Genomic DNA, 51,611 nt, shown 5'->3' with positions numbered 1-51,611 from the left:
ACATCATCCCAGGCCACACCAGACCATCCAGGGTAATTTTACCAAAGAGACAGACAGCATCATTAAAAATATTTCGTTTTCTATGTGAGTAGTATTGTCACTAACGTAAACAAGGTCCAAATAAGAAGTCATTCCAGACTAAATAATTAACACAAATAAAGATGTCATTAGACAAACCAGTGGCTTAGCAGTTGTACTCAAAACCCCTATTCTAAATGCAACAGGTTTGATTTTCATCCTGTCCTTCCTGTTTGCAGCTGAGTCAACACCATGATTTGTGCACTGCATGACTAACCCATTCTGCTGGGCTCCAAAGCATGTTTAAGTTAGGTTCTTGCATGGTGACCATTATCACCCGTTGTCCAAGTACCTCACCAGTAAAGGACTTTTATCCTCAACCACAAAGATGTGAAACAGCTTTCCCAGTTTCACAAAGGGAAAGAGAGACCTACCGACATTCAAGAAATCTGCTGATTAGCAGGATCCATGTGAGGTGTTCTCCTTCCAGCCAAGCAACCTAGCCACTGGGATCTTTCCTTCTGCCTGGCCTGCCTTGACTGCAAAATAGCACAGACAAGAGTGTACACAAGAAGATCGGAAAGTCTAAATTTAAGGAGTTTTCCCTGGTAATCCATTGATAAGCTAATAATTTAGATGATGCTGCCAACAGTATGCCCATCGTGGTGTTTATATCCAAAGAACCGATAACCTAAATATGCCTCCTGTAGCTTGAGGGTTTTTATAAAGCTCCCATATAATGCTCTCCTCTGAAGCCAAGGTTTGGAGATCTTCGCTTTTTCTTCTTTTGTCAGGAAAATTATTTCAAAACAATGTTGTTAAAGACATCAAAGATGCAATACAACTGACAAATTTCAACATTTGACTATGATGAAAACTGCTGTTCTCATTGATGGAATCGGAACACTTTCTGAAATGTAATGACCACACTAAAGGGTCAAGGGGCACTGATCAAACGGCATTGCAGAAAGCACTAAAAAAGGTGATTTCCACCATCACTCAACTCACACCACCTCTAGTGACACAGCTTTCCAAGGCACTGAAACGTGTTCTTCTTCCAAAGAGGAAATGTTATATCATTTTACTTGGACTCATGAGCCATATTAACTGAAGATGAGATACTTTACGCTTCACGTACATACTGTGGTGGAGATTATAGAGCTTCGTTTCTTCAGTAACTGCCATGCATTACTGTCACAGTATTGTCTAGAGTTGAAGAGCAGTACACAGGTTTATGGATAATCCATGTCATGATACTTATACCAGTACATGTTCCGTCATGTGTATTTTGGACATAGAAAGCTACTGCAAAGGTTAATACAAGTCTGAATTTTTCTAACAAGTGTCATACAGCAGGTGTGAGAAATTTTATAACGTATAATAATTCACCTTGGCAGTAACCCAGCTTCTCAAATATTACTAAATTATTACTTTGTAACACATGCCAAAACCGACTTCTCTTTAGACTCTTATTACTAAAACACATACACTGAACTAGGAAAAATATGCACCACAAGACATGCTTTTATCCCCTTCAGTGCTTAACTGAAAAACTGAGTTGTACATTTGTCTGTGTAATAATTTAACGTATGTCAGCCAAACATATCTGTATCTTTATTTCAATTAAATTAAAAACAATCTGCAAGTATATTTATGCAACGTTCACTATATACACATGATTTATGCAACTGCAAGGCAATTCTATGTATGCTGATTAATCTATCGTTAGTAAAACATGACAATAGCTATGGAAGTTGACCAGTGAGTGCTCCTTTTCACAAGTGCCTGTTTTCATGGCATGACTGAAAAAGAATAGCTACTAGCCATGAAATGGATTATCAGTAAACCTTAAAAAGAACGTGACATAACCTAGCAGAGATTAACAGTCTTCTAAATGTAGTAGTATATTCACTTCGGATGATAGTGCTGCTTTTAAAAAAAAAATTCGCTGTCATCTTAATGATGTAAGACTTTCATCTGCTCTATCTAAAGAAAGCAATAATTAGACATTATGCTTCCTGGCAAAAATTTATTTTTGAACTGGCACCATAATATTTCAGAAAATAATAATAAAGTACCTCTTTGGTGAAGCCTAGGTACCCCCTACCACTCATTGTAACAACTTGTAAACAGGACCGCAATACAGTGCTTGGCCTTAATCCTAGCTCGGTTAGGTACCACAGATCTTCCTCACAGTCCTCACAATTTTAGGAAGGTATTTTAAAGCAGGGAGTAAAGCAAAGGAAAATTAAGAAGGATATAAAGTTCCCTGTTCGAGATTTAAAAAAAGTGCATAATGTTTTCATTCCAAAAACTGTGCCATTGTAAGGAACCGATGGATACAAGACTTTCCTTCCTGTACTGGACATTATTGATCATTACACAAACACAGTCTCTGCTCATTGGCCAAAGAAGTCCCTCAAGTCTGTTTTCTGGTACAATCAGTTGTCCAATTACTTTAGAACAATGTCCTGCATACTAAAACAACAATAGCAAGTTAACCAGTTTTTCCACTAGAACGTCTGTTTTTGCAATTCCATTTCTGTACACTGTATTTCCAATCTATTGGAGAGTTTTTAGTGTTTGGCGTACACATCCCAACTCCTTGGCACCACCAGGTTCAGTGCATCCATTGCCAGCAACAGACGTAGCACCAGGAAAATGCGACTCCCAGCGCAAGGGATAGTTCAGGAGGAATGGGCATTCTCCAGCAACGGTGGTCCGTCTCGATGCATCGATGGGTGTGTGTGCTCCCTTTTGTAAGTTTTTGGAGGAAGCTTTGGGATATGTTGAGAAGTGCTTTGTCGTGGAGGAACAGGTGGTCCAGCAACAGAATGGAGGTCCACATCTTGTGGTATCAAAGGTGGTGATGGAAGATGCCTCCGTGCTACATGTGGAGAAGGTGTCTGAGGGGGAGGGGGAGTAAACGGTGATGGACTGTTTGGGAAAAAGGTGTTACCAAGTTCGCTTTTTCTCCCCAGTGGTGGAGGTTGGAGGTGTAGTGGTGAGCTAGAGAAAACATCTGGAGTTCGCACAGGTTCTCGTGGTGGTAACACAGGAGGGCTTTCAGGGGGGTCAGAGATGCAGGTCCGGTCAGGCACCGAGTACCTTGGTGAATACACTTTAGAGGTTGGTTGCCTAGGAGGGATTGCTGGTGGGCTGTCCAGGTGCGCAGAAGTAATCTGAGGTACACAAACATTTCATTCAATAAAATTTTAGAGTGGTAGTAAAGAACAAGACCCTGCTGTGAAATGACAGCAGAGCTGCTGCCCTGCAGATTGCTCTTATCCAGTTAAAAAGGAGGCACAGCAAGCAGGTGCAGAATGAAGATGGGGAGTAAGGAAGCAAAAGGGAGTGGCAGCGCCTGAAAAACATGTTTCTCAGAGTGATGCAGACAGAAGAGACGGAGACTGGATGTGCAGGGGGAGAGCAGGGCTATATCAATGCATGAGTTAAAAGCCAAGGATGGAAGGAAGGAAGGAAGATGCACGGAGAGGGACAAAGGCAAGGCAAAGAATGGTCAAAGCAACAATTTCCATGCTAGTTCCATGCTTGCTGAGTAGGTCTGGACGTCTTCCACCACCTCCCCAGTAACAAGCACTGGGGGTGGGTAATAACACCAGATATTTCTCCAAGAAAATGAGGAAAAGGGAGAGGCAAATGATGCTGAACAGGGAAAAAAATAAACTACACTCAGAAGGTGGAATTAAGTAGTCAGAATTACTGAACAGTTCCCAAGCTGCAGACCACAGTGACAGGGTAATTGGTCTCCAACACCCTACCACGTGTATGATGTTCTCAATTACATTTTGGTAGGAATGGGATGTGTTAAACTCTGCTGGCTAACAGCGGAGTCACCTGTAGTCTGAAAACAACAACTTGCTGTAGAGCCATATACAAGCCCTCTTCAAAGACATACATGCTCTAAAGTAAATTTTGAGTGGGATTTTCAAATCCACCCAATTCTCTGAAGTCACAAACCACCTCCCACTGAAATCAAGAGACATTTGACACTGTCTGCAACAAAGGCTGGGTCAGATCCCAAACGCAAAAGGAAAATGTAGCAATGGCTTCAGCAGGCAGGAAGCAGGACAGGTAATCAAGAAAGGAAAGCAAGCACTGGGCACCACAGCATCAGTGTCAAATATTCTAATGAACTTCTTCAGAGGACTGAGGTGTGTACGTCACTTTCCATCATTACTACATACTTACATTCTTCAGGTCTTTACCCCCACTCATACACTCCAAAATGTTACTCTGGGACAATTATCACAGATGGAAACACCTGCCTGAAGCCTCAACTTCTCCCAGACAATGTGAGAGCCTGAGCATAGTGGATCAGTAGATAAGAGACATTTCTAAACCTAAATTTAGGTCCCCTCTGTTAATTTTCACTTGTGGGGATGAGGACATAAAGAGGCAGAGCTGTGAAGGCTTGAAATACATGGCTACTTGCTCTTTCATATACAGTGCTTCAAAAATACATGTACTGTCTTTAAGAGTTACTTTTCTATCATACCCTGCCCTCTGCTCTCAGAAAAAAAAGCCCTTTTTTCTCCTTACTTACTTTTGATGGGGAGGATTCAGCTGGGGCAGACTCTGGTCTTCTTCGTGGAGGAACTGGAGGGGGGACGTGAGCTTCATCTGAATTTTTGGTAAAGTTTATGGATGACACAGAAGCAGATCCTAGCAGACATAAAAAAAGAATCCTGATAATGATGAACTTTTGTTAGACTCAGTATATTTCCTTTATTGCTGCCAATAAAGGTGTCATAAATAATAAAGTAATTGCTCATAAAAAGCAGCACAAATCAATAAGGCGTTAAAGAAAGACAATGAAACAACCCTCTAACTTGCAGCTTCCAGACAAACTGCTTTTCTGAGCCGCAATCATCTCTGTGGTCATCAGTTTCTGCACATGCTTAAGTAATCCTCGAAACCAAAACCACACCACAAAGTTGCTCTTGTATCACAACAGCACTAAAACAATATCCCAAACCTGCAGTCGATGGGCCAACCCAACAATGAAGAAGTATCTTCTTCTGAAGAGGCATTCCATACACCTGGGTTGGACACTCAGCAAAGTCACTGCTCTGCTAAGCAACTTCTGCTTTTACCAAGTCATTTGACCTCCTCATGGCAACCAGCCCTCGCACACGACAGGAGGCTACGTCCACTATAAATTACTGAAAGCACATCATAAAATATATGAGATTCCTTGTTTGTTGGTGAAGACAGAAGAAAAATAAGCATGGATGGGTCCTGATGGATTTAAAGCAGGGAAATACTGATTTTAAGTTCTGCAGGAAAACCATCCGTGTGCACTGAAGCCAATTCAGAATGGCAGACAGCAGAATAAGGCACTCACAAAACATTCATTTTTATTCTCATTGTTCACCATCAGCCAGATACTCACCAAATACATTCACCACATATACGTATATGGCAGCAAATCCCACAAATGTTTGTTTGGGACATATATGGGCACTAGAGATGTATTTCTGCCTCCCATTTTGACAGTCTTCCCAAGGACCTGTAATACTCCCTATGTAACACACCTAATTCTGTTCAGTTTCTCCCTTTACAATAAAAACTTACTTAAAAAAAAAGGAGTAAAACACACTGAAAGTTTTTGCTGCCACAAGCAGACAAAAGCAACTATTTCTATAGTCACTTTAGAAGACTAAACATGATTTCACCTGTTTAACACCACAAAATCTAATACACACATTCTTGGTAGGCTGTCTGTTAGCACCTACTTGCATGAAATGGACTTGAAGGATCTGAGTCAAACACACTGCAGGCATCTGTGTTACTTGAAGTAGCAGAAGCAGGGGGAGGGGTCAAAGGTGTTCGAGGAGAGTTTGGTGCAGACGCTGTAGTTTCAGTCTCACTCTCTGGGATGCGGCTGTAGCTAATTTTCCTTGGCTCCTGTTGCAGTGGTGTAGGGTGTCTCATGGTACCTGGCCTTGGATTAGAGGGACGAACACCTGGGGACTTGAGAGGATAGCTGTATTTTTTGGGCTGAAATGACAAAAAAGATAGTATCAAAGAAAATCAAAAGGCCACAAGATCCCCTAAATGTAGTTTTGTATTTACAAAGTTAGAAATCTAAAATGACTTCTGCTATCTACGAAAGACAAATGTAAGCATTTTTTGAAAAAAAAAAAAAAAAAACAAAACCAAAAACCAACACATTGAATACTAACAAATCTTGGTGGAGGCTTGACATTTCGTGGCTCTATCTCTAATGACTTGTTGAACAGATAGTCTGTAAATTCTGTCTCCATGCTGTTTCCCATTGGATTCAGGTTTTCAAAAAATCTCTGAAATAGAAGAAGGTAGAAAACTTGTCAGCTAATACTGTTTGTTTCTACTGCACAAATGATCCCAACTGTTCCAGAGAAGAGAGAAAATGCTGGAGTCAGAAGCGATGATACATTTTTAAGTTATTAAATCTATTTGTTGTCAGCCCTTTGCTGGCAAACAAATTGCTACTGCTATGCTTCGACTAAAAAAAGACTGTGCAAGCTGTCCTAAATACTTTCTGCAGTGCAAAAATCAGACCAGGTTAGCTCAAACACACACTTCAGAAGAAGCTGTATGTAGCCTATTTTTACACTGATGCAGGGAAGACTGCTCTCAGAATGCATTCTTGTCAAACCCTGAGGAGAGCAAATAACAAAAGAAAGTCTTGCAGAATCTCTTAAGATAACCTGCCTTAGGATTCTCTGAAAGTACATAGCTCAAAAGATATTTTAAAAAAAAAAAAAAAAAGGAGGAAAGGAAAGCAAACAGAGAGAGGACTGATTAGAGAACACCACAGACCAAGGAGAATAAACGCCAGGAGAAAGAAAATGTGAGTGTCATCACCACCAACACATGATGTAATCACAGTGCTACCAGGTAAAACTGGAATCATAAAGGCAGTGTAACAGATGAGGAAAAAGACAACTGGGCTCACTGGACAAATAAATACAACTGAGCGAGGGACGATGAGAATCTGGTAGTTTCTGTTCCTGTTTAACACTGCTTAGTAAGAAGATCTACCTACCAACATCCCAATAGCTGGGGGGAAAAAAACCCCAAAACGCACCAACCTGCAAGCATTGAGCTTTCTGCCCTTTCTTACAACGAGACCTGAGAGATATTTTATGACAGACCTTCTGTTCAGTCTGACTGAATCTATGTGAGTTCAGTCCCTCCTTATGGTCTATCAGCTGACAGAGTCACCACAGAAGTAGCTCAGTGCATGGACTCAAGGAAATAATGCCACTTACCCTGATGTCAAATTCCACTCTCAAACAATATGGCTGGTTCTGGTACTGCTGTATCTCTCCTGTTATTTCAGCTACCTTTCTTCTCTTGCTGAAGTTTATAAGTTCTTTCCCATGTCGCTTTAGAAATTCAGGGTTGCCTTCTTCTGTTTTCAGAATGTTAGTTAAGTAAATCCCTAAAGAGCACACAGAAGAGGTTCTCAACACATAGTACAAAACAAGGAGGAAGTCCCATGACTGCAATATAAAGAATTTTTTTAAAACTTAATTTGCACACTCTAATTATTTAGAAAAACTTTCTGTTAGGGTCCATAAGAGAATCACATCTGATTTTCAAATAAGGGCAACAATTTAAATATTCTAATATGCCTGTTCCAGAAAGCTGCCTTTTTTGCATCAAAATCTCAGAGTCTATGCCTCTTTCTATTGTTTAGGAAGCTCACGCAACTGAACACTACTGGCATTTTGCAAGATAAGAGCACACTGAACTCAAGTGCCTTCTCTCAACTGTTCTGCCTCAATTCAGCTCTACTCCATTGGAGACGCCAGCTAAGCTCCAAAAATTTTATTTCCAGGTTTTATTCTTCTGTTCTACTCTCCACTCCTGGCTTCATAATTGCATCAATTCATTTGAAGATTAGAAAGAAAAGAACGCTTTCAAGTCCACAGATAATATATCTGTAACTGTCATTATGACTCTTCTAAGTCTATGTACTTGAAAGAAGAACTGTTACATTTGATGATAAAGAAGAGGCTTCCTTCCCAAACTCTGTTTTTATAGAAAGAAGACTTTTTAATAGAAATACAATTCTAGTTATAAGAAATTACGAAAGTTAAAATTCTAGCTTTATTTCTTGGAATTCTTGATGGGGAAGGGGGTCCTTCTTTTTCTACCAGTTAATGGCAATAATTATTTCTAATGTAACTGCCTTTCGTTTAAGGTATTCATGGTCACAACACCGTTCAAACCACACTGAAAGTAAAAATGAGTAAACATATAAATAAGGTATCACAGATATACTTATTTTTACTGCAAATAACATCTGCAATTAATAGTCACTTCAATCCTTCTTTCACACATAGGCAATTAATGTCTGGGCACCTGAAATTCACACCCAACTGTCCCGTTAAAACTGACTTCTCTCTATTGTTCATATTCTGTTTACTGCCCTAGCTCAATACTTTCCAAATTTTTACGCATGATACAGCTCATTCAAACCAAACGTACTTACCAAAAAAAGGCACACAAGGAGGATTAATGGACCTGAGTTTTGCCAAGTATTTCTTATAATGATCCTCACTCAGCTCATAAGCTTCTTCTAAAATCTTCTTCTGGCGACTTGGAATTTGCTAAAGAAAGAGAGAGGGAAGAGGCTGTTTGAAAAGACAGGGCAGAGGTGTCGCCCAGCAACAATACTGACAGTAACGGCATCCCACTGATATTGAAGTCAGTGACCATGAGGACAGTGTGCCACCATCTCAGGATCTTTTTCTGCATTTCTTAAGTGAGGATTGATTTCTTGCTTCTGAAACCAAGAAAAAAAAAAAGCCTAAAGCCTCTCTATCACACCCTGATTGATTCATTTGTCAGGGGATTTACCTTCCTTGCTCCTTCTTTGAAGGACATGCTTACTGAAAATACAGGTTTTTAGTGTAGCTAAGGTGCACTGCATTACACTTCCATAAGAAAAATGGAAAACATTTCACTGTACCTCAAACGTGTGATCCAACCTATACACTGCTGCGGAGTTCATAGCACTGACAATCTCAAGGACACCATTAAAGTTGTTTAGCTCTTGAAAAACTTGCAGGATCTCAATTATCCGGCTCACTACAATTACTCTTTCCTCTAGGTTTTCTGTTTCTACAATGCATCTAAAAACACAAGAACATCTGATTTTGTATCAAAGCACTGATTAGTTTTCCAAAATCAAATATTAAGTTGTAACACAAACACACATTAAATGTTTATCAAATTACTTGACACAGTTTTGAAAATGTTTAGAGAACAAACATTTGAAAATATTCTAAGAATAAAAAATGGAGACGATTACGGTAAAATTCTCACAGGGACCAGTTCTAGCATCTAAACACAACTTAAAACTGGAATTGTCCCAGAACAGAATTTTTCACGGTATACTTCTGAATGGACTGTATATGTCCAGAAATGGAGTAGGTACGGACTCAGGAAAGTCACTTACTTTTCAAACCACAAAGTGAGGTTAGTTGTATGTCTTATCATTTTGAGAAGGTTGGGAGAATTAATTTCTTTATCTTCCTTTGTCCACACACTTCCAACTAGTTCAGATGGCTGCACAGCTCTAGAAAAGTAGATGCATGTATCAAAAAACGTAATTAAAAGCAGGAAAGAAGGTATTATTTTCCCCAAACCTCTTTATTTCGGGTGAATTTGTAAGAATTTATTTCCAAATGTTAATTAAGGTATCGCTTCTCTTCTATAATGTTAGGCCCCCCACATGACTAAGTGACCGGTTTTTCTATGCTTCTTTTTTAGTGTGTAAATATTTCTTAATTTATGTGACTATTAACCACCTCTGTTCATTTAAATGAAGAATGAAGTCTACATCTCATTCATCATCATAAAACGTGAGCTTCCAACACCTGAACAACCTCTCACAGACAGCTGGTGAGATCTGACATGGTCCATAATTTGCTTCACAAACTAGGGTATGAAGAAAACTGATTTAATTATGTTCATACTTCTCAAAGGTTGATCTAGTCGGAAAACATCATGAGAAACCTGCAGCACAATGCAATTAACAGTATGCATCAATCACATGTACTGCATGTTAACTTGGGGAGGATAAGACAAATACTGGTTTTAGATTTTTTTTCTGAAAGAACAGCAATTAATATACAGCACTGGTAAAGTCCCTTGACCTACCGTGGGGCTTCACAGCAGGGGCCCGCAGAAACAATTTCATGCTGGAGAATATTTTGGTTTGTATCATGTGTTTTTTCAATGGAGGAAAGTTACCTGTAAAAATCTGACTCAAGTAAAGTGAGCTGCCGAGCAATTTCTATTGGATGCAAAGTGAGCAAGTCAAAAGTCTCTGTGTGTCCTGGTTTGCTTATGTGCCATTCAATTGCCGGAGGTGGGCTCTCAAAAGTAATGTTGTGACTTGGCCCAATGGCTTGTGCCTGCTTTTTCCGGTTGATTATCTTTGTGATCGATTCAACCCATTTCTTCATCGCTTTGCCTGGCACACAGAGAGAAAATGACTCTTTAGTTACTCTTAATACTGTTTTTCCGAAGAGGTCAGTATAATTTAGGAATCTTGGGATTTAAACCCAAACCCTACTAAATTAAAGCAACCATATATTCTTTAGAAGCGCGTTTAGTGTTCTTCACACAAGCCTCAAAGCATTCAAACATACAGACAAGAACTCCTCAACAGCCAATGCTGAGCATGCCAAGTTTGTCCAAGCAAAATTCAGAACATCCGAATTACGCTCCTGCTCCAAATCAGGTGTTTGCCTTTCTTTTCTGGCTTTACAATGAGTTTGAGGGAACTAGCCTTCTTTTGCCCAAAATGCACTTCTGTAAACACCCTGAACTTTACGCTTTGGGCAAGAGTCCATGCTTACCTCGGGTAACACAGAAGGGCAAAAAAACAATCAGAGAGAAGCTTCTCCCTCTACTGCATTTAGCATCAAAGCTCAGAATAACACCCAAAGACCAAATGCCTGTTTAGCTCTACACCAGAAGAATTTCAGGCATAAAATGGCAAGTCCATCGAAAATATACCAGTAATTCACATTAAACCAGCTGGATCATCCTCCCTCTCTTTTTAATTGCTAAATAACCATTAAATACTACTCTCACATACCATTTTCCTACAAACTATTCCTGTAGCTGAATCAGTTTTTCTTAGAAGGGAACAGGAAAGATCTGTACAATCACAACTGAAAGGTGTCCTACAGGTCTAACATGTGCTGTGAAATAGCTGGAAAACCCTCACTTCAAAGAAATAGTGGTTTAAACCATCCAACTTTTACAAAAGTTACCTCTGTGTATAGTTTAAGAGGACAATCAAAACAATTATTCTGTCCTGATCATTACTCAGTTCTTATTATTTTGCATTATTTCAGTCCCTTTATAATAAAACCAATACTTATTTATCAGGATGTAAATACCATTCACTCTTCTGAATAGGGGCCAGACTTTGAATAAGTGTTGTTCGTTGTTGTTGATTTTTTTTTTTAATTGAGGTTTATTTTATGTTCTTTGTGAAGTATTTAATAAGCAGTCAGTCCTGTTTTGCTTTATCTGCTCGGTGAAAGGAAAAGGGATCCCATTCCATACCTCTGAAAAGGGATGCTTTACGATAAATGCCAGCACTTAAGAAACCGTAAGTACCTCTTACTGTTCCAATGAATTCCTCCAAACGTTGCAGAAGATCAGCATCTCTTTCAAAGTCATAGAAGTGGTGTTCTACCCAGTGTCGACATACGTTTAATACTCTGCAAAAGTACAATACAGTCTATCTTCATATCTAGCATTTCAAGGCTTTTAGTAGGCAAGGGCTCACAGGAATATCAGAATTGTCAGACCAAATGCAATTATTCTACTGTCGGCATTTCACCAGCAACCAGCTATAAGCACTTTTCTACTTTAAATTTAAAGAAGTCAGAGTAATGCTATTGTTCATGAAAAGAACATGATCTAAAATGTTCCCCGCCTATATCTTTGTGGTACGCTTATGCTGTATAGCCTTGTAGAAACATGGATTAAAACAAATGGTGAGCGTAAGAAACGAATTTGCACACTAATAGTCCAAAATTCAGCACAAGCTTTTCCCAAGGCTTTTCATACCATGAAATCAAATTCCCACCAGGTTTTCAAGTAACAAGGTCAAAACGGTTGACTACCCAGACACGCTCTCTATCAAAGCATCTATGAGAAAAGCTGCCGGTATCACAAAGAGCGACTGCATCCAAAAGATGGTACTTCAAAAGACTTAAAAGGAAATGTGTTTGGCTTACATCAATGCAATACTCACCGTAGCTGCACAGGTTGAATGTACTCTTTCCTAAACCTTTTTAACTCTGCACTAAGAGGCTGGTCTCCGTTCTCCATAGCAATACGATCAGCTTCTGTTGGCTCAGGCTCTGGAATTTCAAATCTAGCACAGAAACAGGTATAAGCACTAGACTCCCATTACACTAATCTTGCTCATGGCATGCATGAATAAAATGTTCATTAAAGATAACTCAAAATTCAGAACGTTTCCACATGTCAGAATGTTACATCTTGGTAAGCACATAAGATGATTTGCTAAATTCAATAATAATACACATTTCAAAGAAAAAACCGTGGGATGCTGGAAGTTACTGGAGCTACCTGAACAATCCTAAAGCTTTGGGATATAACTTGCACATTTTATTTGTAATCCTTGAATTTGACAATTTTTAAAGTATTTGGTGTGAATCAAAACCAATGGGAAAACAAGAATCTTATAAACTCTACTCCAAGTAAAAATTAAAAAAAAAAATTAAAATTTGCACTTTGTATGAACAGTATTTTTTAACAGTGGCTTACCTTTCTATTAGCAGACTCAGCAACTCTTGAGGTTTACAGAAGGATCTATATGTTGTGAGAAAAGTCCGAACAAAGTTGGGATCTAAGACAAACAAAGATTTTATGCCCATGTCAGCAATCACCTGATTTTTTTTTTTTTATATATACTTTAATATAACTTCAAGTATCCTTTAAAATTAAGGATGCCAGGCTATGAATTACAGAGAAGATGATGTAAGCTAAAATTGCTTTTGGTAACAATTCAGAACCTCTTAAAATAGCAGTACAAAGCAGAATTTAAAAACAATTCTTATTCTGTTGAAAATTCAAAACAACGACTTTTTCTTCAATTATTAGAAGACTGGATTCTTCTTAAACAACTTTGAAAATAATAAATAGATGATTTTATTTATGAGCCATCTAGTAAACAACTTTTTTTTGACAATGATCAGGTCAAGGTAACTCAAAAGACTCATCCAGTAACTTTGCATTGGACAGAAATGGTCTCTTCAAGGGGGAAATATTTTCCCTAAACTGGTACAACTGATAACCAGTCGAGGTTAAGGCAGGCTAGATCTTTTTTCAGCTAACTGACAGCTATACTTTGAGGTTGTATTTATTTCACTTCAAGAAAATCAACAGATTTCATTTAAGTTGACCAATTACATATCAGTTAATTTAAAATAATCCAATGCATTTTAAAAACAAGCAAGTATTCAAAACAGAAAACCGAAGTGTTTCCCTTAATTACAAAAGCAAAACCATTTGTTTTCAAGTATGAGGAAATGCAGTGACAGCACGCTGGCACTGCACAGAGCTGACCAGAGACAAGGTTAACATCATTATCACTGAACAAAATTAAAGAGTGGGTTGCAATGGCTTTGCATATTAAATCCATACACAGATTTTAAAAACAAACCCCCACTAGTAATTTTTCTAACACAGAGCGGCTAAGGAGGAGCACACAGGACCTGAAGCAGGAATTCCTATAAGCTGTAATGAAGGAAAAAAATGCCTGCATTATTTGACCTAACGCTATATTAAGCCATTAGACTTGTTTCCTGGAATATGGGTTTTTAAGAGCTTTTTTTAAATCCTCCGTAACCGTTCACAAGCATCTCGTCCTTTTGAATGAACATGCTACCTTTCTTAGGCCCTACTAAGCTCTTCATTTGGGCAATAATTTACTGCAATGCGTTGTACAGATTAACCGTGCATTGTGTAACACAGCATTTCCTTGCATTTCTGTTGGACGCTAATTCCCATTTCTTAAAAAATTGGCTGTTCTGCTTTACCATCTCTATGTCCTTCATTACTCCATTTTCCTTATCATAACGCCTCTCCCACCTCTCCTTGAAACTGTACAGTCTAAAATCCTTTTCAAAGGCAAAACTCTAAATGCTTTTGCACGAAGAATGTCATCCCTGTCCCCATCATCCTCATCATGAAAACACACAATTTTTGTTGTCCTAAAAAACAAGTATAGAAGTAAGCACAGTAACTCATACTTTCACAGCTTGCATTCTGTACACACCGCTCACCCTAGAAAGATTTTGTCTACATGAAAAAGAAAGCCTCCACAGCAGTTAACATTTTCAGATCACTGCAAGCTCTGAGTCACAGCTACTGTTATTTACAGGTAGGGTCAGTGTTTAAATCCACAATACATATTGAATTTCAAATTAAGTAGATCAGCAAACCAAATCTAACCTTGTTATCTTACCAGCAAAATCTGTTAACTCAAAGTAGTGTACAATATATGAACAAGCGTTAAAAAAAATACAGACAACAGTAGTTAGTCAGGATGTCTGCTCATGTGATAATTCTCTCTTCAATACAGCCAATTTGAAAGCTAAAAAAGAACAATAACTTGTTCTACAAGGATTTATAAATAATCACTCTTGAATTCCTTAAGAAAGGAAACGGACACTATGATGACGCACAAGCACTCTTAACATATCAAAGCTTTAAAAATAGAAGAGCACTGCCCTATACATAAAAAAAAATTGCCACAACTTTCAAATCTTGGAACCACCTAACCCAGCTGCTCTTAAATAAGAATCAGGCAGAGGAGGAGATAATGAATGCAGAACCACGTTAGAACAAGCAAACCCCACCAGAATATGCAAATAGGGTCAAAACCTGAATTCCTAATCCGAGGGCAGTTTCTCTCATGTAAAAATATATGGAAAGCTGCTCTTGCAGAAGAGATGTCTCCCTATTTTGCTGCTCCGCAGCAGGCTGGTTTGGAACAGTCTGCAGCACCTTGCGGCCAGGTGGCCATCAGGGCTGTCTCCCTCTCCTGGATGCCTCCTACCCCCAGCAGCACTGCTTCGTTAGAGCCAGGTGATCGGGCTGTCCCTGTTCCACAGTGAAACACAGAAATATTTCAGCTGATAAGCTGGTTTGTGCATTGTCAGGGAGGTGAGGGAAGAAAAGAAAAGGTCCAACATCCCTATCTGCCAATGAGATGGACTGTGTGGATCTTCACAAGTGACAAAAAAAGTTGAGACCTGATTTGACCAGTGTCTGAACACAGCCCATGTACTCCTCAATATGCAACTAATTAAACTGCTCTTCAACTACTTGCAACAAATCCGTACCACCTCTGCAATTACATTTGTAACTATTCCTTATAGTATTTGACCTACAGAGATAGAAACCTAGAGAAGAGTCACAGCTAGGGTAAATACTGCCTTTTGACTGTCAGATCGAGGGCTGCCATAGCCCATCACACCGTATTGGAGAAGAGTCGCCTCAGAAAAGTAAGGGCTTGCTATTCTGGCATATGAATATAAAGTCAATAAATTCTTTTAGGATTACAATCATGCATGCACAATCCTATGTGGGGCAAGAAAAGCATTTCTACAGTCTGTAGCTGTTTGGCTCGATATCACCAGTGTACTCATCTCTCCAAGCAAAACAGAAGCCTCGAACTCAGCTGGTAGGTGTATGAAAGAAGAGCTAAAGGGTTACTATGGAAAGTTGTTGCCCTACTCACTGCATCTCATAAAATGCAACAAAACACTGAATGATTTACATAGTAAATGGACCTTGTTTCCTGTACCACAGAGCATTTTTGGCTGAGTCACTATGTCTCTATTTCTTTGTTCCCCTGGAAAAGACAGCACAGAACGGTTAGAACGATGACATTTTTCCTCATAGAAAACCAATTATAAAACAGAAGGTACAGAATGAAAAATAAGGGTGTTGAGAAATGACGTGCAAACCAGCAATTCAGCATCAGGCCCACGCATGTTGCACTAAGATCTTTAAGGCTACAAAGACAGGCTAAATACATCAAAAGACAACCATTTTTATTCTTTTCGTCAAAGTCTTTCAGCCTATCTCGTAATACCCATGTTCTCAGTTCTGTCATGCAATAGTTTGGTCAATGTCACAGATACCTGCAACTTTAGGCTTCAAGCAATCTACTAAAGCTTTATTAAATAGGAGCTGTTAAAAGCAGGGATAATTGGATGATGGTAGATCCAATCAACCAGTCTGAATTCTTCCTCGATATCCTATGTGCTAGAAAGGCCAAAAAGACATGCCGACGCAAAAAAAAAAACCCAGTACAAGTGACATATTTCAACAAGCCACATGTTCCTTAAAAACAGGTCTTTCTGTTTTCTGGAACTGAAGAACGTAGTTTGCGGCTCCCTGGACAGAGACGACACGTGGAGAGCACTGCTAGCACCTGGAGCAATGCCAAGGCTACGGCACCGAAGCCCCAGCACGAACGCAAAGGGCAATTCCCAAGGGTGCACAAGTTAGCCAAAGCAAAGGAAATGTTCCCAAGGGCACTAATGAAGCACTATCTTTGCTAATTCTCTGCCAAATGCAATGCTAGCTTTAAAAAAAAAAAAAAAAAAAGTTTGAATTCTTTTATTTTAACTTCCAAAACCATAAAATTACGTCATAAATCATGCCTGTAGAATTGAAAGCCAAGAGCTAAAAGTTTATAAAGTTACAACAAAACGAAGACAGGCACAAAACTGCTCTGGTAAAAACTGACAGCACGATACTGCATTTGAGTTTCTAACAAATGTTAGGAAAGCTCAACTGAAGGAAATGTGGAGAAGAGCAATAAAAGTGATGGAGTAAACAGATATACTTACAAGCATTTTAAAAATAAATAAAAGCACTGAAGTATACTAATTATATTCTGCTTACTACCCACTTCTTCCAAACAAATATTCCTGGGTATCCAGAACTGAGCTGCAGAAGAACATTTTAGGATAATCAGAGTGTAAAGAGTAAAAAGAAAGAAAAAAACCACAAAAGAATCTACAGTTGAATATGAGAGGCTCTAAAACCAAGATGGATGAAGTTTTAGAATAACTGACAGGCAGGTAGAATCAAAAAATAACAAAAAAAATCCAAACCCAAAACCCAAGCCCATGCTTTTCAGCACAGCTTATGAAAATCCTGGGAAATGATCAAGAAGAACTCCACACACTGAGGCTGGACTGGATGATCACACAAATGCCTTTGATGTATCTTCAACACAAACAGAAACCTGAAGTCAAAAGTCCGTAAATCAAATCCCCACTGAAATTCTGATTAAGGTGAAGTTCCGAGGCTAAATTACGCAAGTGACTGCTTCTAGCAAGCTGGTATTTGGTCTTTTCATTACACGCCAGCACAGACAGAAGGGGAGCACAACCCTTAACTGAAAACACGGGGCCCATAATTCTCTCCTGCAATGATGGCGCTTCATGTGCCACCCAGCTTTGGAAGTCTCAAGGGAAAGCAATTCTTGTAGCCTGGGGCATACAGGAAAAAGTATTGTCTAGAGCTCAATTCCTGCAGCTCCCCCCCCATCCCTTGCATTAGAATAACCTCATGCACATGCAAACCCCACTACGTTCAGCCAAACAGGATTCATACTTTTAATTGCTATGGCTACAGAGGTGCATATTTAGATCTCAAAACGCATGTTAGAACATGTGAACTGCAAAGCATATTCACTTTCTACACACTTTATATTTTATTCGCTTTCTGCAACACTTGTTATTTTGCTGCATGTATTTAACACAGGAAGAGAAGCATGAACTAGTCGCCACCTTGAGTTTTGGCTATACAAACGAAGTGCCTCACCTGCATACATGTGGTAAGTCAGCCTCTCGATGAGCTTGACAACAGTTCCTGCCTTGATGATGGGGATTCCAGACTTGGGCTGCATGTTTTCCTCAAACACAATATTCTCTTCAGAGTCGGGCTCCGCAAATCTATAAAGCTCAGGATTTGGAAATCTCATCTGCTCCTCTTTTTCTTCCTGCAACATTGTTACATCCAACATCCTTTCCAGCGTGCTTCTATATTGCAAAGATATCAATGCTGCCATCCAGTTGTTTTTCTCTTCAGCTGATTTAGCAGCAAAAATAACACTGTTCTCATCTTTTAAGATGATTTCAAAAGCATGTCTGTACTCATTAGTGTCGTCTTTGTCGTTGATTTGTACCTTTCGCATGAAGAACTTTTCTTTTAGACGATATTCTGCGTTGCTAGCACCAGGAAGTCTTGGCTGGCCGTGATTTGACTTACAGCAAATCATCAAGCCATCGAACAGAAATATGTGTCTCTCGTGCTTAGCTCCTACGCGTGTGAGCGTTCCTTCCATGATGAACTCATTACAGCATTGTCCAATGTCCTTACCCTCCCAGCCATCAATATTTTTCTGGATTTCATTCATTTTCTTAATTGCTAGCTGTTTCCCCTTCATCTGCTGAGTATAGAATCGGCATGCAGACTCACTTCGGTGAAGGGTGGGAGAAAAGCAGCCTATTAGTACACGTGTATTGAAAAACCACAACCACCACTAACAGCAAAAACGCAAGATCATCTTTCCAAGCGATGAGAATTTCACTGAGAATGCAATTTCAGCACAGTATCAGCATCACTGCAAGCCTTAACTAACGTTTCTCTTAAGTACCTCATCTGATAAATTTTCTACTTATCTTCTATGCAATAAATGTTTTACCTAAACACAGGCAACCAGAAACAGGCAAGCCATTTAGTGCTGCTTAGCTTAACAAACCACTCATTTCCGTAGCTGACAATTTTAAACCGCACTAATTTGAAAGAGGCATATTCAGAGAAATTATGCTATTAAATACATTCACGTCCAAGCCTAAAGATTACACTTTGCACCACAGCACTTGTTTCGCAAAGAAAATATTGAAACAATTTTAAGCACAAAAGCAAAGTTTTAAGATGTTTAAATAACTGTGCAAATATTAGCATTAAATCAAACAGCAGATGGCATAATCTAAGAATTTGCTACAGAAGTGTAACTAAGTACTAGTTATCTATGCATTTATTTCTATTATCCAGTGGTAATTTTAACAAGCCTATTACACAAAAAACTTAAGATTAAGTCGTTTCAAATTCAAGAACATTCCCTTCTAATCACACAGAAACGTACTTTTACAATATTTTTAGGTGGACATTTATTATCTGAGCATAATTAACCCACAAGTGCCGTAACTTTCTACTTACCAGTGAATTCTCAGAACGTCTCAACTACTAGCATGCAAGGACACATAGAAATTAGAAGGGGTTTAAAACAATAACAAATTATCTTGGCTTTGATGTCACTTCCTCTGAAAAAGCGGGCTTGTCACAAACTGTTTTGTTCATTGTTTACTAAAAGAGGAAACTGGGAGCCCTGGATTTACAGAAAAGCATTAAGAGCAGAAAGCAGGAAAAATGGAAACGTGTTTACCTAAGCCTTCGTTTTGCAAGACTTTTGGAGCATATCCGTTCCATGCTGCTTTGAAGATTCAGTAGGGCAGTTATTGCTTGCTTTAAGCACTCTTTATCCTCTTCATCCTCACTTTTTTCTTCCAATTGCTGTGAACATTGAAAGCCAAATACAAGAAGTGTTACGAGCATTTCGGTATGCGCAAATCCAAAAGTTTGACCTAGGAAGAAGAAATCCAACCATCTGCTGCTTTTGCATGGTCTTGCTTGTCATTAAAGTTAATTAAATAACCAGGTGCATATTACCGACAGAGGCGAGAGAGAAAACTGGCTGCTGAGAGCTTAATCTCAGTAAAATGAGAGCAGCAGTCACTAGTCCTCCAGACACAGATGCACTCAGAACACGTTATTTACTGCAAAACTAGTCTGATTTACTCCACATCTCCAAAAAAGCACCCAGCAGAGGTGTTAAACAGAAGACTGCAAGAGCTGTCACCTTACTAGCGACAGCCTAATCAATAATTCAGGTTAGGAGGGACCATGGGGATTTTATTATCCAACCTCCAACCCAACTGCAGGGCCAACACAGATCAGGTTGCCTAGGGCCATACTGAGTTTTGGACCGCTCTCAGGACGGAGAGGCCACAACCCTTCTGGACAATCTGTTCCAATGTCTGAAATCCCTCATGGTGAAATTATTTTTTTCCGAGTAGCTTATCAGGATTTCCCTTATTGACTTCTCATAGTGGCATTATGCAGCTGCAAGTATTTCTCTGCCTTCCCCACCCCATCACATGGTCAAAGACAGCAGGAAGGTCCTCTTTAGCCTCCTTTTCTGCAGAATGAATAAGCCCAATCCCCCAACTTTTCCATCATCACATCCTCCATTCCTCATATCATCGTGACGAGCCCTTCCAGCGGCCTTGTTTCAGTACACCAGTGTCAAAAGGAAGCCCAAGCTGGACGTGGTTCTCCTGATGCAGCCTTGCCAGTACTCAACAGCTAGGCACTGCCGCTTCCCTGAACCTGATGGCTACACACTTGCTAAGACAGCAATACAGGCCTTCGCTGCTGTAAGGGTGTTGTGCTAGCTCGCATCCAGCTTATTATTCACCAGGACTGTCATATTTTTTCATGCAAAAAAACAAAGGAGGAAAACAATAACCAGAGCGATGGTGGGGAGAAGTAAACGTTCTTCCTTCATGGAGGGGTTGCTTGGCCGTTCATCAGAAAACACAGGGTCATCTAACGACGGCCAGCCTGTAAAACCACGGTACATAAGTCCCTACAGCTACATTAATACCTTCATCTACTAACTCAACTTTTCTTAAAGGATAAAAAAATTTAATAAAGTTATAAACTAAAACTGAATGTGAAAGCCTAATAATAATATTTTGTGACAGGCAAGATTTATAAAACAAGATCTGCCATGTTTTTATCACAGGATGTTTAAGATTTTCACCTTAAATCTTTGTTTAAGCATCAAAATGCTTCACATTATAGTCAGTGAAAAAATTGTTGACTGCAGCCATGGCTTAAACATAAAACTAAGACAAAAATTATTTACAGGATTATTAAGATACAAGTGTTTCAGACTATTACGGTGAAGAACTGGCTCCACGCAACTGAAAGATTTGTTTTGACAGAGGCAGTGAAAGTGAAGCTGGCATGGACCAGAATAACAGACATGCTTGGAAACAGTACAATGGCGCTGTTTGCTTCCAGTGTGAAATGTAAGCATTGTCCTCCAAAATCCAACATATTCATGTTTGAAATTCGAACATGTCATAGAATATAGCATTAATTTTTTCCCTGACCAGAGTTAATCATTCAGTGCTATAGCTGTCAATGCCAGACTACTTGATTTGTGTTTTCAGTTTTAAGGATGACCACAAGCTTTATTCTAGGCAGCTTTGATTCACATAGTGTAATTTGTCATACTCTTGGACTAAGCAACATTAGGCATGAGTGCCTAGTTGTGCCACAACCACTGAAATAGGACTGACAATGCACCACAAGACGCATTACTTCACAAAAGGCCTCGCAGAGAATACATCACTTCAAGAAGGAACAGACTACCCTCATCATATTCCTCTACAGTGTTTGACGCTATCCCACATGACATCCTGGTCTCTAAATTGGAGAGGGATTTGATGGATGGACCACTCGACAGATAAGAAACTGGCTGGCTGGTCGCACTCAAAGAGTTGCGGTCAATGGGTTGATATCCAAGTGGAAACCAGTGACGAGTGGCATTCCTCAGCGGTCAGTACTGGGACTGGTGCTGTCCAGCATCTTTGTCGGCGACATGGACAGTGAGATTGAGCACAGCCTCAGCAAGTTTGCCGACAACATCAAGCTGTATAGTGCTGTCAACATGCTGGAGTGAAGGGATGCCATGCAGAGGATCTGGACAGGCTTGAGAGATGGGCCCATGCAAACCTCATGAAGTTCAGCAAGCCCAAGTACAAGGTCACAGAATCATAGAATGTGTTAGGGACCTTTAAAGGTCATCTAGTCCAACACCCCTGCAATAAGCAGGGACATTTTTAACTAGATCAGATTGCTCAGAGCCTCATCAAGCCTGACAAGAGTTGAGGTTGTTCAGCCTGGAGAAGAGAAGGCTCTGAGGAGACCTTATCGCAGCCTTCCAGTATCTGAAGGAGGCCTACAAGAAAGCTGGAGAGGGACTTTTTACAAGGGCATGTAGCAGTAGGAGGAGGGGTAATGGCTTCAAACTAGAAGAGGGTAGATTTAGATTAGATATTAGGAAGAATTTTTTCACTATGAGGGTGATGAGACGCTGGCCCAGGTTGCTCAGAGAAGTTATGGCTGCCCCATCCCTGGAGGTGTTCAAGGCCAAGCTGGATGGGGCTCTGATCAACCTATTCTAGTGGGAAGTGTCCCTGCCCATGGCACGGGAGTTGGAACTAGATGATCTTTGAGGTCCCTTCCAACCTAAACCATCCTATGATTCTATGACTTAACACAGAGGTATCACTTTCCCTTTGCTTCAGTTGTGCAGATCATCTAGATTTAGAGAGGACTTCAGACAAATTGGGCAGGCGCAGGACCACTGGCAGAAGTCCCGAAAGAAGCTAAGAAAAACATGTAACTACCTCTAAGATTTTGCATCTTTCCTGCACAAGTCCAAAGGAGGCTCTTTGCCTTGCACACTGCCTCTTTACCAACTTCCATCAAAAGAGTTCGGCTGGATTTCCTATGATCTCTGGGCAACTACCCTTCAACAACAGACAACATTGTTTTACCCTAATCTCCTTGAGAAGAAGCCTAAAAAGATCCTACAATATTCTGCCATTTGCTTGTAAGGATACCACAGGAGACAGGGTAAGGAGTAAAGGGAATGTAAAACACACAACAAAAATGGATAAAAATTAGGCTCAGCAAATGTCCAAAAGCAAAATACATGTTGGTATAGTGCTGGAGAGAAAACAATGATTAAAGACTAACATTTCCCCATCAGGATCCACTGGAAGTAACCCATATTTCCAACTGTATATACGAACTAAATCAAAGCCCAGTGAGTGTAACTGTGATCCAGGTTTAACATTTAGAAAGCAGTATGCAGAAGTACACAACTTCTTAAGTGTAAGACCAACACAAATGGCAAATCAGACACTGCCATGAACTACTATGAAGACACTTCTCTGCACACAGAAAAGGAATTTGGGAGTTTATATTCTAGCATTATATAATTACCATAAATTGATATCAAAAACCAGACTTAATCAGAACCAAGCTTAAAGTACAGCAAGGACTTTCATCTCACACTGCCCCCAGACAGTATGGAAGAGGAAGTTATGGAAAGTGAAATGGCATCACTGGAAATGCATCCAAGTTTGTCTGCAAATACCACTGATTTTCTATAGCTGTGCAGTGCCCCCTAATGAACAAATCAGGTAGATGCTAAATAAAAGTGTGGTTTGGTTTTTGTTTTCTTTCCTTTTTTTTTTTTTAAGGATCAAGTGTCCTATGAAGAATACTATAGTATTATGGGAAAGAGATGCAGATTTCTGATTATCAGTAGTATTATAAACTTCGTGGTTTTTTTAAAAACTTAGGAGAAAAATATTGGTTTATAAAGATCATAATGATTCACAATACTACAGACCATTCCAGGAAAACAAACTTGGAAAATAGACTGCTAAAGGAAATTTCTAATTAAAATAGTACTCTACATTCTAGGCCATGAACCCTGAAAAGATATCAGAACTGGAAGACAAGGTATTTTGTTCTACCTGTTGTGTAACATAAGGATTAGATTTTTATAAACCCAGGAAATTACAAACAGTTACAAAAGAAATCCTCCTCATGTAGTGCAAAATTAGACTATGGCAGTCCTCCTCTTATGCTGTCAGGGAAGCATCTATCTAGAAAGACAATGACAGAAGATACATTTATACTTATGATGAGAACATGCAGATATTAACAATACTAGTAGGTGTTATGATAGATATAAAATCTTGTACTTCAGGGCTTACATCACAATCTAGACTTCTGTCTTCCTAGAAGATTACTCTAAATCTAACCACTAAAATTTGTGAACTGCAGGTTCCCCAATTCATCTGGGAGGAGAGATCATGAATTAGCTTCTATACACAAAAGACACAACAGCATATGAGGAGTCCAGGAAATCACAATTGAATTTGCTTAACTTAACTTAAGATCACTTGACTGTAGGTGCTAATGATACTTACTTACTGCCCCTCAAAACATTAATCCAAGAAGTTTAGTGCTTAAGTGGTCCCATGTTACAAGTGGCCGCTGCTTCAGAGAAACCTCTTCTGTGTAATTTCTTCAGACATCCTGAAGCCCACAGCAAGGCAACAGAACACTTGCATAGCTGGCAAAGCAAGCCTGATCTGTGGCGCGACTTAGCTATCTGCTCTGCAGGGAAACGAAGAGCATGCGGAGAGAAGCAACATTCACAAGAACTTGAACTACTCTGACACCAGTTACTCCAGCTTCTGCTCTTACGCCTCACCATTTTTTAAATGTGCTTCTGAGAATGGGGTACTTTCCAAGAGACAATTGCGAAACAGGCTATTTTAATGATCAAGAATAAAGATGAACTGGGTTTCTCCTCTGACAAATGCAGGAAGACAGGCCTGATGGCATCCTGCCATAAAATAATCCTGGAAGTTGGCTCAATAGCATGGAGCTGCTTGAGAGCTCTTTTTGACTTTATGCAATTCCTGCAAATAATAAAAGACTCAGCCCAAAACAGCGGTATGCTGGGAAAAAGGTGCTCTCATATCCAGAAACCTGAATTTTTAGAAAGCATCAGGAAATCAGCTGGAACAGCAACTGGGAATAACTGCAGGGAACGCTATATACTTCTGGAAAGTGATAGCAGTCTAAAAGGCTCTTCACTTTTGAATCTTAAAGGAAACTCCATGTGCCATATTCCTGGACATACATGCACAGCTTTAATACATTGGAATTTCAAAAGTCATTTTGTTTTCATACAAACTCGGACAATCTTGAGCACAGTGCAGTAAAAATATGCATACATTTATATAGTTGTTTATTTAGATTTACATTACAGCAGGAGTGTTACTTGCATTAAGTGTGGAACAGAACTTAATATTGAATTAATGGTAAAAACTTTTTCTCCACTCAATTTTAACTATGCCTTCCCAATTTAATTTTAAGAAATTACATTAAATCACATAATCTTAAACATGTCAAATATCAAACGTCAGGTATCAGACAATTAGTTACAAAAAGCCTCCAGCATTCTCCTGGAAGTATGTTTTAAAAGAGACAGAAGCTAAAAAGCCCTCATCTTTTATTTCAAATTAAGTTTTAACTCATAGTATAAAATACAGCCAGCCCATTGGGAAGCATACTGTACAAGTAGAGCATTAAAACAGAGGCAAATAAGCAGCATTTCAACTTTTAGTACAAGCTTCCCAGTTCTTTCACAGCTTGCCTATGTGATTTAAAATAGATCTCAAAGATATATGGAAAATTTAAGTACATCAAACTTCATCTGAGCCTCAAAAAAAGTGAATTTGGACTAAAGAAACATAAGAATTTAAGGAATTGCTACCTTGATTACTCAATGTAGATGCTCTTATTGGGGGGGCAGGTAATGAAACTAAAATAAATCTGTTTCAGAAATAAGTTACACTACTCTGAAGTAAGTGCCATTTTTCAAATCAGGACAGACTCTAAGGAAAAGTCAGGAAAAGCTATTTAGAAATATATACCACACCAAAGTCTGTCAGTTGATGTTTTACCAATTCAACAGTTCAAAGTTTTTCTTTAACAAGTTTCTTGCGTGGTGATTTTGCCACCAGCATTCCCATTAACGGGAACAGCTTGTTAGAAGACCGTATTTCAGATTAGGCCCCCTCGAGTGCTACTGCCAGCCTGCTAGGTATTTCAGCTCAACAGGAAAGAGCATATTTTTGCTCTCAGTTTTTGCAGCTGGGAAGGGATTCATGTATGTGAGCAATTCTCATTGAGCTTACACAATTAACACTTCCTTCATCAAGGAACAGATACAAAGACCAAAGTCTTGTTCTCAAATAAGCTCCCTGATGTTCTCATAAAACCACTTCCTAAACATTCAGATTTTTTGCAAGCTACTAGCTGCCATATATGCCTTTTATATGCCCAGATTCCATTACTAGGGAAACGGCTACTTTGTTTACCGGAGGCTCGTCTTCTCAGTGTATGGAAAACTCAAATGGCTCCACATTCTTCAAAAATGTGGGTTTGGTTCTTGTCACATATGCTGATGTCTCTTCCACAGCAGATTCATTACCTTTCTGCAACATGTGTACAAGTTCCCACAGATCCTTCCAGAGCCTTCACGCTCTGAAATTCTCTTCTTTCTTACTGTCACTGTGGTTTGTCTCATCATTATCAGCAGACCTGCAGAATACATTAGAAATTTAAAATTCGCAATTAAGTTGGTAACATTTAGTTAGATCAGTATTTGAAATATCACAAAATATTTACCTATGTGCTTTGAGGTCTTCCATTTTCTTCCACCAAGTTTGCCATCAGAGTAAAGACAATTCAATTTGAAAACATCTTCCTCTTCTCTTTTGTAATTCCAAAGTGGATTAAAATCCACTTTCACTGCTTCAACACAAGTCAAGTCTGACCTTTGCCCACCCAAGTTTGCAAGGCCACAAGCTCAACTGAATGGCACCTCTTATGTTTGGATAGAAATGTATGAATTTTTGAATGTTACGTAAGATGAATTCACAATTTCAGAGATCGTTTTGGGAAGCAACAGTAGGATCCTGTTGATTTTAAAGAGGAACCCTGTTGATTAAGGAAAAAACAGCAGAGGAAATGAAGGATGACAAGCAGAATCCCATCTGTAGACCAAGTCTACAGAAACCATGACTGCAGCTTGTTGTTTTATTTGTGTTTGTTATTTCCTACATCTTTCCATTGGTTTCCACTGAAGATGCCAAAGTATTGACAGAAAACATAGACCTCCACTGCTACAAGAGCAAACCGAGGAAGTGTGCTGGTAGTGGGCCTAAATCCACAGATGCATGTCCAAAAACATTTCCACTGAAGAAGTATAGGAAAGTCTCAACCATAGCGCTACCTCTCTCCGAGGATCTCCCTTTTGTACAGAAAGTTACGGGAACAGAGTCAGAAGAGGAGGACAGGGAAATATACTATTGCAAGACTATACAGCAATACAAGTATATCAGAGACTGTATGATGACTGCCAGAGTCACAAAAACTAATGTCATCCTAAAGGAGCTGAAAATCTCAACTACAATAAGCTTCTTAACATTCAATCCTGGATGGATTACTTGTATCAAGACTTGTATTTGGGAAGGGGTGGGGTAATGATCAAAATTTGTCCAAGTTCCTGTAACACCCATCTATCTTCATGAGAGCTTGGACTTGGACATTCATCATAAACTGCTGCCAGGTAAGCTAAAGAGCTATCTGCCATCATTAGCAGCAGTCACTGACCAGGAACAGATCACCTGCCCCAGGGAACAATCTGCCCCAGTACAGCTCTCCTAATTCCCACAGCACCAGGGAGAACTTGCCCTGCAGGTAACTCCTAGAAAATGGATGAGGAAACAGGATGCAGAAACCCTACAGTTAAACACAAGTCAAAAGTCAGAGTTCAGTTAGTGCTTCATTTGACTCCCCAAAGAGGGTACCATCCAGATAAGAACAGTCTGGCCCTGTGCCATCCTACTCCCTGTTTCAAGGGATCAAAGTACAGCATTTGTTGGTCCGATTGCAGATTAACAATACAGTTCAAGTATCACTGAGGACTATAAGCAAAGTGGAAGGAGGAATTTTTTATTTTTACTTTTGTTAGATTTTATCCAGCAATTGCCCAGAAAGAGACATCTGCTTCTCAAAAGCCCAGATACATCCTGTGTAAAAAGAAAAAAGCTATACAACAGAACATAACTGCACCACAACGCCATAACAGATGGCATAGGTCACTGACAAATGAAGCGCTATACATTCACATATATGTATCTGATACGAACACACAGGAAATCCATCAAGTACCACAGCTAGAAAAAAAAAATAAATAAATACATTCTGAATAACTTTTTCAATTAAGGAGTTACCTCAGAGAGCCCAATTAGTTAGATTAACAATAACGAAGTTTGTGGAAAAAGTGCATATGCACATGTGTGACAAAGTTTTATTTTCCCCTATCATCTTCCCTTTGGCTGCCAAACACACAGCTGACAAAGTAAAAACCCACTAACATTTAAAGGAGAAAAGCAACAGAAATGTTGTCAATGAAACCACACAAGCAAGAAAGAAATACGGAAACTCATTTACCTGGCTGTATCACCTCCAACAACTACCATAAGGCACAACTTCTGTACCTTTACAACATTGCAGTTGTAATGTAAGTCTTCATGGCTTAAACATATGAAGAAGTTGCTTAAATTTTTAACCTGCTGTCATATTCTATGAAATCTCTTCTTAAACTTGAGACCAGTTTTTACACCACCCCACCCTTCTCTCCCAAGAAACACTCAAATACGCTTTGCGGTCTTATCACACACTAGCAACAGTTTGGTCAAGCTACATTTCCTCCAGCAGATAGCCCTTCATCTGTCACAGAGACATAAGCTTGCACATTATCTCTAGTGGACGTAAAAAAAAAGTCATCCTCATCTGCAGTTACATATACAAATACATGTAAGACAGTAATACTTCTGTATTTACTTTTATTTCAATAGTACATACAAGTCACTACTGTGTTTGGAAAGCAGCACACCAGACAATGATTTCAGAAAATAAAATCCTTCGCTGACACTAAGTAAATACTTAACATAATTCATAGCTGGTCTGAATCTGTGATTTTCTGTTTTTAACATTAATTGAAGGAGACTAAGAACTGACTGAAGTTAGAGAACCTGTTAATTACAGTGCCTGTACTAAATACAAGCAACGCAGATAATGTTTTGAGACACTGATCTATAATTGCAGATATTGTAAAAGCTTTGCAGATAGACACAGTCTAATTAATTAAGACTCAGTGATTCTCCACTCTGGGCTGGGTTACACCAGTTACAGATGGGATCACAAACCAACTTCATTCAACTTTTACACTCTGGATACTGAGCCTGGCTGAAACAAGGCTGAGAATCAAAGTGAAGTCAAAACACTTGAAGTTTGGGATGTGTAGCCCAACATAACACACAGCAAGAGACTTAACGGGATCAACCTAAAGATACTTCAGTCCTAAACGACTAACATTTCACCACCTTGTGCCTTCTCCAGCAACATGTAACAAATTTAGCATCATCGGGTTGGAAAACAAGTGGTTTCTTATCTTGGAAGACCTTGTCAAAACAGAATTTATTATTTTTTTTTAAAGTTACATTAGCGTAGTGAGAAGGGGAGACAAAAAAGTTTAATTTAAGTGTATTTCTACTGGAGCTGAACTGCCAGTCAGTAAAGATGGGCAAGTTATTTATAATCTAAGTACAAAGTTTGAGAAAATAAATAAAACACTAGATGCTGTTGTGAAATTAAAACATCCTGAGAATTTAAGATCATTATAGGTAGAATTCCAACTAAAAAATATTTGCAAAAAGACAAGAAGTTTCCATTTGTAAGTCATGTGAGCCGAGTCTGCTCTTGATTTAAAAGAAAAAAAAAATTATCTATCTAGCTCTCCTGATTATCACAACATACGACTTTATCTACGCAAAGTTTATATATGCTTTGAGCCATTCCTACTTGGGAAAAAAAAGGAATTTTAAAGTAACCTGCTGTTTACACAAAGAAAGGGAAAAGTATCACACAGGAGCAGAAATTTACAGCATCTGAAACTGTGCCCAATTCAATTCAAAAGTCTTGTAAACGTCTTTCTTCAATAACTCAAGATCCTAAGTGACTGCATTAACACCCTACCTGTCACTTAAGAGTCCAAATTTAGAAAAGCCCGTTCATATTATCTGCAAATTTGCAGAAAAGCAGTCTCATATGAAGCTGCTATTTCCTATACTTAGTTTCTTATATAAAAGTTTGGGGACTTTCAGGTTGCTTGAAGGAAAACACAGCCCTTATTGTATATTTAGCTGAAGCTCCTTGCTGTAACTTTGTTGGAAAATTAGTGTATGACTATGTATTTGGACATTCATGGTGCCCTGCGAAACTTCAGGAGGGCTTTAGTGGATAGAAATTCACTTTTTTTGTAGTCTGCATAGTTAGAAGGTAACTTTGAGATGCATTTTTAATAGATACCTTCAAAGTGTGCAAGACGACACAACATAGCTCAAAGAAAAATGCTAACCCCTTTATCCTTAAGTATATCTATATTCAAGACAAATAAAGTGGTTTTTTCCACATACTACTTTGCCAACTTTTTGTCTCTTCATACCAATAAATCAATTTTCATAGCATTTTTAACTTCATTATTCGTAGATATGTCTGCAATTACTAAATAACATCTCTTAACCTTACAAAAGCATTCAATACAACCTTGCATCAGTGAAACTGTCAGGATTATATAGCTAAAAAATTCCACCAATACCCTTCCATAGCAAATACTCCCGTGTCAGGCCATTTTTAAGTATAACCAAGCTGTTTGAATCTCTGAAGATTCCAAATATAAGAAAGCAAGCATTATTGCCAGTAGAGACTACTTGAGGGAGGGATTCATATGCTGTTTGCACATGTATGTACTAGTTGACAGATGAAGCTACTGCTGTGAGTGCAAAAATCTCTCTATGTGCTCCTGTTACCCACCACTGTCTATTGCATGTATCACATCTGACAGACCACAGCTAAAAAGTGACATGAGCAACACAGTGGGAAGAAAGTCTGGAAGGTTATCACACACAGCACAAAACCCAACCCAGCTACACCAGATTTACACAGGGTGGAGGGTGGGTGTGTGGAGAGCATGAATGAGAAAAAACCAAGAATTTTACATGAAGCACAGGTCAGGAATTGCAAAAAGATCAATAACTTTCTGGAGTTGAGTTCAGCTTAGACTCCGGTTTGCCCTAAAAAGTGTGAATGTGAGCTGCTCCCTATTTCTGTAAGCACACATGCCCTCTTTCCCACACTAAAATTACCAATGGCAAGAAGCAATGAAGATGCCTGTGTGGCAGACAACATTAATCCTTCATGTTTTGTCTATCACGTAAGACAGTACCATGCTCACATGGAAGTACGCAAAGCCCCTAGGTACTGCATTTTGAGACTGCGTGATAAAAGCATGAGCAGAGAAACTTTATGTCTGTGCAGGTCTGTCATACAAAACGCAAACAAGCTGTATCACACCTCCCCTTCCAATGGGCTGTCATGAAAGGAAATGCTTAATATGTTAAAGGTGTCTGAAAAGTCAGACCAAACCCATGAGCTAGACAAACAGATCAAGCATATGTTCCAAAATTAAAAAAAAAGCTTGTTATACAAGATGAGCTACGTGCCAAAGCTGTACGTGTAGGTCTAAATCAGTAAAAATGGTGTTAGAACTGTATACACTTCAACACAAAGATGACCTAACTTCTGGGTCATCCTAAGACAACCAAATAAACATTCAAGAAAAACACACCCAGACTTCTTCAAAAGAGCAGAGATTTTTTTACTTCTGATCCAGATTTCCGCAAGTAATTCAGCCCGGAACGCTGTATTCCTTATGAGTTTCCATTAAGTCCAAATGAAGATTCCACTTTAAAGTCTTCCTGAAAATCCTCTACACTTCTTAAAGAATATTATTCAATGCTAACTGATAAACACCCCAGGAAAACATCCTGTAGCTATTTTCTTTACATGTGTACGTTACAGAGTCTTTAGTGTTACCCTACCGATGTGAGGTCTCATTACAAAAAGCCAAAGAAGTGTATATATGAACCACGTCTTCCCTTCGAGGGAAGGATATCACCTTTACAACCACCATGAGATATGCACTGCAAGAACACTGAAGCTTTTATGAAAATAAAATTAAATCTGAAGGGAAATCTTACTGGGATTTTAATTTACAAAGTAACAGCTTCAGAAATCCTTGGTTATTTTCTGTAGTACAGCGATTTGCCATTATCTCTTACCAGTGCTGAAACAATCAATCCAAGAATATGAGTATCTAGATTTCTATTGCTTTCTAAATTAATAGTAACTTAATTATTCAACACAAATTATTAGCTGCTGTAAAACTTCCACGAAATTACAAGCTGATATTCAGTTTGTTATAGCATGCACCAGAGCTTATAACCTGCTTTTCTTTCATCATAGCAGTTTTATTACTCACATTCTAGCAAAAGGTTTTAGCCCTACCTAAACATACAGAGCTCTGGTACCCAGCACTAAGAATTACAAAAAAAAACATCATATTGACACAATGTTCTTACTTTTAGCAGTTCAAAATAATGAAGGCAGTGGTAAACAGGGGCAAGGAGCAGCCGGGGTAGAACATACTGAACAGCTTCTTTAAAGCCTTCACCTATTGACTAGAAACAAAGTAAGTTTCAGTCTTAAAACAATAAATGTATTGAAGCAACAATATAATGTAATTAAAATAGTAATATCAATAATAAAGCCTACTTAAAAGAAAGTTACCTGTAAATAAAATGCTGCTCCTGGCTTTGACAATTGACTTAAAAAATGATCATGAAAACCAGGTCGTAAAATGTCTTGTGCATATGATTCATATGGATCAAATGCTAGTTCCTAAGAAGAAATACAGAATAATTTTACAAAACTGATTTCATATCTAAACTTCATATTTCTTAAAGAAAATACATATGTTACATAGAATTGTGGAATACTTTGGGTTGGAAGGGACCTTTAAAGGTCATCTAGTCCAACCCCCCCGTAACGAGCAGGGACATCTTCAACTAGCTCAGGTGGCTCAGAGCCCCGTCCAACCTGACCCATAGCACTGACTTTTCTGCATACTTTTTCCAAAACATTTATAGAGAAGAATCAATACTTTTACATGCACAGACTCATGGAGTAATTCAGTCTGGAAGAGTCCCTTTTATTTCGGGACTAGGAGTGCATATTCCTTGTACTTTGAACGCACTGCCTTTGAAAATAAATCAGCTCTCCTGAGCCCCTTCTACCCTCAAGGCAGCCACCGATGTGATCCTTCCTCCCAATTCCCTGAGCAAGCCAAGTCTACCCTCCCAAAACCCAGGGTCACCAGTCTTCTTATCTCCTGCACTTTTCTCAGGACATTAAACTCTATCATCTCTACCACCTGTGGCCAAACCTGCCATTAGCTACAACACTCCTGCCAGTTCTTTCTTGTTCATGAGAAAGAAGTTAACTCGGTCATCGTTCATTCTGTAACAGAGCTCCATGTATTTGACCTCATCTTTTGTTAAGCCTTCTGGCCTCATCTTCCCCACCTGTCCTTCTCGAGTGCCTATATTCATTCATACAGCCCCCCATCATGCAACCCTTCCTGCCACATTGCTAATTGCACATAACAGCTCTGCAACCGTGCACAGACTCCCAGATCCTCCTATCTGTACATGCACCCTAGGGAAACAGACACTTCAGATGAGCCTTTGGTCATCCCACCTTCTCAGCAGGAAGGTACAAGAGCACTTGTTGTCATGCTTTCCGTTATGCACATCTCCTTCTTCTCTCAGTTCTTTAATCTGCAAGCTTTAGTCTCTGTCTACTAATGAGCCCAGTTCAAAAGCCTTTCTCACCAGCTTAGCAAGCCTGTTGGCAAAGAGGCTCTTGTTCCACTTTGTCTTTCCGCAGCAATCCTGATCTACAGCCAATTTACAGGATACCCCCATTCCTGTCCAAGTCTAGTCACAGGTATTTGGGTCCCCCCACCCCGGCTCTCTAAAGTTTAAATAGTCCTTTAAAAAGTGAGGTTCAGAGACTGAAAAGGCAAAAGCAGTCTCAAAAACGGGCACTCTAATCATTATGGTGGGGCTGGAAGAAGAGATCTCAACCTAAACAAAGGCAGCTAAGTGCAAGTCATTAAAATACATATGAATAGATATAAAAATTCCAACTGTTTTCTTACCTCCGCCATGTCTTCAAAACAGCTGCCTACTAGCGGATGAGGACTACCTTCATCTGTCATTTCAACAGTGTCTTCTATATGACCCAATAGCTTCACACTAAGTTCATGAATGTCTGATATACGACTAAATATATTTTCCACATCCTACAAAACACAACAGAACCAGACAAAAATCAACAGGGAGTTAGACACCATTTCGAAGAGGAAGAATGTTATGTGCAAAGCTACTCTGTTATGACATTAAAATCAAGCACTTCCTTCAATACAACAAAATTTTATAGTATGTTTTATTATGTTCTTTCTGTATAACCTATATAAGATCATAGAATTTATTTTTTAAATAATGACTGTATATATGTATAAATACATAAAAGTTTACAACGACTCAAACGTGGCAAAGATCAAGAGTGACAAATCTTAAATTACAGGCCTGCAAATGAATATAGTAAATTGGGTAGTTTCTTCCACAATTCTACAAAACCCATGCTTCCCCACAAGTGCTCCTTTACCATCTCAGAACTTGAGACAAGTGCTTCCTCTACTACTGATATGTTAAATTGGACAATAGTTAAGTTTGGAAGTATTCATCTAGATTTACAGATATTGTAGTAAGGGGTTTTTTTGTTTGTAGTCTGTACAATACTTACGTGAGATGAAAATAGTTTGGAGTTGGAGGCATATGGCTCTCTAAAAACTCTGATAATGAGATTTAGTTCCCTTATATATTGTCGAACTTCTGCCATAAATGACTTCACTAGGTCATAATAGGTTTGCTCCCCTGAGGCAGAGGGTTCCTCATCAGATAAAGTTAGTGCACTTAAATCTTCTACATCTTGATGGAACATATCCATTAATACCTAGGTAGCAAAGAGAGGGAAATCCACAGAGTGAGAACTTCTTTTCAAGATCTACTAGTAAGTTATAGTAAAGGAAATCTGTTATTCCCATGAAATCAGACTGATTATCAGTAAGATTTAAGTATTATCATTCTGCAATTGATTGAGCATTACAAAAGCAATATTCATTGCTGTGAATTTGCAGGCCATTATTTGCAGTGGCAATTTCTGAAGAATTCCCAGTCATTTAGACCAATCCAGGCATTTCACCAAGAATGTGCTCCTAAAACCAATTACAATTTTAAGAGGTCTATGAAGTATACAGATACATTTAGCTGTATGCTATTACTCTGAATTAGCCATACATAACCTAAGTTTCTGAAGATACTATATCATCTGTAGTCAAAAAACATGCATGCTTTGGCTTTTCAGCTTTAGCTTTAACAGCAAGTCAAACACGATCATGCTCAGAACCCTGTAATCTACCTGCAATGAATACTGGCCTGCCTACACACTTTTTGTGGCCTGGTTTCTGTCCTTAATAACTCCTGAGTTCTCTTGTTAAAACAGACCCTTGAGGAAGGGCAGCAGCTTCAGAAGAGGTGGCAGTCACATTGCAGAAGCACACAGACAAAAGGAGCTCTAAAAACTTTGACTACCAGAAGTCCCAATTCATACATAAGCAAGGCTTACCAAACAGAAGCAATTAATAATTCGAACTTCTCAAGAGAAGTGGATCACTGAGCACTTCTTCCAAACATAGTATCTGAGCCAGGAGTCATTACAATGACTTAGCAAGTGGCAAACAGAAATAACACTTTGGGTTGTGAACATCTTAAAGGTAAGCTAAATAAGTTGACTGCGAATTAGAAAAAGGCATCCTAATTTGAAGTATCATTAGCAGAAAGAAAACCTAAAGAGGGTCCACAAACAATCTACAATGATGTACAGTGATGTACCAAATCGTAACAACAAGCCAGCATAAGATGTAGTTGAACATACAAGATGACTTTGTCCTGAAATAGATAGATGGGACAGTATTTATAAAACAAATATGCTGCCCAGAGCTACACCACTTCCAGGAAATTGTGAAGTGTATCAAACAATACATGTGAACTTCAAAATAAATGAGAATTTAAGTGCTGCTTGCCAGCCTCCCTTCCAAACAGATGGAGGTGAAGCCATGGCAACCTACGCCTGTTACTGCAGAGATCGATGTGACTGCTGTCCATCACTGAGAAGACTGAGGAAAAGACTGCAGGATCAGAGTTGTAAATACTCTTCTGAGAACCACAGGAGGAAAGGCCAACACATTAAGCACAAACTAGAGTTTTTAAAATGGCAAAAAACTGAATGAAAAAGTGTTTTTCAAAGTAATTATAGAACTGGAGATCAAGAATTAAACTTCTGAATGAGCCACAACAAACATGACATTTACTCTGGTATATACAGAAGAAGCCTTCTCTTTAAATCATGTTACAGGCGCTTCTCCAGAAGACATGTCAGTTAACCAAGCTGTTGACTACTGGTACTAGACAAATCAACAAGAAAACACTTCTAGATCTGTAAGTTCAAGAGATGGTCTGGTAGGTTCAGATTTGAATACTGGAAGAAACGCACCTACCTACAACAGTCATTCTTCACCCAGGTCTTGTCCTAACACTCCTCAAAAACATACAGGCCTAGTGAGGAGGGAAATGGGCACACAGCAGATTCTTTCTCCTAGTGACTCAAAGGTCCCTGCTACACACCCCCATCTTAAGCTTCTCTGAAAGCACAGCAATGGACATTTTGCATTAAGACTGACTTCTTCTGAAGCTCTAAGAACCAAAGGTAATTCATCTTTCAAACCCAATGAATGTACATGTAACTCAGGTTATAAGGAGAACCCTAACTAATTCTGGGGAATAGGACAGTACAGAGTCACTACTGTAGGAAATTACATGGAATAATGCAGGTATTCAAGGAGGCTCCAACATTTGTAACTTCACTTGCAGTTCTAGCACATACATGAGCTAGAAGATTCCAGGCTATATTCACAAGGTGCGTATCTCACTACCATGAAATCCACAGAAACAAATTAAAATAACTGTATCCCAGATATTGAATTTAATGCAATCAGAAGGATGAGCAGACAGTAAAAGAAAAGCAGCTTGCATTTTAATGGAGTTTGGTTTTCACAGACAAGGCAAGATTTTCGAGATAGATGGATGGCACAAAAGCAAGCATGAAAGTGCTTGAGAGAAAAATGGCACACAGGGCCAAGAAACTGCTCTAGCTGTTTTGGTTCAAATAATGAAACCAAGCAGAAGACATGTAATGGGTATGAACATAATATACTACGAAGCTTCTCAATGCAACTGGAAAGAAAACACCTTGCGAGCACCTTTCAATGGCTTGTTCTGATGAGGGAGCAAACCAACAGGCCTGCTCTAGAGCCTTTCAAAAGTTTCTTCTGTGTACATATCAAAGAGATCCTCCAATGGAAGTTCCTAAATCAATTCATCAGAGCTCTTCTGCTCAACACCTTTCCTAGGATAGAAAGAAGCACGCAGCAACAGGGCTTGTTCCTGCTATTATTCTACAACAAACATTCAAACACACACCTTCAAACCCTGCCCTACTGACCCAGGCAGATAGGCCCAAAAGCAGGAGTGACCAAGACTACTGTCCTGACTGAGAAGTACTTGACTTTTCAAGACCTCACAAGATATTTTAAGACAGAGTAAAGAAAAGTGAAGAAAGTAGGATTAAAAAGGACCAAGCAGTAACAAGATAAAGGTATTCATTAGAACACTGAAATGATCCCAGCTGAAGACAGTGATTAACATGGAGCAAGACAAAACACTGAAGAGAGGTGATAAATCTGAAAACTCTTCTGCTGAAAAAGACTTCAGCAAGATTTGAGATTCTTGTGCCATTCCTTAAAGGATTAACTTCAAGCTTTGTTTTTTAAACAATGGAAAAACTTGAGATGCTAATGAGGTGGCCACAGAAGCTAGAGTGGAAAGGCACCTGAAAGACTGACAGGGGACCTTGCTCTATCACTGCTGGAAAGAAAGGCAACTCCAGTCTAAACCTAATGAATCTTCTAAAGCTACAAAAAAGACTACCTGCAGAGAAAAACGTGGACCCCTAAGAACAATTAGGCTGAGATGCTAATGCAAGTGGGTTTGTTTTAAAGTGCTGGATCGTCAAAACACTACCTTTTACATGCAATACAGTCTTACTTGTTTTTGGAGAACACCCAAGCTTAATTTCAGCCTTCTTTTTTCGAGCTACAAAATAAGGCTCCACTATTAGAGCTTCGGAATGTTAAAGTTTTAAGTTAGTGCTGCTTCACAATAATTTTTAAAGCATTCACACATTGCTGAGATTAGGCAAGTAATATCAAAAAGAAGAGATGTTTAATTAATTTATTAATTATTAATAAGCACAAGCAACATCTCTGTAAGCTCAATTAGATTTTTGGTGGCTTTCTCTTTTACTGGAACCATGTTTTATGGCAGTAATTTCTTCTTTCAAAGCTACAATACTCCATGTACTCAATAAGGAACAGACATTGTACTCTCAAAACTTAACTAAAACTTCCTGTTAACATGAGAAACAAGAGTTAGGCTTACCTTATCAGCACACATTGCTACTTTAATATCTTGTTTTGTAATCTCATAATGTCTTATATTCCGCACGTAATTCCCAACCAATTTTAAGATGTCTGCAGAAATATATTCTAATACTGCCACTATGTAAACAGATACTTGGTGGTCAATTTTGTAGCCTAGAACTTCCTGAAAGGGTGGGAAAAAAAGCATTCCACTGTTACTCAGTCGATGAAATACACACTAAATGAAATACAACTAAAATCAGTAAGTTTAAGACCCTACTCAATAAACAAGCTCCACATACTCACAGTCTATTTTAGTAATAGAAAAACAGCAGTGTGTAGGCCTAGAGAAGAAAAGTGTCATTGTAGATGCTCCTCTATTAACTGTAGAGGTGACAACAGCCAACTAGCACCCCAAAAACCTCACTTAAATATTTAGGGCTATTTCCAGAAGTTTCTTGAGTGTTTTCTTAGTCATGCAAAATGAAACAAGAACAACCAAATGCATAGCAAATGAATTCTTGGCTTTGTTTGTCCAGTACAGAACTAACTAATGTTTAAGTAAAAAAGGAATATATGCAATTAACTAAACTGGAACACTTAAAACTATGTAACAAACACAGATATTCTTATTCCTTTTTGTTTACATTTCAGACAGCATACAGCCATTACATGAAACAAAGATGTCAACTTCTAATTGCATTCTAAAAGCAAGATACATTACTGCTTACCTTTAATAAGGGATGGATTTTTTCTACTGGGAGAGATAACGGATTTCTTCGTTTCCTCTTCTCAATAGCAGACTGGGCATCAGCTATTGCCCACTTATCAATAGGATGGGGAAAGCTTTTTTGAACACGATCCTTAAAAAAAGAGGACTAAAGGGTAAATGGACAATCTGAATGAGCTTAGCAGTTACTACATTATCAAATCGCTTTCCATTACTTAAAGGAATGTTTGCTAATATTAGTATTTCAGCTATAAAGCTTGTACAACGTGTAAATTTCATAATTTTGGTACACAGTACTCACTACATTCATAAAGCTGTATCAGAATATTATTATCATAGAATAATCAGGTGCTCAAAGTTTGAGAAATGCCAGAATTAAGTTGCCATTGCAGGCACAATTTGCTCCCCTTGTGCACATGCTTGGTAATTCATCACTTAAATACACAACTACATTTTATCCTAGCATTTTATTTGCTTTACAGAATGGTCACTGAATGAGATATGAGTTTTCTGCTTCACCTTTACTGGTCAGCACATGGTCTAGATTGCACGCATGCAAACTGCTCTGACAATGGCAATGAACATAACAGGAAAAGAGAACATCCAACAGCACTCCCATATTTTAAAACAGTTTCATAGCCTACAGTTGGACCATATATACCCCATTTTATTTACTCCTTCCAGCAGCCAGGGTGCCTGAGGACACCTACACCCTCCCATGCATTAAGCAACCCTCCTGCTGGAACTCACACACAGGTCTCTGGAGGTTCAAAAGCTTCACAGTTTTTGGTAGCCCTGGTGTTCAGAGATGCCAGAAATCTGATTTGTCAGATTACATCACATTTTATTTTTTCAGACTACAGTTCCCACTGACTGTTTTGGTTGCAAGTGCTCACTTATGTAAATATGACTCCCCCGTTTGAGCAACCACGAAATGAGGAAGATGAAGTTAATGACCACTTACAAAGAGCAGGTACAGGACAAGGTACACAAACAAAAAAAACTTTTTGACAAAAAACTGGGACAGAATACAATTCTATAAAGGTGGCACCCAACTTTCCAAAGTACAGGCTTTTCTTTTTCTCCCCTCATCATAACACTACTGCAAAAGGAAAGCAGAGGTCCTACCAAAAAAAAAGAAGTCTCATTCACTATCTAATATCAAGTCACTCCCCTAACAAAGTCCAGCCTGCTGACTGAACAATGAAGGTGTCCTGGGGAAAAATAAATGTGTGTGACCATATAATTAAAGACAGCATCACTATGCATAAACACAAAGGAGGTAAACTGAGGTTGCTTGATCATCTCTAATTCTTGCATTTCTCACCCTGACTTCACAGCCATAATGCACACATAATGCAATGCTGTGTGTCAAGTTTTTTTTTAGCATTGTTTAAAACACAGCATTAAACAATCTTCCACAAACCTCTTGTCTCTTGAGCTGCCAGACCAGAATGATGTTGCAAAACAGGCCAGCCATTAAAGGGGATACTGGAAACACCATTAGAGGTGTCAGTGTTCAAAAGAGAAGAGGAAGGGCGAAATTAATGGATCTTGAGCTCAAAGACAGATTATTTTTTTTTGCCATTAGTCCACTTTCTTCAGAACGCAAGGAAGTTGCATCTTGTTTTGTTACCCAACCCGGACCAGGCACAGCCCCTGAGTACTGGAAACCACCAGGCACATAGAGTCTGTAGTGTGGCACCAAAGTCTTGGTTAAGCACAAATGGCTACCAAAATATTCATGGGCTTACAAGCTTAACTCATTTAGCGTAACTAATTTGTTTCTCAGATAGAGAAACTCTTCTCAGATCAAGCCCTCTTCTCAAACATCAAGCTGCTTTGCTGAGCAACACAGGTTGTAGGTCTTTGAAAAGGGAACTGTAAGAGAAGAGGTTTCTATATAAAGGAAAGAAACGTTCCTCAACTCGTTCTGAGAAAGTGAGTGAACTGTTGTTGTTCAAATTTCCTGGAGAGCAGGGGGTATGTCAGCCTAAATCACCACGCTGAGAGAGCAACACAGAGCCTCAGACTAAGCAGCTATAGTTTGCAGGCATCATCAGTGGAGGAAAAAAGGTCTTTTGAAAGGAACCAGTTAGCTTTTTGTACACAAGTTACACTCACCATCTATTATACAGTAATACAGATCAGAGAGAGTTCTACTGTGCACTGAACAACAAATTAAATTGATAGGAAAATCAGAAAGGTAACTCAGCAGGCTTCCTGTGGAAGGTTCTGCTACATAAAGATACATAATTACTACTTTCCCTTTACATTGTGAAATGATTAATATCTTAACTTTTCATGTAACGGTTCAAATTATTACTGATTTGTAATAATTATTCTCTATACCTCTACATCCAGAAAACTTCTTGGTTGAGCTTGACACAACATATTTAACAACTGGAGAATTAACTCCTCCACATACTGTAACGCATCTTCAGTAGAGGAAAGTTTAGGATGAACTTGCACCTGAACCTATAGGAAATAGAAGAATTCAAGCTTTGAGTTTTGCTCTTCCCCAAACCACATGCTTTACTTGCAAAAAAAAAAAAAAAAAAGATGACAAAAGAATGAGCCAAACAGCTCAGAAAAATCCAACCCCAAAACATTGCTCTATTAAGGCACACCAGACCAACATGACTGAAACACTCATCTACACCCGACAGAAATATAAATCTCCAATGTACTCAAATCACTGTAAGTGACATTTAATGTCAAGAAAACAGCTAATTAATAACAGTGCTTAGCAATGCAATTAGGAAACTGTTTTAAAAACCTGCATATATTTATCTTTCTCCCCTAGCTCTTAAACCACTCTTTGGACAAGACATTTCTGACAGGGTTTTCTCCCTTGTACAATTCGTTATTCATCACTCAATCTATAACAACAAAATACAGAACTTTTTTCACAGGGAACACTACAAAACCAGCAATGATTTCAGCAGTATTTAGCCTTCAAATTATTTGGTCCATTCTCAATTAGCTCTCACTAAAATAAAATTGGTTTAGGTTTGTTTCCACACTGATTTTTTACAAAGATGACAGCCTCTAGAGTAAAAAACACTTCAAAAACCACTAAAAGGTGCTGTCCTGGCATTAAGTGGCAGTTCAGAGGTTTTGAAATACACAACTATACATCTACTTGTATGTCCTAAGCGTCTCTAAATTCTCACTGGTGTAAATCCCACTGAGGCACGATCCTCCTTGCTCCTCCCATTATTTCTCCAGACAGTCATTTAACTTCTGAAACAAGCCTCCAGTATAGCTTTCCTTTGCACTTCTGTAGTTCACAAAATAGCACAGTTTTAACCAGTTTTAAGTTTCAGGTATGTAAAGCTCAGTGCTTCAGAGCTTAAGCTGACAGGCAGTTTAGTCTCAATTCTACACCAATGGCAAATATTATGCCAGAACAAGCTGACTGCTAACTTTCGCAACGCATCTTTCAAGCCCGAATTTCATCATTTTACCCTTCCACTGCACACAACTCAAAATGCCTCCAGTTCTCTCAATCACTAACACAAGAGCTTAACCACCTTAAACCAAAACCCAACAATCTGTCTCATCCAAATATTAAACCCATGTCTATATTCAAATAATGGTGCCATAATTATTTAATTTCACACCTGAGTTTTCATTCCTGTTTGGAGTTATTGCAAGAATTAAGTGTTATGAAGTTCAAACACACAACAGCCTCAAATAGAAATGCACTTGCCTGCTAAGGCACTCATTAGCTTGAAAACTTCATGTCTGGGCATAGTCCTCGTGCTCATTTAACTGCTATTCAGATTTAAATATCATGTGTTTAGTTTCTTGCAGATTGCATACCCTTATGCAGCAGGTCTTAAAGAACATCTACAGAAGTTATTGCTTTTCTAACTTAAAAGCATTCTGGCAAAAATAGAACAAGAGAACTTCTCTTCATTTGACCAGATAACGCAACAATTTTGACTATGCCAACAGTTTCATTTTTCCTAAGAACTTCACCATGCACAGCTACAGAGTCTGTTTGTGGAGGTACCTGAGTAACAGCATGCCCAGCAGTCCCAAGCACTATTTACAATTCAAACACTGACACCTGAAATACTGTACCAGCTTAGAACACCATAATACCAGAAATTACAGACTTGCAGAAGTATTCTCTTAAAGATCAGAGCTGATCTGAGCTGCTGGAAGATGCTGCCTTTAATGGTTTTTTATTAAAAGCAGAACTGGACAAATTTGTATTACATTGTCTCTACAGTATACTGTAGCACTTTGTATTTCGAGAAGTGTTAAATTACCAAGTCAATCCGACAGTAAAAATATAGAGCATGATAAACCGGAGTGATGAAGAGCAGCTCTATTTTCTCCTTTGCTTAGAAAACAGATTGTAGACTTAAATAGCCTCATCACAACTCTTTCGGTCTGTAACACAGAGTCTAGAGGAATAAGAACAAACAAACAAAAATACCAGATCAGGCCATGACCCGAAACATTATCCATAGTCAGCTGAAACAAGAGTCAACAGCGATAACCTACTCCCAGTTCGGGAGATAAAGTTCCAAACATTTTTCCTAAGCATTTATGTTTGGGGCCAGTTACATCATTCTTCTCAAAGGCCACCATCTTCTGGCTCTATCAAGCTCTACTTTAGTAGAATATCCACCTCCTCAGAGGAAAACATCATGAGGCGCCATTGGCTTGCCAGCGTAGTTTATCTATATAGGTAGGTAGTAAATAAGCTTCAATGCTACTTAATTGAGATTTAGTATCATTTAGGGTTCAAAGTCATACAAGCAAAAGCAAGAAAACAACTAGACTAACACGGAAAATTACAGGATAGCTTGGTGTACCATTATTGTAGAAACGTGTAATTTTAGTATCTGCACTACTGTAGTACCTAAAGGCTTAGACTAAGAATGAAACAGCGTTATCTGAGGGTACTCAAAGTAAGTCCCAAGAAGTCCATTATCTAAGACGTGATGCAAGACTGGGTAAGATACAAGATTTAGTAAGAGAAGACAAGAAATGAGCACATCTGTTAGCATACACGGTCACGTGACTAATTTCAAAAAAGAAGATCAAGTTACCAGGGGGTTTCCATCTTTCTCATAAAGTCAGCTCAGATTTTAAATTAAAAAAAAAAAAAAACCAACAAAACAACAAAAACAACACTGGGCCACCCTGCCTTATCACCCTTGAAAAGAAGGAGTATGGCTTGAACCCCACCAGATCCTTCACAGTCCTATGTTAGGAATACACGATAAAAACAGACTAACAACTTCTGAAAAGTCTAGTGATGTTTAGATAAGATTCTTATCTAAACATTTAACTTCTTCCTTAAATAAATGACAGAACCTATCCCTGCCCTCCTTACACACATACAAAAATGTCTGTCTTATGATAAGGGAAATTACTAAAAGAGCACCTCAAGATCTTTTCACAAAAGCCTTGATTCTTCAGAATACCCCAACAAATTCTGATGGGCAAATACAATCTACATCAGCTACAAAACCCTGCCGCCACAGCTCCGTTTTCACTCATCTGATCACTTTTTGGAATGTTCAGTCTTCTCAATCTTTTTTAATTGTCAAAAGGGAAACGACCAGCATTCTCTTTATTTGAGGATAATCAGAGCCAGCATTTCTTCAACAGCTTTTCACGCTCTGTTTAAGAACATGAGCAGAGACAAGCAGTGTCTTCTTAAGAAAATCCACAGCACATCAGGAAAATCCTATGATAAGACCACTTGGCTTTTTTTTGTTTTCCTTCCCTTAAAGTCAACAAAAGCAAGGCATTTCTATCAGGAATGGCAACAACTTAAAAATTAGGCAACCATAAGCCTAAACTGACAGAAAAAGTCCATGAAACCAACTAAAAAAAAAAAGTGCTTAATGAGTAATACAAAGATAAATATATCTGATCTTGCTTTATAACCCTTAGCAACTTATTTTATGTAAAGCTTTCTCAAACCATTCCTTTAAAACTCTAAATAATAAATTAGTATATAAACACTCCCACAAGCCTCATGGGAAGCAGTAGGGACCTAGACCACAAGATGACCCAAACCGGAGTCTAGACCGGCACACAGTAGCTCATTCTGCACTGGAAAGAGGTGTTCAAGAACAGACAAGAAAGGAAAACTCACACAGTGAATTTAACAATCTGGTTGATGCGAAACCACACTTCCTTAGCAACAGTTTTCAGTTACCTCTTCCACACATGGCCTAATTTATGGCGATTCTAAAGCTGAAAAATTTCAGCTTACAATGAAAAAACCTCTCCGAAGACTTCTCAAAGGAACTTCACGTGTGACACAAACACCAGTGTAACACTCCCAGATCATCGTTAACAACCAATGCAATCAGGTTTGTGGTTCCCAGTTGTTCTGCTAAATACAGAACACACCAGAAAAATCCTACACGTGAAAGGCTGCAGAGAGAACACCACCAAACTGAGTCCCATCAGGAGCAGCAGAAGCTCCAGCAGCTTCAGGAAAGTGCGTAACAGAATGCAATCATTCTAAAGCGACATAACAAACTGAAATAAAAATGAAGCAGCTACTGTTGATTAGAGATAATTTTTTTCACATCTGGGCAAGACTACCCATCTACTGAGATTGTGGCAAGAAGTCACAGAACAAATCAAAACCCAACACCTGCTGAAGAACAGCTGCACTTCACTGCAAGTGCAGGTACTGCCATGCAGCCAGTCTCACTCAGTGGAAGCCGAAGTGCTTGTAAGAAAGTGCCTAAAGGGAAAAACCCATCATATTTCCCACAGCATTTTGATAATAAAATGGAAGAAGCTGTAATGAGACAACAGACCAATCTGTTTTCCAAAGCACTATGGGAAAGGGTGAAACTTTACTGATTATAAGCATTTTTCTAAACCTCCTCTAAACCTAAAATTTTCTAAGCCTTCGCAGACACAGTTTATTCAACAGATTATTAGTAGAAATGACTTGGCCACGGAGCAGGTTTTTCTGGGAGGGAGGGAAGTTGTTTCTTCAGTAACTATGAAAGTCTTTGCTGATGTTATAACCCTTACTTTTAGTCAACATATCTTTTGTTAATCTCCCCTCAATGACTACAAAACTACTGACAAGCAACTGCTTATCACTAAAACATTCCAGGATGAAATATTTTATGTATGGCCTGCATGGATGAGTGTTCTCATGGTGCAAACACTCCATAAAAATCTCTTTTCTTCTATTCTTGTACATCTCTGCTGATATTTGGCAACCCTGCCCATGTTTTGTTATCTTGACCAATTAAAAATCCAGTAAATTAAAACAAGCACAAATGTCTTGGATCCACACTTCAGCAACAATTCACTGAGGCCACAAGACTCAGATTGTTGCTAACATTTCTCTTGATGTATGAAGGCAACAATATTACATTGCACCAGTGAGCACGTGAAAAAACTTAAAGACTTGAACCGTAGGAGGATCTTAACTTCATCCTCCATAGCCATCAGAAGAACAGTGAACCCAAAGCAACCAGAAATTAAGCATGTTCTATATCTGCAGTGAAGCAGTGCCAAGAATAAGTGCCATTCTGAGTAGCAAGTGGCAACTGGACTGTCATCGATTTGATGAACTAGGTAGTAAAAAAGTCAGGCAGAAGTATCTTTGTCACCCACAGCTTCCCAAGCACTCTGTAATCACTGAAGCAGCTCTTCTCATGTCTTTTGCTCCATGAAAGGTACAGAAGACTGACTATACAACACATGGAGTACCTGGAAGCACGCTGTCTGGAACAGCTTCCTCAGTTGACGAAGCAAATCCCCCTCAGCTGTCAAGCCACATCAGCCTAATCATTTTGACCACAACAGATTCTGAGAGCACCCCTTGTGAACTGCCCAACTGATTCAAAACAACTTGAGGTACACAAACAGCGGAATATCCATACGGTAAGAAAGTTCTTCTGTTTTTCTCAATCATTGAATTCCTTAAGGTATCGATCAGTAAGGACGACATGCTGCCTACCGTAAAAACCAACATATCAGGGAAGAAGCAAGTCACAGGCATGCAGAGAAATTCTGACTGCATAAACAAGCAAGATGAAGACACAAAGAAAGATGTTTAGTTATAAACTTTTGGATAGTTTTTCCTAGAATAAAGTATATAAATTCACTAGTGCAGGAACCCCAATGCTGGAAGAGGCATCACTTCGCAGTGTCCCTTCTGAGTCCTTTTTCCAAGGTGTATTAAAAGCCACGTATCTCCATCGCCAGCCACCCAAGAGCGCTGGTGTTTCATGTGTCTTGAATCCTCTGTCTTCAGCCCCAGCATCTCACCTTCTGTCCATCTCTGCAACTACAACTTCAGACACCAGCTGTTATTCTTACTTCCTTTTCTTGTACCTCATCATCACAATTACTGTGTTCCATCAGCAACCAAGGTTCTCTGTAACACTTCTCTTTTGCTGCTTCAAAATTACAGTGACCAGGCAGAGTAGCATCTCAGTACACATCATTTTCTTCCTGATTGAGTGCACTGGAGTCTATCTTGACAGCATCTGAAAGAGAATTGGAGGAAAAGGAATTACACTATGATCTGAATAGTACAATAGCTGCTTTTTACAAATGCAGCTGTTCAGTGCAAATACAGTTCTATTGTTAAGGTTCACATCTAATGAAATACAAGGCATGGTCTCCTAAGAATCTGTTGATGTAGGAAGAGATTTACTACATAGTCTTCGTTTTGTTGCTTGATTAAAAAGACCCAGAATCAAAATAGCTTTCTTTTTTCCAATGAGTTGTTTGCAATGATTCAACAATACCTATCTTTTAAGAAGGTGATTCCGAGGCTGTAGTTTAAGCTCTGCATTGCAAGCCAACTCACAGTTACAAAAGGGCAATAGTATTTTAACGATTCAGCCCACGTGTGGCAGCTTTCCCCAATAGCTGCAAACACTCCATCCTGGTATACTTACTTTAACAGTGTTAAATTAAACACCACTCTCCTCATAGGAGATATTAATTCAACATAGGTCTGCCCAAACTATTAAGCCTCATTTGCAGCTATGCAGGAAATCGTCACAATCCTATCCGTGCACCTGCCTGGTTTCAAGGCAGAGTTCAGAAAGCAGCTTGCTGTCACTACCTGAGAAGGAGTGTCAGCACCTGGTCAGCTAACAGGGGAAATGAAGGAAAGATTCTTCTCTAGTAACAACAGGATGTACATGAGCTTCACATAATCTCACTCCTACTGAAATAGCATGCTCTGGCAATTTAGCAGACAAAGCCACACAGCACTAGTTTCCCTCCAGGACCATTCTGCCCTTTGACCTCATTGGCATATGCTGCCACTTTCTCTACTTTGCTACCCAAAGACATGAGCTGTACCTGGAGGCCAGTGTGTGGGACTAGTAGAGCTATGGGTCAGTGTCTCAGACCCACTGGCTGCAGAACTGCAGTATTGCACCTGACTTGTGAACAACAACAGATGATTGTCAAAGCAAGTACGCTGCAATGTTCACAGTTTTACCTGCCACCTACAACAGGTTCATTACTTTATGGGGCCTTTATCAGGGCTAAATAATATAATAAGTTAGTAAATATTATAATATAGTAAGTTAGTAAAATACCCAATTTGGTTTCTCCATTAATGAAGAAGCCATGAAGATAATAGTTTAGTATTTTCGTCTGCCATTTACTTTTCCTGTAACTCAAGTATTCAGCTGTTCAGTAAATCAGGTAACAATATGGACAGATCCTTCATTTCTACCTTTACAGGGACAGCAATAACAAACAGCAGAAGACTATGCTTCTGGAGCACAGAGGGCAACAGCCTGGGAGAAGATAAGAAACAGGTGGTGATCTCATGAAGAACCAAGGTTAAAAGAGTTAACACCTGCCAGACAGTTGCAAGTTTGAGCGTGAAGCCTTCAGAACTAACTCCACCTCACCACTCTACCCATTGTAAGAAACAGAGCACAGCACAACAAAACCAAGACAACTATACCTTGCAGGGCCAGTTTGTCATCCTTGGTAGCTTGTCATTGTTGGCCTTCTCTGTTCACTTCAGACTCCAGAATTCCTTTTCCCCCTCAAGGAATTTATCCAACTCCTTCAGCAAGTATCTTTAATGCAGGGTGACTCCACTAATGGCTTGTCCATTGCGAAGAAATCTTGTGCTTCAGATGTAGCAAGTAATTCCAAAGTCTCTTCCCATACTTTCCTCAAATCCTCACTCTACGTCCTTCAGTAGTTAGCACCGAGCCTCGTTCCAAATTAGATAAACCTCTGCTACACCATGGAATAAACCATCCTCCAAAAGGAACAAGCTCTTGCGGGGTTGAGACCTTGGGTAGCTCCAGTCGGATGGCTGTCCCAGCGCTTACGAGCACCACAAGCAGCAGAGAGTTGTATGGTTGGTGCAGAAGTGTAGTTTCAAAGTGGCTATCAATCAGGGATAAGACATTAACAGTACACACTACGGATGAGACAAGCAAGACTTCCAAGAACTGGATGAAACCGCAGTGCTGAAGACCTCAAAGAGCATGCCCAGAAAAGCAAGGCAACACATCGCAAGAGGAAATTAGGAAGAAATACCGAACCAGTACAAGCACAACACTTGAGACTTCCAATTCATACTGCAGGATGCAATAGTTCGACTAGCCCTAGGAGCAGGTCTTGTATGCAAAAGTTGCAGTTAATCACTGTAACAGTGACAGACTCAGAAAGCATTGCTGCGTGCAACTAAAAAGCATCAAATTCTGCAATCTGAAGCCAGTTCACGCAACGGTGTCAGAAACCTCTTCTTTCTTAAGCCTTCTACTTTCTGGTCTCGGGCTGCAGAAGTGGAAGGGGAGCCCTCACCACTTTTTCTCTCTTCCAAACGAATTCTTTCCACACCACAGGTGCAAGCTTTGCCATCCCAAGGGAGCAAGACTTGCTAGTTTGTCCTAACGAGGCCTTCTCAGCAAAATGGCATTTGAACTCAGAGAAGCTTAACTAAAAAGTCATTAAGCCCGAACACTAATTAACCAAAATTCTGCTAGTAGTTCCTCATAACGCCACCCCCCACCCCCCCCGCCCCGTGTCACTTCTGGGCGCTAAGGGAGCCTAGCAGAAACCCGCAGCAGCGCTACTTGCTTCCTTCTCGGCGGAGGGGGGCGAGCATCCGCCTGCCCATTAGCCAGCTTTTACCTCCGCGGCTCCGTCTGTCAAAGCCAACAGGGGCCGGCGGCGCCCTCCCGGCGGCGCCCGCCTGGCAGGGTGGCAACGACCGACCCCCAGAGCCGCTTCCGGGGCGCGGGGAGCGCCGGCCGGCCCCGCTGCCCCGGCTCGGCCGAGGCGCCGCGCCGCCCGCGGCCCACCCCGCGACGAGGCCAGGCCGAGCCGGCGCGACGGGCCGCGGGCCGAGCCGCCGCCGCCACGGCCCTGCCCGCCGGGGCGGGGGATCCCGCTCCCCCTCACCTTCTTGAGGGCGGGCACTAGCAGCCCCCGCCACTTGGGCGCGTTCTCCTCGCTGAAGAACTCGTAGAGCAGCGGCTGCGCCTGCATGGTGCCGCCGGGCCCGGCCCGCTCGGGGAGGCGGGCGGGGCGGGCCGGGCAGGCCGGGCCGGGCGCCGCGAGGAGGCCGCCGCGGGAGGGCTCGGCGCCCCTCAGTAGGAGGCCCGGTGGCCCCCTGCCGCAGCCGCCGCCGCCACCGGCGGCAGGCCCGCAGCGGCGGGGGGAGGCGGCGGCTGCCGCATTCCCCGCCGCCGGCTCTCAGTGGTGGCCCCGGAGAGGGGGGGGGGGAAACGAAAGCGGGGGGTGGAGGGGGTGGGCGGCGGGAGCGGGGTCACGCGGCGCGGCGCGCGGGCCGCGAGGGGCGGGGTCGGGCGCCCGGAGCGCGAGCGCCGCCGCCTCCCCGCTCTCCAGGCTCCCGTCCTACGCCCGCACGGCGACCGCCGCCGCGCACGCGCGCTGCCGCCCCGCCCCGCCGCGGCCGCGCCTGCGCCCCGGCGGCGCCCTTCTCCCCACCCCCCCCCTCCGCCGGAAGTGACTTCACCAGGCGGCCATGTCGTCGTCGTCCCCCCTCCCCGCGCCCCCTGGCGGCGCGGATCCGCCGCTGCCGGGCCGGGTCGGGCCGCACGGAGGCGCCGGCGCTGCTGCGGTGGGGCCTGCGGGACTCCGCCGCCCGGGCAACGGACTGCAGCCCCACCGCGGCGGCCTCCGGCACGGACCGGAGAGCAGGGCTCAGCCGGGGCCCTTGGGTGGCACCTGGGACCCCTCCGCCACAAGGGCCAGGCTACGGGCCGCGCCCACCCAGAGAGGGTCCGGCAGCGGCGGGGTGGTGTCCCCACACAGCCCTGCGGAGGTCTGGGGAAGAGGGGGGGCTTTGGGTCCATGTCACGCCCCCGTGGAGGTGTGCTTGGGCAAGCAGGGCCCCTCAGCCCCTCTCCTGGCTGATCATCGTGGCCCCAA

At 40.2% G+C, this 51,611-nt stretch overlaps 1 protein-coding gene across 12 annotated transcripts; it reads right to left on the bottom strand.

Moving 5' to 3' along the window:
• Positions 1 to 1,610: 1,610 nt before the first annotated feature.
• SOS1 (SOS Ras/Rac guanine nucleotide exchange factor 1) lies at positions 1,611 to 50,793 on the bottom strand. Of its 12 annotated transcripts, none has more exons than XM_054197472.1 (24): positions 49,162 to 50,451; positions 47,493 to 47,713; positions 43,493 to 43,630; positions 41,562 to 41,687; positions 39,211 to 39,357; positions 38,499 to 38,663; positions 34,687 to 34,896; positions 34,040 to 34,183; positions 32,608 to 32,718; positions 32,400 to 32,498; positions 19,568 to 19,695; positions 17,941 to 18,596; positions 12,859 to 12,940; positions 12,320 to 12,442; positions 11,677 to 11,780; positions 10,294 to 10,516; positions 9,497 to 9,616; positions 9,008 to 9,170; positions 8,528 to 8,645; positions 7,299 to 7,471; positions 6,228 to 6,344; positions 5,778 to 6,042; positions 4,586 to 4,704; positions 1,611 to 3,200 (listed from the first exon to the last, which is right to left on the bottom strand). In XM_054197472.1, exons 4-24 carry the CDS (start codon positions 41,601 to 41,603, stop codon positions 2,706 to 2,708), a joined length of 3,804 nt encoding a protein of 1,267 aa, XP_054053447.1. In that variant the 5' UTR covers positions 41,604 to 41,687; positions 43,493 to 43,630; positions 47,493 to 47,713; positions 49,162 to 50,451; the 3' UTR covers positions 1,611 to 2,705. The 12 variants fall into 12 exon arrangements, with proteins under 12 accessions (XP_054053447.1, XP_054053451.1, XP_054053449.1 ...); XM_054197476.1 differs by having other exon boundaries at positions 39,211 to 39,342; positions 49,162 to 50,219; XM_054197474.1 differs by lacking the exons at positions 47,493 to 47,713; positions 49,162 to 50,451 and adding an exon at positions 50,619 to 50,764.
• Positions 50,794 to 51,611: the final 818 nt, after the last annotated feature.

This window comes from Rissa tridactyla, chromosome 3 (assembly GCF_028500815.1).
Source record: "Rissa tridactyla isolate bRisTri1 chromosome 3, bRisTri1.patW.cur.20221130, whole genome shotgun sequence".
Taxonomy (NCBI): Eukaryota; Metazoa; Chordata; class Aves; order Charadriiformes; family Laridae; genus Rissa; species Rissa tridactyla.
Note: the sequence above shows the minus strand (reverse complement) of the source record. Positions and strands in the feature narration are given on the sequence as shown.

Coding starts and splice junctions, on each gene's coding strand:
- SOS1 (XM_054197467.1), bottom strand. CDS start 50,705: ATGCAGGCGCAGCCGCTGCTCTACGAGTTCTTCAGCGAGGAGAACGCG. Junction 34,897..38,498: donor TAGCAATGTGTGCTGATAAG/GTAAGCCTAACT, acceptor TTTGCTACCTAG/GTATTAATGGATATGTTCCA. Junction 9,617..10,293: donor CTTGAGTCAGATTTTTACAG/GTAACTTTCCTC, acceptor CTACTTTTCTAG/AGCTGTGCAGCCATCTGAAC.